Raw genomic sequence first — 72,089 nt, forward strand, 5'->3', positions numbered from 1 at the left:
AAAATATGTATAGGCTATCGCAATGCTGTATCTCTCAATTTATTGGCTTGCAATGTCTCGCGCAAGTTCACTAAAGTAGGACTATCAATGAGTAGGCTGAGCTATTCTACACGCAACAGACACACTAGGGTTTTTCATAGCGAAGAGAAAGAGCAGTCGAGCCAGGGAGGGAGAGAGAGGATCGTGGCAGGCAGACAGACAGTCGGAACCGTGCGCATAGGCTATATCTTGGTCATCTGTATCTTGCAACGTCTTGTCTTGCAATGCCTCATAAAGTCACCAAAAATATATCAATGAGTATGAAGCTATTCCTTATAGTGCCAGTGAACTGAAGTTGACTGTTGATGTCCTAGGTCAGTGCTCTTCAACCCTGTTCCTGGAGAACTACCTTCCAGTAAGTTTTCGCGCCAACCCCAGTCGTAATTAACCTGATTCAGTTTATTAACCAGCTAATTATTAAACTTTGACAACAACCATGACCAGTCCAGAAATTAAGCAGAAGTACAAACCAACGACGCTAGACAGAGAGGAATTTGCTTAAGCAAAAGGCAGTTTATTAAACACAGAGTTATCTTGTACTGTTCAAGCTACATGCATGGACCCAATCAATTGCCTCTTATGGAGACAGTTGAGAAGGATGGATAAACAGAGTTTACAGCATTACTTTATACAATGTAACATAAAGGAAGGGGTCCTTCTTCTAGTCCCTTGATTGGTTCCCGAGGCGTAGGAGGCGGTTCTGCTCTGTCCAGAGTAGAAGCCCCATTGGTGCACGGCAGAGTCCTCTGCCCTTGGCACCCGACCAGTAGACAGGGGAGTTGAAAATGAGTGTGCGTGCAAATGAAATGTTTGTGTGTGTCCAGGGAACTCGTGAGGAGTTGAGAATGAGTGTGCGTGAAAGTGAAATATTGGTGTGTGTCAAGAGAAAGTGGTGGGGAGTATCTGGTGGTTTATGGCCGGAGAGGGGGTGTTGTCCTGTTATCGCATTCCTGCAAGACTAGGTCATCTGGTGAGAAGATATGGTGTTCTCCTCTGTCCTTTGTTCTCTGACCTAAAACAGCATTTATTAAAAACAGGCTCCTAACACAAATTGGTCTTGCATAACATTTTAGTCAGACCAATCTATAACATTTTATATTTACTACGACAAATTATATTTACTACGACACTAGCTACAATGTCACAAACTAATTACCGACTGCGACGAAATACACCACTACAAATACAATAGCTACAATTACCTATTTTGAACTTTTTGGTATCTTCTCCTGCTGGCATCGACTATTAACCAACTGACTGACTCTCACAACGAAAGTCAGGCACCGAGTCCGGATCGAGCTGCAAAGCAGACGGCTCGAGCTGCAGAGGCCACCGCTTCTGGATTGTGTGTTTTTGGTACCTTTAGAGGTAATGCTAGCTCCCTATTAAGGATACTTCAGCAAGCATTGATGTTGGCAATTGACGATACATGTATGCTGCTATTTGCTATGTTGAAAATTACAATCACAGATGTGTAAAACAGACAGGAAATAGTAGCCTATTGTTGACTTGGTGATGTGAGGTCTCGATCTTGAATTAAACTTTGTCTGGTTCAGCAAACATTTGGCATGCAATCTTGGGTTATGACAAAGAAACTCTATGACAGTTACACCGTTGGTGATACAATTCATAACTTACCCGGTTTAGATACGCTGTTTTATTTTCTTCTGTCTTCTCAGAATGATCAGGCAGCCAGCCCATAGCTACTGTCAAAAGTTCCATGCAGGAAAATGTTCGATGTCTCACAAATGAGGTGTGCAAAAATAATAAATGTGACATTAAGCAGACACTTTTATCCAAAGAGACAGTATGCATGCGTTCATTTTCCGTTCGTGGCCCCAGGAATCGAACCCACAATCATGACGTTTCGAGCACCATGATCTTTTCCATTGACTGTCATGGTTATTATTTATTTTGCTATTTTAATAGGCTATAGACTAAATTTGTAACCGTTTAATAGGCTATTGCAATAATTCAACATGCATGGTTGTAGGCTGCATCCCTCCTTCAGCCTAGGTAGCAGATGATCAAATGTACATTTACATTTACGTCATTTAGCAGACGCTCTTATCCAGAGCGACTTACAAATGGAAGATATAGGTCTATGTGTTCCTCCAGGCTGCGTTCTGCAGTCGCCGGGCACACTCCACTATTGATATCATTAAGCCTACTTCTTCTGAAAATAAAATGATTCTACTTCCTAGGCTACAACAACACAGTGCAATGAGGAATTTATTATTGTTAGTTCACAATTATTGTCTGGGCTGTAAACTGCAGTGATGTAGCCTAATTTGAATATCCGCTCAAACATCCTTTTGTGTTTCATGCCGAAATAAAGCCCTGATTATACAATAATTTGGATCAGTTATGAGTTTATTCCCTACAGTTTACATTACATTACATTCTAGTCATTTAGCAGTTTACAAGGTCCAGAAAATTACATTAGGCCACTCATATGGTGTATTTTGTCAGGATGTATCAGCGTTTACAGATAGGCCTACTATAGAAAAATAGGCTACAGTGCCTTGCAGAAGTATTCATCCCCCTTGGCGTTTTTCCTATTTTGTTGCATCACAACCTGTAATTTAAATGGATTTTTATTTGGATTTCATGTAATGGACATACACAAAATAGTCAAAATTGTTGAAGTGAAATGAAAAAAATAACTTGTTTCAAGAAATTCGAAAAAATATATAATCTGGCCACCAGCATATGCCCCAAAAAATTGCTAATGCCATTATATTAAGCCAGAATTGGCTGAAGGACTGAAATTAATAGAATTAGTGTGGTGGGGTTCCAAAAGAAATCAGATTAATTTATAGCATAGATTCTCTAGGGTCCTTCTCCATCTAATAGCCTAATGGGAGACATTTTTGCTTGCAAATGACCTAGCAAATTCGAGGTGAAATTATTACATTCATTATTTTTTTAACAATTCTTCCATCACCTGTCGAATAAAAACCTCATATGGCCCTACTTCTGAAAAAGTGAATCGGGCCAGATATGCTGACGTGGATTCTGCCAGACTCGGGAAGAGCTCGGCCCGTATGAAGCCCCGCGAGTCGATGGCGAGTCCCCTGAGTCTCAAACGGAATAGGCCCGAACCCACAGTGTTGTCTGGGTATTTTGGCAGCCAAGCACGAGTTATCAGTGTAACCTATTTTCGTTTAGAAATTACTTTGAAATATCTTCAAGGCTAGAATAAAATCCTCCAGGCTTCCATCATAAGAATCAATTTAATTTGAAAAAATAACGAATTACATGGGGCAGTTTGGAAAAATGTATCCTGTGTGAATCGTCCTCTGGAATAATGCACATACTTGGATAATGATTACATAACCAACGTCTCTAGTAATACCCATCAAAATAGGGCTATAAGATGGCAAAGAATAGGCTTATCAGCTTAGAGTATGTGGCATCATCCCATGGCATCTGTCAAGGCTGCGCACAGCAGAAATATCACAGAAATATTCTAGTGCTGTCACATCACCATCTATATTCAAACAAAATAGGCCTTTTATAGGCTAAGTTGATAAGCAAATGGGCAGCATCATGCTAATTTCAGTCCTCTAGAATTCAAATGTACTCTTCCTAGTAGGACTCTGCAGTAATGTGGTGTGTACGTGTGTGCGCATCCGTTTTAGCGAGTTTTGGGAGTCGAGCAAGAGTTGACTCCAACCACAGGAGTCAGAGTCGACTACAAAAATCCTGGAGTCGTGCATTACTAGCTAGGACTGACTCATGGTTTGGTTAGCTAAACTAGCAAGTCGGTTTGTTTGGTTACCACTGCAACTACTGTAGCTATCTAGTAAAATTGCTAGCTACTTCAGTGGATGTTGAACACATTTCTACCGGCAAATGAACACATTTCTAGCGGCATAAAAAAGTAATGTGCTCAGTTCTAGTATGATTTTAAACAGAATATGTCTCTGTGCTTTATTTTTAAGAGAATCTTGAACAGTGAATTTTGGTTACTAAACATAAAATGTGTGCACTGTTGTCAACACAACAGTTGGAGTAATGGCTGTACTGTGAACATTGTGTTAAATATGGTTTTGTTCGGTAACATGGGAATTGTGGAGCTTTGTGGCTGACCTACAGTAGTTAAGCAGGCTTTCTCGTCATTACTTTCTGCCCCTTACAGAGGAATCCTAGCTACTGTAGCTTTGCCAATGTCTGACTCACACATGCCCTTGCAGCTTCTACCCCTCAAAGCCATGGCTTTCAAGGCTTACAGTCTTTTGTATAACGAGGTGTACACAACACAAGCCAGAGTAAACAACACAGACCAAGACTATTGCAGAAAGTAACATCAAGTGAAAACTAGCATGCCACTTTATAAGAAAGCAGACATTTGCTATAGCTGATCAATCAATCAAATGTATTTATAAATCCCTTTTTACATCAGCAGTTGTCACAAAGTGCTTATTCAGGAACCCAACCTAAAACCCCAAAGAGCAAGCAATGCAGATGTAGAAGCACGGTGGCTAGGAAGAACACCCTAGAAAGGCAGGAACCTAGGAAGAAACCTAGAGAGGAACCAGGCTCTGAGGGGTGGCCAGTCCTCTTTTGCCTGTGCCCGGTGGAGATTATAATAGTACATGGCCAATAAGGCCAGATCGTTCTTCAAGACGTTCAAACGTTCATAGATGACCAGCAGGGTCAAATAATAACCACAGTGGTTATAGAGGGTGCAACAGGTCAGCACCTCAGGAGTAAATGTCAGTTGGCTTTTCATAGCCGAGCATTCAGAGGTTGAGACAGCAGGTCCAGGAGAGGGAGAGAGAGAGGTCGACACAGCAGGTCCGTGAACAAGGTAGCACGTCCGGTGAACAGCTCAGGGTTCCATAGCCGCAGGTAGAACAGCAGAAACTGGATCAGCAGTACGACCAGGTGGACTGGGGATGGGGACAGCCAGGAGTCCTCAGGCATGGTCCTAGGGCTCAGGTCCTCTAGGAGGGGAGAGAGCAAGAGAGAGATGGGAGAATTAAAGGGAGCATACTTAAGATCACACAGGACACCAGATAAGACAGGAGAATTACACCAGATAGGACAAACTGACCCTAGCCCCCTGGTACATAGACTATTGCAGCATAGATACTGGAGACTGAGACGGGGGACGGGAGGGGGTCGGGGGACACTGTGGTCCCTTCTGACAATACCCCCGGACAGGGCCAACCAGGCAGAATATAACCCCACCCACTTTGCCGAAGCACAGTCCCCACACCACGAAAGGGATATTAACATACCACCAACTTACTACCCTGAGACAAGGCTGAGTATAGCCCACAAAGATCTCCCCTACCACACGAGCCCGAGTGGGCGCAAAACCAGACAGGAAGATCACATCAGCAACCCACTCAAGTCGAGTATAGTGAAAAATGCCTGCCACCCTCCTAGGGACGGCATGGTAGAGCACTAGCAAGCCAGTGACTCAGCCCCCATAATAGGGTCAGAGGCAGAGAATCCCGGTGGAGAGAGAGGAGCCGGCCCGGTTGAGACCGCAAGTGTGTTTCGTCACACCAGTGCCTTGCCGTTCACCTTCGCACTCCTGGGCCAGACTACACTCAATCGTAGGACCTACTGAAGAGATGAGTCTTCAGTAAAGACATAAAGGTTGAATGAGTGACTTATCTTTTCCTATCCTATTTTCTGATTGCTGATTTTATTTTATTTTCTGACCATTATTTAGTGTTTTGTCCGTAGTTTGTCATATGAATATCACACCACCCCAATGTTAGGTGGCAATGGTCCACAAAAAGAGAATAATGCAAAAGGACACCGAAAACAGCTTGGAGGGGCCTTCATTATTTTCCATTTTCATGTTGCTACCTTCGTCCTTAGAAAGCAAATGTTCTCTAGACTCTCTTCTGAATATACAAAACATTAAGAACACCTTCTCTTTCTATGACATAGACTGACCAGGTGAATCCAGGTGAAAGCTATGATCCTTTATTGATGTCACTTGTTAAATCCATTTCAATAAGTGTAGATGAAGGGGAGCAGAAAGGTTAAGGAATGATTTTTAAGCCTTGAGACCATTGAGACATGCATTGTGTATGTGTGCCATTCAGAGAGTGAATGGGCAAGACAAACCATTTAAGTGGCTTTGAACGGGGTATGGTAGTATGTGCCAGGCGCACCGGTTTGTGTCAAGAACTGCAACACTGCTGGGTTTTTCACGCTCAACAGTTTCCTGTGTGTATCAAGAATGGCCCACCACCCAAAGGAGATCCAGCCAACTTGACACAACTGTGGGAAGCATTGGAGTCAACATGGACCAGCATGCCTGTGGAACGCTTTCGACATCTTGTAGAATCCATGCCCGACAAATTGAGGCTGTTCTGAGGGTAAAAGTGGTGGGGGCGTGTGCAACTCAATATTAGGAAGGTGTTCCTAATGTTTGGTATAGTCAGTGTATGTAGGTCTTCACTTGTGATTTGTTCAACTGAAATGTGTCTTCCGCATTTAACCCAACCCCTCTGAATCAGAGACACATGCTTACTCAGAGCGAATGCTACCTGGAGTGTTTTTTTGGCCCTTTTGGCCCCGGCATACAGAACTGTGGGCCACATAAACACTTAATTAGGGCTTCCATCTGTAGCTGTGTGTTGTGTGGGACAAGGGAGTGAGGCAGAAATGAAGCACACAATGTCACAGGGCACAGTGTCACTATGAAAAATGAATAAAGGTGGGTCATTACCACAGCTCCCAAGAGGACTCAGTGGAGGATAAGTGCAGAAAAATAAATACACTTTTCATATAGTGTCTGAGCAATATAGTTTCAGTCTAATTACTGAGTGACATTTATATACTGTTAGATTGAGGAGATAAATATGACATGATTATGTAACATGTTAACAGCCATCCTTGTCATGTGACATCAATAAACCAAACTGTTTATATATTAAATTGCTGTGTTTATTGTCCTTGTCAGTTTATGTAGTGTGTAACAGAAATCTGAGTTATTCTGAATGCTTAGGCCTTTGGCATATGAGATTATTTGATTATGTTTTCATGTACCCCACATGAGTAGTCTGAGTAGTCTAACGTTAGCCTACTTAAGTGATTATCACTTTTATACAACGGGTTACCAACATATTCAAATAATGATTGACAGTATTTTCAGTAGAAACAGTATTTTGATTAATTTATTCATACTGTTTCATCCTTCCACAAGATATAGTCCCGACACAAATCTAGGGTTGATACCCAAGCCGGCTGGTCGTTCGTTCTATCGGTTCGGTTGCCAGAGACGCGACTCTGTCGTTCAGTCTTTTTATTCTCTATCTATGGATGCGACCAAGTCGTTCATTCTAAATGTTCTATTGCCGTACTGGCTGGCAACGTTCTTATCCCTTGCTTGTTAGCTAGCCAACTAAGGCTAATTTACAGTCACGTCAAACAGTGCAGCCATAATAACAACAGTAGCTGCATTTGTGTTTGTTTAAGCTGTTTTCTAGTGACATTTATTTGGATACATCCACAACAATGAGCTAATGATGCGCAATTTTGCCTGGCATAGAAAATGTGCTCTCTCGTCAGGACACTGTTGTTCAGAGGAGCTAGCCAACAACACAGCTAACACTTCAAACTGAAGCTGGAAAGACTGCAAACTAGCTGCACTTCGTTTTGTTTGACCTTTTTTCAATTGACATTTCTTTGTATATATCCATAAAAATTATGCCAGCTGATTCATGATTTCGACTGGCTGAGAAACGCTGCCTGCCTGTCTGTCTGTCCAGACTCACGACATGTTCAACATTACTATGGGACTGCTGGAGATCGAATTTGAATATTGAAACAATGTTCCAAATGTCAGAGAGACAAACAGCAAGGTTTATACAAATCTCCGCTGTTGAAAAGTAAATGTTAGTCTAAAAGAAATGTGAGATAATGTCTAGATGCTGTTTATAATGGAGATCAAGTTTATAAATTGCCTGGCTGGGCTGATGAGACAGTGGATTGCGCAGTCAGATGGAACAGAGTAAATAGGCATTTTAACGTCATAGATTTAGCCGATGGTAACTTGTGGAATAGTTTAAAGCATTCAGGATTAGAGCTACCCATTGTATAATAGACTATACCCCCTTGGAAGCATCATATAAGTACATACTGCAGGTTAGCTGTGTCCCTGAAAAAAGTCCTGAATATGTAAGTCTATGATTGGATCCAAATCCACCTTGATACTTTTCCATTTTACAATCTCACAAGTCACTCTTCTACTTAATCAGTATTGCACTTGACTGCTTGTTGAACCCACCGCTACAAGTGATTGAACATACTGTGGCCCCACTGGGTCTTACATCATCAAATGGAGAGTGTGACTTGAATTCAACTTGAAAAGTCACCTTGAAATAACATTTCTGAAGAAAAGTTAGATAGCTCAACTACATAAAAAAAATCTGTAGTTTGTACATTAATTAAAGAATACAAAACAGGACATTTAAATACACCACACACTGTATATTTGATACACAAGCATAATATAGCCTTAAAGCTTACCAGACAACAACAACACAGGAATATTATGCAATCTCATTGCATCCTTAGAATTTCAAAGTGCACCACTTTGTTTGTATTTTTATCATTTGATTCCCCAAAGGAGCACGAGCAGATGTGTTGAACCTGTAGCCAGTAGTACATTATATCTGTCAGCCTCCTAAACTCTTCATAGTAATATTAATCTCTAGGGTGACTGAACAGTGGTTGGAGCTGGAGCCTTGGCTTGTGTCAACAGTGAGGATTACATCCAAGTCATATTTCACAAAAAGAGAAGTGTGAAATGCTCATCTCACCAAATACAGTTTTTCCATAAATCATCCTCGCTAGTGGTGGAGTAAGATATGGCACGATAGCGACCTGGCCGTCAGAATGATCCATTTGCGGTGTCAAAGGATGGTACACTGAACTCCAGATTAATAGCGGTGACATCAGCTTTAACTCCCCCTTCATTGTGGAACATTGGATGTCCACTTGAAGTGTTTTTAGCAGAACCACTGCTTCTGTACGTAGCCCCAGAGGTGTAGTCCAGGGTATACGCTGGTATACGGCGTATACCTACTTATTTTTCAGTCAGCATTGCGTATACCCACTTCTAAATCCCCCCTGATGCGCATCATTCAGTAATATCTGTGAGTCAGATTGCCTATTTTCTTCCTCGGGGATAGTGAAGCCATGACCCACCCTCCTCTGCCTCTAATTGGCTGGTACTCGCTGCTTTCACTGATTAGATTGGTTAACTTTAGGCATGAGGACTGATGAGCCAATCAGAGGCAGAGTAGGGCGGGTCATGCCGAGGAAAATATCGCTAATACCTCAGGTGCCAGTGAAAAAAAAAAAAAAAAAACCTCAGGTGCCGGTGCCACTTGACTACGATAACGGCAGCAGACCAAACAACGGATGAAGAAAGGACACAAGCGGCGGTGTGCCACCCCAGTTGATGGAAGACATCATTCTGAGGTAAGTTTTAAGGTGGTTTCCAAATGAATCATTATTTTAAACTACTGGCAAATTGCCAGTGACTGCACATTTAGAGGAGAAGAGATGTTGCCGCCAATAGTTAGTGCGAGTCGGCTAACGTTATGAAGCTAGCTACGTAGATTGGGATAATGTGGGGAAACCGGGGCATTGTTGGTTTTCAGTAAGTGTTTAATCAACCCAGTTCATAAGAATTTCATACCAGACTGATGAAACTGATTATCTCAATGTTTATGAAGCTTGTTTATTATTGTAAAGGTCTAAATTATAACGTTAGCCAAGTTACTAAGCCCTAAATTATAACATTAGCCAAGTTACTTAGCCCTAACTAACCTATATGATCTAGTTTAATTGCATAGTAGCTAAGCTGGTAGTTGATTTTTAAGTAAGTTAAAACACAAGAATGGGGACAAATAGTTTAAGATTCAGCCTAAAACAATATTGAGGTCTAATCAGGCTGTCTTATTTTGTATAGGGACAGGTAACCATGAAAAGGAAGGGAGATATTGCAGACTTTTTTGTAAAGAGGCACAAATCAGGCCCAGATCAGGCCCAGGCAGACCCCACCCCTAAAACCAGCAGCCCTGGCAGCTCTCAACCGGGAGCTAGCCAGGCAAGTCAGTGTGAGCATAGAGAAGGATCCAGTCTACCACCACCAGGTCAGAACACACAGGCAGTAAATTGCATCTCCAGTTTATTGAAAAGTGAAGCCTCACACTGTAACAAAAGGTGATTTTGACAGATTAAGCCTCATTTTGAATTTCTGTGTGATGTTATTTATTTTATTGCCCTTCTATTTATTTTGTCTGTATCCATGTTTGTTTTTTACAATGCTACTGTTATATAACATTTTGTACATTTTGTGTTAAATTTGTTGTTTTTTTGTTAAATAAACTCTCCCAAGTATTTCACTCACTAATCTCCTGTATGCTTCAGCTTCACTTGCTGAAAATATTTCCACTTGGTTATGCAGATTGTTAATGTAAAGAGGGGGACCCATGTCTTGCTGATGACTATTGTGATCACAGTAGTGTGTGTGTGTGTGTGTGTGTGTGTGTGTAAGTGTGTGAGAGAGAGAGAGACAGGGAGATGCATAATTAGTTTTGTTGTTGTCTGTAGACATCAATAATGACTGGCCAGACCTGTGGAGTGCTAAACAAACAGAAGACTTCAAATCCAAGAACCCCTGGTTGGGATCCAAAAACAAAAAATTGGGTAAGTTTAGGTAGATTGCTAGTTTGGGTAACTTCTGAAACAGTGGGCACAGATAACTTTGTGTGTGTGTGTGTGTGTGTGTGTGTGTGTGTGTGTGTAAAGGACCATGCACACGTACAGCTGTGGATACAGGAGTAGTTACATTGTTTGTTTATGCTTCGCAGGATGTCTGGTCTGTAGCAGTGTGAACTCCATTGGGATCGACAAGGAGCAAGGACAAGGTGTATCGCTCTCAAGAGAATGGATGAACTTTGAAATTCAAGTGTCTGGCCAGGGAAGTAGAACAACAAGTTTGTCAATCTTGAGAAATAAGGTGAGGAAACATGCGTTGTCCAAGGCCCACACTCAGGCTGTGAAGGTGGCAGAGCAACAGAAAGAAGCTGCCATTGAGAATGCAGTGGAGACTATGACTGAGTCCTACATGAAGGAAACTGAAGCTGTGTTTCGAACAGCCTACCATCTGGCCAAAAAGAACCGACCCTTTTCTGACCATGAGAGCCTCATTGAGCTGCAGGAACTGAATGGTGTAAAAATGGGCTCAATACTTCATTCACGTTACAGTGCAACACAAATAATACAACATGTTGCTAGTGAGATGCAGAGCAAAATCATCAGTAGCATTATAGCATCATCCAGTAAGTTAGCTGTCCTAATTGACGAGGCATCTTCTTTAAGTCACAAAGCTGTCATGACAGTTTCTATTAAAGCATCAATTCAAGAAGAAAGCCCTGAGTTCATATTCCTGGAACTTGTTGAACTGGAAAATCAGAGAGCAGATGGCATATTACAGGCGTTACTCACCTGTTTAACTAATGCTGGCTTTACAGAAGAGTGGCTTCATGAAAACTGGGTAACATTTGTATCTGATGGAGCCAGTGTCATGCTAGGAAAGAAGTCAGGAGTAGCAACCAGACTGACTTTGAGATTCCCAAAGCTTTTTGTATGGCACTGCATGAACCATAGACTTGAACTTGCTGTGTCAGATGCAGTTGATGAGGTAAACTCTGTCAATCACTTTAAAACTTTTATCCAGAAGCTATACTCTCTGTATAGTGTGTCAAACAAAAATGAACGTGAACTTGTTAATGCAGCAGCTGAAGTAGGCTCACAACTTCTTCGCATTGGCAGAATCTTGGATGTACGCTGGGTGGCCAGTAGCTTTCGGACTGTTCGTGCTGTTTGGACATCCCTGGGAGCTCTTGTGCAGCACTTTAAAAATGCTTGCAGTGATGAGATGAGGTCCACCAAAGAGAGGCAGATGTACAGAGGTTTGTTAGACCGTGTTCAAAGTCCAGAATTCATTTGTGACCTTGGCCTCATGTACGACACTCTCCATGAACTAAGTCTCCTGTCACAGGAGCTTCAGTCTCGTTCTATAACGCTCCTCAGAGCAGAGCATCTGCTGAAACGCTCAATCAGAGTGATCCAGTCATTCAAAGAGAGTCCAGGTGAGAAATATAGTGAGGCTTTAGAAGCAAAACAGACTGGGGAGTATCGGTCTATAGCCCTGAAAACAAATGCAAAGCTGAAGTCTATCAATCCAGGCCAGTTCTTACAAAGCCTTGTGAACAATCTGGAGAAACGCTTGTCTTTTGAAGATGAGACCATCATGGACCTCAGCATCCTTGATCAGAGTAAGTGGCCATCAAAGCCCAGCATCCGCCATGGTGAAGAACAAGTTAAGCGACTGTGCAAGCGATTTAACTTGTGCACAGACCAAGCACTGAATGGGATGCGGGACCTACTGGAAGAGCCCAGTAGTGAGCCCAAGGACCTAAAACCACTTATGAACTGTATGAAAACATTCCCTGTCGGTACAGCAGAGTGTGAGAGGAATTTTAGCCTTATGAACAATATAAGCTCAGACAAGAGGGCTGTCCTTCTGATCTCAAACATATCAAACTTGATGATGATTAATATCAACGGCCCACCAACTTCCAAGTTTGATCCTAGAAAATATACAAGGACCTGGTTGAAGAGCCATCGTGCTGCCTCTTCGGTGCGTTCTAGACAGTGCAGTGTGAAAGCTCCTGCAGAAAGCAAATTTGTCTGGAATATACTGTAGTATGAGCAAAGGTCAGAAACCCAGTGCTGGGTTGAGAGAGTATATCACTGTTGATGTGTTGTTAATGCATATATTTTTGTTAATTGTTAACTAAATATTGTTGTAACATATTTTGTTGAATGATTTACCGGTAAATGAACATGTTCAAAACAAAGCATATAGCAATATGAACAAGGATGCATTGTCACCTTCAGATTTGAAGTATTTTATTTAAATAAATGTGCAAAAAATAATCGAAACACCATTTCCTGTTTGCCTCATGATAAATACATTTTACATTCATCCAGGCTGCTCTTGTGACCAGTAGTAACTACAAACTGCTCCTAATCAAGTCATGATCATTTTATAATAGTGTGCAAGTAGAAATTACATATTTTTGGGTAAACTAAATCATAGTCTTACATGTCACTGTTTCTAAAACAGGGCTTTTTTCTGGACTACTTAAAAAAAAAAAAGGTGAATACTGAGAGTATACCCACTTCTCCAGGGACCACTACACCACTGCGTAGCCCTGCTCATGAATTTCTCTGTAATCTAGAATGAGCTGGTTTATCTGGTGGAGTGATTTAGCGTCATGTGATTTAGATTTACAGTTGGAATCTTTATGGCTGAGATTAGATAAAATATCCCCCGAGCTACATGCCTGAGAGTGGTACTGTGGCTAATTGTTGATAATGAACAGTGATTTCCAGTTAAGTCTGCTCTAGTAATTATAAGGATTTTCTCAACAAAGTCTTGATAATGATATGATTGCTGTTCCCTTAAACTATATTGCTCATTGTATTGTGCCCTATATTTCAAATAGGGAAGTAAGTATAGAGAGAAATCACCAGGACTTTATGTTAGCCTCTTGGTAAATCAATATTTAATACATCCCCAAAGCAGCAGTGTACATCTGTATCATCCCTGACTGTTTGATTATGCTTTCTCCCTGCTAACTTGGTAAATGCTAGCAGTCAGTAGTGGAGGAGTGAGAGCGAGACTCAGAAATAGGCTACATCATTAGCCCACGAGAGTAAGACCCATCATTTTCACTTTAAGACGTTTTTCCACTGAAAACTAGTGTTGAGTATGTGTTCTAATAGGAAGGTCAAAGGGGCACCAGTGGGCAGCTGTATACAAAATCCACTTTGCCTCTTTTTATAGATATTTTGCGTTTCATTAATGAATTTCGTTGGTTGCCCAGCATCAATCCACCCAGTCGTTCTGCTGATCCAGTTTCTGCTGTTCTGCCTGTGTCTATGGAACCCTGACCTGTTCACCGGATGTGCTAACCTGTCACGGACCTGCTGTTTCGACCCTCCCTCCCCCTCTCACCCCCCCCTCCCCGTCTCTCTCCCCCCCTCCCCGTCTCTCTCCCCCCTCCCCTTCTCTCTCTCTCCCCGCACTCTCCATCTTTCCCCCATTCTCTCCCCCTCTCTCCCCCTCTCTCCCTCCCTCCCCTTTTCTCCCTCCCTCTCTCCCTCCCTCCCTCCCCCTCTCCCTCCCCCTCCCTTCCCCTCCCTCCCTCCCTCCCTCCCTTCCCCTCCCTCCCTCTCCCCCTCCCTCCCTCTCCCCCTCTCTCCCCCTCCCCCCCTCTCCCCCTCTCTCCCCCTCCCCCTCTCTCCCCCTCCCACTATCTCTCCCTCGCTCTCTCCCTCCATCCCTCCCTCTCCCTCTATCCCTCCCTCTATCCCTCCCTCTCTCTCTCTATCCCTCCCTCCCTCCCTCTCTCCCTCTCCCTCCCTCCCTCCCTCCCTCTCTCCCCCTCCCCCTCCCCCTCCCATTATCTCTCCCTCCCCCTCCCACTATCTCTCCCTCCCTCTCTCCCTCGCTCTCTCCCTCCCTCTCCCTCTATCCCTCCCTCTCCCTCTATCCCTCCCTCTCCCTCTATCCCTCCCTCCCTCTCCCCCCCTCTCCCTCCCTCCCTCTCCCCCCTCTCCCTCCCTCCCTCTCCCTCTATCCCTCCCTCCCTCTCCCTCCCTCTCCCTCTATCCCTCCCTCCCTCTCCCTCTATCCCTCCCTCCCTCTCCCTCTATCCCTCCCTCCCTCTCCCTCTATCCCTCCCTCCCTCTCCCTCTATCCCTCCCTCTCTCTCTATCCCTCCCTCTCTCTCTATCCCTCCCTCTCTCTCTATCCCTCCCTCCCTCCCTCCCTCTCCCTCTATCCCTCCCCCTCTATCCCTCCCTCTCTCTCTATCCCTCCCTCTCTCTCTCTCTCTATCCCTCCCTCTCTCTCTCTCTCTATCCCTCCCTCCCTCTCTCTCTCCCTCCCTCCCTCTCTCCCTCCCTCTCCCTCAATCCTATCACGTCCGGAGATAAACAATGCCAACAGTATTTTGTTGTTGTGTATGTAGCTGTGTTGCTGTAGAACATTGCTTTTGTGACAAATGACTGGTCTTTGGGCTTTGATGGATCATTATTTACAAAGTAACTGGCCGGAGGAGCATCGTATAGATAACTTTTAACCACTCCTTCCCCGTAGCCAATAATCCTTCACTGCATGGAGCCCTCTCTCGTTAATAAGTACCTTCAAGGTGGAAGGGGCTTTGTGTACAGGACTGCATCAGTGCAAGAATCTAGTAGTAGGACAGGGGTACATTCATATGGGCTTGGTTTGGAACATGAAAGAAGGTTACAGTATGATAGGTGCATGCCAATGTAAAGGTCATTCAACATGCTGCTTTGCAAGGTCTTAAAGGGCATTCGATTAATTTAACCCTAACCCTAACAAAAATCTACAATTCATAATGTTGTCCTTACCTTGTAATCTCTCAACAACATTGCGTCAAAATGTTCCTTTAAAGTCGTTCACATGAAACTCGCTGGATATACAACTCAATGTTTAAACATTTTACAAATGATTAAAGCAATTCAACAATGGTATCCACTGGAGTTTTGATATTGACCCTCAATCTTATTTAGTTTCAGACTTATATATGAATATTGTTACGGATACAGGTATCCTGTATGTGTTTTTCCTCTCCTTCTGCCCTATTCACAGGTGTCCTTTGTGTTCTTGATTGGAGGTCGTTGGTGTGTCCCACCTGTCAGTCATCAGTTAATCTGCTGATTGTTGAGGTGGACCAATCAGTGGACATTTCTCCTGATTGCACCACCTGTTTCTGTTTTCTTACCCAATCATATCACACATCCCCTTGTTTTAAAAGATAGTCAGTTGTGTTTTCTGACAGAGACTCTTTTTGTTTGTGAGTATGTACAGTGAGCTCCATAATTCACTGGACAGTGACCATTCTTTTGTTATTTTGGTTCTGTACTCTAGCACTTTGAGTTTGAAAGGATACAATGACAATGAGGGTGAAGTGCAGACTGTCAGCTTTAATTTGAGGGTATTTTCATACATATCGGATGAACCGTTTACGAATTATAGAAGCTTTTGTACATGGTCCCCCCCATTTTCGGGCATCAAAAATCATTGGACAGTTTAACATAATGTAGAATAAAGTAATCATTGTTAATATTTGGTCGCATATCCTTTGCATGCAATGACTGCTTGAAGTCTGCGATGCATCGCCATCACCAGACGCTGGGTATCTTCCCTGGTGATGCTCTGCCAGGCCTGTACTGCAGCCATCTTCAGTTCCTGCTTGTTTCGGGGACTTATTGCCTTAAGTCTCCTCTTCAGCATGTAAGATGCATGTTCAATTGGATTCAGATCTAGTGATTGACTCGGCCAGTCAAGGTTTTTCCACTTTTTGGCCATCAAAAACCCCTTTGTTGCTCTAGCAGTATGTTTAGGGTCATTGTCTTGTTGCGTGATTAAGTGCCGTCCAATGAGTTTGGAGGCATTTGGTTTTATCTGAGCAGATAAAATATTTCTGTAGACTTCAGAATTCATTGTTCTACTTCTGTCTGCAGTCACATCATCGATGAAGACAAGTGAGCCTGTTCCACTGGCAGCCATACAGGCCCAAGCCATAACACCCCCTCCACCATGTTTCATGGATGAGGTGGTATGCTTTGGATCATGGGCATTTCTTTTTTTTCTCCACACTTTTGTCTTTCCATCACTCTGGTACATGTTCATCTTTGTCTCATCTGTCCACAATATTTTTTTCCAGAACTCTTGGGGTTCTTTTAGGTGCTTTTTAGCAAACTGTAATCTTGCCTTTCTGTTCTTCAGGCTTATCAGTGGTTTGCATCTTGTAGTGTACCCTCTGTAGTCCTGCTGGTGTAGTCTTCTGCGTATGGTAGACTTTGACACATCTACACCTGCATCCAGGAGAGTGTTTTTGATCTTTTGGGCTGTTATCAGGGGTTTTTTCTTCACCATAGAGAGTATTCTCCGGTCATCCACTACAGTGGTCTTCCTCTGTCTACCGGGTCTTTTGACATAATTGAGTTCACCGGTTGTTTTTTTCTTGTTAATGATGAACAAAACTGTTGACTTGGGCATGGCCAGGGTTTTTGCAATGTTCCTGAATGATTGATTTTCATTTCTGAGCCTTATGACGGCCAACTTCATTTGCATCGACACTGCTGTCTTCCTCATGTTGTCACACCCCAATAACAACCTCCAAAGGCAATAGCAACGTCTAGAATCATTACTATTCATCAACAGCTCTCCTGCATTCACTAACGACACAAATGAATACACCTGCCTAACGACACACATCTGTGAAGCCAATTTAACAAATACTTGTAGTACCTTAAAATGGGGGGACCATGTACAAAAGGTGTTGTCATTTCTAAACGGTTCATCCGATATGTATGAAAATACCCTCAAATTAAAGCTGACAGTCTGCACTTCACGCTCATTGTCATTGTATCCTTTCAAACTCAAAGTGCTAGAGTACAGAACCAAAATAACAAAACAATGGTCACTGTCCAATGAATTATGGAGCTCACTGTATATCGTGGTGTCTTGTTTTTGTGTACTCACTCGTTAACGGTTTAGTCCGTATGATTGTTTGTTTGTGCCTGGGAAAAGGGGGATTTAGCAAGTCGCCCTTGGGCATACACTACCCGTAGGAAAACCTTGTCTAAACACACTAGTTAGACCTGAGCGGACCACCCACTGTATTTTTTATGGTTAGCAGTAAGCTTAGTAGTTCTTGAGGCAGGCAAGAACAGTTTAGGGGTTTTTGACTTTATTGTTTCATTCCTTGGCTCCAGCTCAGCCCCTTTTCCCCAAACCTTTACAGTGTGTTTGATAATAAACATTTGTGTTTGACGGTAGCTTATGGTTGTCGGTGTATTTTGTTCTAACTGTTCCTTGACAATATTCTGATTCGCATGAGTTATGTTACGGGCCTCTTTTCCATCCACCCTTGACTTTTAATGCCACGGGGTTCGTAACATAACGTGGGGGTTCGTCCGGGACTATCTCAATGATACCCATACCACTCATGCAAATTGGTTTAGTGTCTGGTTCAGTGTTGAGCTTGGCAGCTGTGACTAACTGGTTTTGTGTTCAGTATTCGTCGGCTCCTGTTGCTAGCTTAAGATGGCTACTTTTGATTTGGATGCCTTTTTGGAAAACCCTACGGGGGAGGTTTTTGATAATTGCCGTAGAGTGGATCTACAGGCTTTGGCTGACCACTTTTCTGTACCCATACCGAGGGTTTTAGTGAAAGCAGAAGTTAGGAAAGTGGTGTTAGAGATATTATTGAACGAGCGAGTGCTTGCGTTACTGCGAGGTTACACTCTGCTCATGCTAAGCCTGCTAGTGAGCTGTCCTCACCAGCTGTTTCGTCCGCTACTTTTGATATTAGTAGACAGATCACCTTGGTACCTGTGTTTAGGGCGTCAGAGCAAACCTGGTGGCCAACTACAAGAAACGTCTGACCTCTGTGATTGCCAACAAGGGTTTTTCCACCAAGTACTAAGTCATGTTTTGCAGAGGGGTCAAATACTTATTTCCCTCATTAAAATGCAAATCAATTCATAACATTTTTGACATGCGTTTTTCTGGATTTTGTTGTTGTTATTCTGTCTCTCACTGTTCAAATAAACCTACTATTAAAATTATAGACTGATCATTTCTTTGTCAGTGGGCAAACGTACAAAATCAGCAGGGGATCAAATACTTTTTTCCTTCACTGTATATACAGTTGAAGTCGGAAGTTTATATACACCTTAGCCAAATACATTTAAACTCATCTTCACAAGGTCCTTTGCTGTTGTTCTGGGATTGATTTGCACTTTTCGCACCAAAGTACGTTCATCTCTAGGAGACAGAACGCGTCTCTTTCCTGAGCTGTGTGATGGCTGCGTGGTCCCATGGTGTTTATACTTGCGTACTATTGTTTGTACAGATGAACGTGGTACCTTCAGATGAACGTGGTACCAATTCCACTGGAATTGTGATACAGTGAAATAATAAAGTTCTGAACCCTTCTATTCTCATTGTTTCTACAGATTGTAAATTGAAAATAAACATTTTTGCTTAAAGTATTATTATATTATTGATCGATTGACTGACTTTTCAGATCACCCAGTAGTGCTATCTGCAGGGTTAGCTCCAGGTAAATATTGCAATCCTTCAGCCATTCCTGGATCTGTGACCAAAAACAAGCTACAAATGGACAGTACCAAAATAAATGATCTAATGATTGTCTCTTCGGAGCAAAATCTGCAGAGCTGGGAAGATTATATCCCCCATATAAATAACATTCTATTGGTAGCAAGAATTTTGTATAATAATTAAAATTAAAACATTCTAAGATTTGAGTCCAGCGTTGTTTTGCGTATCAGTTCATAAACACTATGCCATGGAATCGGTACGTCAAATATCTCTTCCCAACTATTTTGCAATCTATATGGGACGGCTGTCAATCCTTTGGTCCTTAAATGAAACTGGTCTACTTTTTTATTTATCACAATTTTCTTTAACCAATTATGGTCTTTAATGCAGGGCCTCCAGACAAGTTCCTTACTTTTTCCCCCCTTCCACTTTCCTCTTCCATTTTTTGCGGTAATGCTGCAATTATTTGGTTGTAATTTTGGGTAGAGCAGACAATTCCATATGTTTTTGTTAGCTGCATGTGTGACAACTCCACCAGTCCTACCTATGATATCATTTACTAAGATTATACCTTTTTTTAAAGGTTTTTTATCAATTCGAATGAATAATGTCAGTCAATACCTTTTTAATTCTATGTGCTATACATTTTGCTACAATTTTTGCATCACAACACTGAAGTATAAGGGGTTAACCTCCATTTTTTTTATGGACTGGATCTTTATATTTCCCACTTGTATCCTGTTTCAGTAATAATGAAAGACCTTGACTGTCTGATAAGCTACCATTTATATAGGAGTGGTTAAAACATGCTAATTACGGTCCTCTGAGTATATAAAAAAAGGTTTGGTATACCTCGACTGGAATGCCATCCATCCCTGGAGTTTTCCCGGACTTATTCTTTAATTGCATGCAGAAGTTCCTCCTCTGTAATTTCACCTTCACATGAGTCTTTCTGTATGGCTGTTCATTTTACATTATCAATAGAAAAAAATCCCTACAATTAGCTTCAGTTAGAGGAGATTGAGGCGACTGAAATGAAAAGAAATGCTTAAAGTACTTTGCTTCCTCCTTCAAAATATCCTTTGGTGAATCATGGGTGACTCCGTCATTTGTAACCAGTTTCAGTCAATTATTTTTGGTAGCATTTCTATGTTGAAGATTAAAACAGAATTTGGTGCGTTTTTCCCCATATTCCATCCAGTTTGCTTTATTTTTATAATATATTACACTTGATCTCTCTTGAATAAGTTTCTCCATTTCTTTTAGTTTTTCCTCTAATTTATGCTGAGCCTCTATGTACAGTTTTTATTGCTATCTATCTGTTCTATTAGACCTTCTATTTCCTTTGTTAGTATGGACTCTTTTGACCTAAATTGCTTACATTTTTCGAGATGAGTACTGAATTGCATGGCCTCTAAAGGCACATTTAAAGGTGTCCCATACAATAAGGGGATTTGCTGTACCTATGTTATGTTATAAATTCAGTTATAAATTCCTCTGTCCTAGTTAAAAACAAGTTATCATCCAATAGGCTTTGATTACATTTCCAATATCCTTGCCCACATGGAATTTCAGTAAGAGTAATGTATATGCCAATTATATGATGGTCCGACCGCATTCTGTCCCCTATCAACACTTTTTAAACTTTTGGTGCCAACGAGAATGACATAAGAAAGAAGTCAAGACGACTAGCTTGATTGAATCTCAGCCATGTATATCTCGCTAGGTCAGGATATTTAAGCCTCCATATATCCACTAGTTCTAATGGAGCCTGCTATTAATGTTACAGTGCACAATAGAAATTATTGAATTCATGCCGACAAGCTGCACCGGATCAGGGGGTAAGGTACTGCATATAAGGACAATTAAAAGGCATCAACTGCAGCTGTCTCTGCTGCTCTGTAAAGAGAGTAATCATTTACCAGTCACATCTCAGTAACCAGCCAAGAGGAAGAGCCATGAGCTACAAGGGACCTCTGCTGTAGGCCTGTATCTGAAAGATGTCCACCCAGAATAAAGATGTTGAACAATTCAAATCAGAGGCAAAGTTAGGTAATTGCATCAACCTTTGATTACTTTCTTAGCACGCAAGTTATTATCTCTCTATTCATGACTGGTTTATTATTATTTATTTGGCTTTAAAAATATATATATTACATAATAATCCTGGCCATAAACCGTTTTAGTAATAAATCCGTACATTGGATTACTTGAAGACATTAGCTTGGTACTTGTAGAGCATCCGTGAAATAAGTCACGAAGCATGCCTCTGTGCCCTTCCAGAAGAACTCTGTTCCGATAACCTCAATATTTATTTAATCATGAAATCTCTTGAAGAGTAACGGGGTTCAATCTTGTGAGTGCCAATAAATAGCTGTCAGTTTGACTTGCATCACCTTTGCGTGAGAAAGGGCAGGACTTTGGCAGATCAGAGGTGAGGTAAAAAGTGTGAAAACCTGAAATGAAACAGCCTAGCAATTATAAATCACAGGTGTGGCTTGTGGGATGTTATATATACACTGTAGGTTGGCTCATCTGAACAAATATCATGCAATCCTGCCGGGTCTCCTGTGAAGCTAAGTAAGGTTCAGCTTGGTTAGGACTTGGATGTGAGACCTCTTAGAAAAACCAGGTTGGATTTTTTAATCAGTTGGAAGTAGTGTTTGATTGCCAGTAATGGGCAGGGATTGGGACGCTGGCCTGCAAAAGGTGCTGTCCTTCGGATGAGACGGTTAACCCAAATCCTCTCTAAAGGAACCCCATGACACTTATACCATAGATTAAATGGGAATGTTCCACCTCATTCCTGTCTAAATTACCAACCTCACACTACCATGGTCACCTAATCATCCCTAGCTTCAAATTGGCAGAATCCATTCTCAACTCTCCACTGTCATAGCTAATGGGCAGTGAGCTTTCTGGCACAAAATGGGAGTCATGCATCACGGAAGTGGGAGCTACACATTGGTGGTGGACAGGATGAGATTATAATTGAGTAAAGGGGTTTGAGACCCGCTGAATAGCAGTGTATAAATGCAATACATTGATAAACAGATATGAGGTGTTTGGACTCCTTCACAATGGTTATTATAGTGTAGTCAAAAATTATTTTTCAATCAGACATGGGTTCAAATACTATTTGAAACCTTTCAATTACTTTGAGCATTTGCTTTAGCCTGCATGGAGTGTCAGATAGGCTGGTTTCTGTTCTATTGGTTCCAATGCGCCAGGCAAGCTCAATCAAAGACAGCTGAAGTATTTTAGAAGATTTCAAAGATTATTTGAACCCAGGTCTGTATTCAATGATATCTATCATGTAGGTTATAGCTCTTTGTCATAGCAAGGGACTTCCATTCACAAAGAAGCCTCGAAACCCTGTATGTGTGCTTTCTGTTTTATTTCTTTTGTAAATAACACTGCATAATTAGCTGTTATTTTGAGAGGGTGGAATGTTCACTTCAAGAGGAGTGAATTTGGCTTTGGGTTACAATTTAATATGTTGGATATAAAATATATGCTTCCAATGCTTCAACTGAATTGCCTTAGTCACATAGTCACATACTGTAGCATGTTTCTGGCGGGGATTCACATGTCACTGACCATGACAGTGTCTCTGAAAGTATCATACATTTGTGATGGGCATATCTCGATCGCTGTGTATGGAGAACTGGTAGAAACAGGAACAAACACTCCAGTGGTGAGTCTTTGATATTTAAGCTGATGCCACCACAGGCAGTACATTGAATGCAATGCAACTGCTGGACTGACTACAGGGGTTCCACTGACTATTAGTTACTAACTCAAACACACTTTTTTCAAGAGTTCAGAGAATATGTTTCATAGGAAGCGTTGATTAATATTTGCTGAACCTACATGCAATTAATAAAAGTCTTGCAATGAATGTCCTAAATAAGTTCACACAGGTTCTTTAGTCACGTTGTCGCAAGCAGTTATTTTCCTGATATGGACATTCAAATTTGAAGGCATTGCTTTTCTGATGAATCTCTAGTTTTGTGAAAATATAATGACATATACACATACCTTTCTACAGTATTTGAATATGTGGACATTGGTACACACAATGTCCATATCGCAATACAATGTGGATCACGGTATCAAAGGACTGATGCAGTGATTGACACACATCTTTGGGCTCCCTTGGTAACACAAACCCTTTGTCCTGAGAATGAACCAATTAACTTCCTTAGTTCTTCCTCTGAGCAGAACCAATATCTTGGCTGACCGTGAAGTCTCTCTCTTTCTCTTCTCTCTCCCTTTGCTCTTCCCCTCACCATCTTCTCAACCGATAATTGCAATGTTCTTCCTTTTTGAGTGACGTGTTGTTTAGTGAAATGTGTTTTGACTAGACCAGACAGGTCATCGAGAGCCCTCATTCGTCTCCTGTAGTCTTCCATCAGAGAGCAGAAGATAGACATTGAGCTGTACAGAACAGATAAACGCCGCAATTTCACCTCTACCTTCCTGAATCGACTTGGCACTCAACAGAAATTGAGGTTGTGTTTTTTTTCCACCTGTAAAACAACCTAAGATTCAATTCAAAAGAATGGCTTTTGTGACCGTGTTCTGTACTGTAGTTGTGTGGTATTAAGGTGAAACATGGGAGGAAATTAAGTCAAGTAAGAGAGGACAAGACCAAGATTTTATAAAAGTGACTCCACACAAGGTAATGGTTGTTGGCAATGTTAAGTGTGTAGGGCGTGACATGTTACAGATGAATGACTACTGTAGCTCAGGTTGTCATCCCTTTATTCTCAGTCTCTGTGTGACGGCTGAGGGATCATGAAAAGGATGTGACGGCTTCACACAAAGGAAAGGAAACTCAACCTTGTGCTAGCAGGGAGCATATTTTGTTCTTATCACCCCATGGTACAAAGGGCATTTCCAATGTGGAATTACTGTACAAAAGTGATCATGGGTGGATATTCATAATACATCAGAGTTATCCTCCTCATGTTCAATGCACAACATGTTCCTTCAAAGTGTCTGGCTTTTATTCTTCACCTTGATCAGTATACCAGATGGATGGTCTATTATTGTAAGCATTGGACAATGCTGTGTCCAATATCGAGCAACAACTTAGATGTTGACTTTGTTACTGGTTATCGTCCACGTGCATCATTTTGTTAGTCAACAGAAGCACCCATTGATGTTGATACTATACTGAACAAAAATATAAACACAACCTGCAACAATTTCAAAGATTTTACTGAGTTCCAGTTCATATAAGGAAATCAGTCAGTTAAAATAAATTCATTAGGCCCTTATCTATGGATTTCACATGACTGGGAATACAGCATCTGTTGGTCATAGATACCTTTAAAAAAAGGTAGGGGCGTGGATAAAAAAACCAGTCAGTATCTGGTGTGACCACCATTTGCCTCATGCAGCGCGACACATCTCTTTCACATAGAGTTGATCAGGCTGTTGATTGTGGTCTGTGGAACGTTGTCCCACTCCTCTTCAATGGCTGTGCGAAGTTGCTGGATATTGGCGGGAACTGTAACACGCTGTCGTACACGTCGATCCAGAGCATCCCAAACATGCTCAATGGGTGACATGTCTGGTGAGTATGCAGGCCATGGAAGAACTGGGACATTTTACCAGCTTCCCAGAATTGTGTACAGATCCTTGCCACATGGGGCCGTGCATTATCATGCTGAAACATGAGGTGATGACGGCGGATGAATGGCACAACAATGGGCCTCAGGATCTCGTCACGGTATCTCTATGCATTCAGATTGCCATCGATAAAATGCAATTGTGTTAGTTGTCCGTGGCTTATGCCTGCCCATACCATAAACCAACCGCCACCATGGGGCACTCTGTTCACAACGTTGACATCAGCAAACCGCTCGCCCTCACAACGCCATACACATGGTCTGCGGTTGTGAGGCCAGTTGGACGTACTGCCAAATTCTCTATAATGACGTTGGAGGCGGCTTATGGTATAGAAATTAACATTACATTCTCTGGCAACATCTGTGTTGGACATTCCTGCAGTCAGCATGCCACACATTCCCTCAAAACATGAGACATCTATGGCATTGTGTTGTGTGACAAAACTGCACATTTTAGAGTGGCCTTTTTTTTTCCACCTGTGTAATGATCATGCTGTTTAATCAGCTTCTTGATATGCCACACCTGTCAGGTGGATGGATTATCTTGGCAAAGGAGAAATGCTCACTTACAGGGATGTAAACAAATTTGTCCACAAAATTTGAGAGAAATAAACTTTTTGTGCTTATGTAACATTTCAGGTATCTTTTATTTCAGCTCATGAAACATGGAACCAACACTTTACATGTTGTGTTTATATGTTTGTTCAGTGTAATTAGGACTATTTCACTATTTATGACATTGCACTCCAGTTAAAGTTCCATCAAAGGGTTTTGGAGCCCAACAGGGACTGTGGGTGGTGTGGATCTGGAATAGGTTAGGTTAAGGTTAGGGTGATAGCGTAATGAGCCTACATCGGCAGGGGATGGCAAGACAATTGAGCAGATGGATCAAACACATGACAAGTAGGAGGATCAGCAAAGTAATTAAAAGCATTAGATTTCATTTTACTTTTTAAAGGCACAGTTAACTTTTCAATCTAGGGTGTGGATGAAACGACTACACTTTAGGTAAGTCGAAAATTTGCTCAAACTTAATTCAAGTGAACTTTGCCTACAGTGAGGGAAAAAAGCATTTGATCCCCTGCTGATTTTGTACGTTTGCCCACTGACAAAGAAATGATCAGTCTATAATTTTAATGGTAGGTTTATTTGAACAGTGAGAGACAGAATAACAACAAAAAAATCCAGAAAGATGCATGTCAAAAATGTTATAAATTGATTTGCATTTTAATGAGGGCAATAAGTATTTGACCCCCTCTCAATCAGAAAGATTTCTGGCTCCCAGGTGTCTTTTATACAGGTAACGAGCTGAGATTAGGAGCACACTCTTAAAGGGAATGCTCCTAATCTCAGTTTGTTACCTGTATAAAAGACACCTGTCCACAGAAGCAATCAATCAATCAGATTCCAAACTCTCCACCATGGCCAAGACCAAAGAGCTCTCCAAGGATGTCAGGGACAAGATTGTAGACCTACATAAGGCTGGAATGGGCTACAAGACCATCGCTAAGCAGCTTGGTGAGAAGGTGACAACAGTTGGTGCGATTATTCGCAAATGGAAGAAACACAAAATAACTGTCAATCTCCCTCGGCCTGGGGCTCCATGCAAGATCTCACCTCGTGGAGTTGCAATGATCATGAGAACGGTGAGGAATCAGCCCAGAACTACACGGGAGGATCTTGTCAATGATCTCAAGGCAGCTGGGACCATAGTCACCAAGAAAATAATTGGTAACACACTACGCCGTGAAGGACTGAAATCCTGCAGCGCCCGCAAGGTCTCCCTGCTCAAGAAAGCACATACAGTGGGGAAAAAAGTATTTAGTCAGCCACCAATTGTGCAAGTTCTCCCACTTAAAAAGATGAGAGAGGCCTGTAATTTTCATCATAGGTAGACGTCAACTATGACAGACAAAATGATATTTTTTTTCTACAGAAAATCACATTGTAGGATTTTTAATGAATTTATTTGCAAATTATGGTGGAAAATAAGTATTTGGTCAATAACAAAAGTTTCTCAATACTTTGTTATATACCCTTTGTTGGCAATGACACAGGTCAAACGTTTTCTGTAAGTCTTCACAAGGTTTTCACACACTGTTGCTGGTATTTTGGCCCATTCCTCCATGCAGATCTCCTCTAGAGCAGTGATGTTTTGGGGCTGTCGCTGGGCAACACAGACTTTCAACTCCCTCCAAAGATTTTCTATGGGGTTGAGATCTGGAGACTGGCTAGGCCACTCCAGGACCTTGAAATGCTTCTTACGAAGCCACTCCTTCGTTGCCCGGGCGGTGTGTTTGGGATCATTGTCATGCTGAAAGACACAGCCACGTTTCATCTTCAATGCCCTTGCTGATGGAAGGAGGTTTTCACTCAAAATCTCACGATACATGGCCCCATTCATTCTTTCCTTTACAGGATCAGTCGTCCTGGTCCCTTTGCAGAAAAACAGCCCCAAAGCATGATGTTTCCAACCCCATGCTTCACAGTAGGTATGGTGTTCTTTGGATGCAACTCAGCATTCTTTGTCCTCCAAACACGACAAGTTGAGTTTTTACCAAAAAGTTCTATTTTGGTTTCATCTGACCATATGACATTCTCCCAATCCTCTTCTGGATCATCCAAATGCACTCTAGCAAACTTCAGACGGGCCTGGACATGTACTGGCTTAAGCAGGGGGACACGTCTGGCACTGCAGGATTTGAGTCCCTGGCGGCGTAGTGTGTTACTGATGGTAGGCTTTGTTACTTTGGTCCCAGCTCTCTACAGGTCATTCACTAGGTCCCCCCGTGTGGTTCTGGGATTTTTGCTCACCGTTCTTGTGATCATTTTGACCCCACGGGGTGAGATCTTGCGTGGAGCCCCAGATCGAGGGAGATTATCAGTGGTGTTGTATGTCTTCCATTTCCTAATAATTGCTCCCACAGTTGATTTCTTCAAACCAAGCTGCTTACCTATTGCAGATTCAGTCTTCCCAGCCTGGTGCAGTACAATTTTGTTTCTGGTGTCCTTTGACAGCTCTTTGGTCTTGGCCAAAGTGGAGTTTGGAGTGTGACTGTTTGAGGTTGTGGACAGGTGTCTTTTATACTGATAACAAGTTCTTACAGGTGCCATTAATAAAGGTAACGAGTGGAGGACAGAAGAGCCTCTTAAAGAAGAAGTTACAGGTCTGTGAGAGCCAGAAATCTTGCTTGTTTGTAGGTGACCAAATACTTATTTTCCACCATAATTTGCAAATAAATTCATAAAAAATCCTACAATGTGATTTTCTGGAAAAAAAAATCTCAATTTGTCTGTCATAGTTGACGTATACATATGATGAAAATTACAGGCCTCTCTCATCTTTTTAAGTGAGAGAACTTGCACAATTGGTGACTGACTAAATACTTTTTTCCCCCACTGTATACAGGCCCGTCTGAAGTTTGCCAATGAACATCTGAATGATTCAGAGGAGAACTGTGTGAAAGTGTTGTGGTCAGATGAGACCAAAATGGAGCTCTTTGGCATCAACTCAACTTGCCGTGTTTGGAGGAGGAGGAATGCTGCCTATGACCCCAAGAACACCATCCCCACCATCAAACATGGAGGTGGAAACATTATGCTTTGGGGGTGTTTTTCTGCTAAGGGGACAGGACAACTTCACCTCATCAAAGGGACGATGGACGGGGCCATGTACCGTCAAATCTTGGGTGAGAATCTCCTTCCCTCAGCCAGGGCATTGAAAATGGGTCTTGGATGGGTATTCCAGCATGACAATGACCCAACACACGGCCAAGGCAACAAAGGAGTGGCTCAAGAAGAAGCACATTAAGGTCCTGGAGTGGCCTAGCCAGTCGCCAGACCTTAATCCCATAGAACATCTGTGGAGGGAGCTGAAGGTTCGAGTTGCCAAACGTCAGCCTCGAAACCTTAATGACTTGGAGAAGATCTGCAAAGAGGAGTGGGACAAAATCCCTCCTGAGATGTGTGCAAACCTGGTGGCCAACTACAAGAAACATCTGACCTCTGTGATTGCCAACAAGGGTTTTGCCACCAAGTACTAAGTCATGTTTTGCAGAGGGGTCAAATACTTATTTCCCTCATTAAAATGCAAATCAATTTATAACATTTTTGACATGCGTTTTTCTGTTATTCTGTCTCTCACTGTTCAAATAAACCTACCATTAAAATGATAGACTGATCATGTCTTTGTCAGTGGGCAAACGTACAAAATCAGCAGGGGATCAAATACTTTTTTCCCTCACTGTATAAGCTTTTTTAATGAGTATAAGCAGTGAAAACAAGAGCATGACTAGTGTGGAGGGCTAGGTGTATCCTCTATGATGAACTCTTTATTTACATTTACATTACGTCTCTTATCCAGAACGACTTACAGTTGAGGAGGAGAGTTGAGGAGAGTGCACCCACTGATTTTGTCCTTACATAGAGGCCGCATAACACCACCATGCTACAGCAGATTCATGTCATCATCAAGCACAAGGCAGAAAAGACAGTACATAAGTATGAATGTACACAAAACAACATTTATTCAACTTCTATGTCATTCACTGCACTCCTGTGGAATCGTATACAATTGACTTAATGAAAAATTATCACGTGGAAATGTTTTTCTTTTCTCAACCGGATCACTCTATTTGCTAGCACCAGATACATTTTCTGAGATAACATACATTTACTTTGCAAAAATACAGGTAATCTTTGAACAAATGCATTGCCAGGAACAATCACTTGAATATAGTAGATGGTTGGGGAAACTACTACTGACTACTACTGAGTGGCGCAGTGGCGCAGTGGTCTAAGGCACTGCATCGCAGTGCTAACTGTGCCACTAGATCCTGGTTCGAATCCAGGCTCTGTCGCAGCCGGCCGCGACCGGGAGACTCATGGGCGGCGCACAATTGGCCCAGCGTCGTCCAGGGTAGGGGAGGGAATGGCCGGCAGGGATGTAGCTCAGTTGATAGAGCATGGCGTTTGCAACGCCAGGGTTGTGGGTTCGATTCCCACGGGGGGCCAGTATAAAAAAAATATGTATTCACTAACTGTAAGTCGCTCTGGATAAGAGCGTCTGCTAAATGACTAAAATGTAAATGTATACTACCACTTCAGATCCTTCTTTATTTGCCCTGTTATGACCATTCATTCAAAACAATGTGATGTCAACCATACTATACATCATGCCTATGAAGAGGGCTAAAAGCCTGAACAACATGCATGAAGAGATACGTGTATGACAAGTGTAATTCCTCAGGACAACATCAAATGGGTGACTGTGAAGAGGGTTCAGTCCTTGAAATGGAACTGTTTTGATGCAAGGAGGGTGAGGTAATGCCATCTTGAGGAGGGTCAGGTAATGCCATCTTGAGGCATTTCTTTGTGCTAGCACAATGCACAATGTATACATTCCCTCTCAGCTATCACATATCCACTGGATAAAGAACGCTTTCTATTTGTCGGCCCAGGAAAAGCCATGTCACTAGATAAGGCTGTGTAGAGAGGAGGGTGGGCCGCCACATTTTGCAGTCCACTGCATAAAAGACAGGCTCTCTTCTCCTGACAAGGCATAAGTCTCTCCCAAATGTAGCATAAGTCTCTCCCAAATGTAGCTGTCTGTGGAAATTATTTATGTTTCACAAAGCTGTTTTTCTTGAGGATGCCATAATTCTTGGGCACAATTGTGTCAGCAGATCTGACAGTGTGGCCGTGGTTTATTGCGTCGGAACGTTGCAAAGGGAACCAATGCGCTTGGTGCTACCCGCATCCACTCAACAATTACATTGACAATGCAAAGACCTCATTTTGGCCGCAAATGAATGACCATAATTCCTTCTGACATAAAGCAGTTTGTAAGTTATCTGTTCTCTCTGGTGATATAATAATTAGTAAGAGACAGAAACCTAATACTTTGTGCCTCCTAGATGGACTCAATAGCATGGGCCGGATTACCGGATAGGCATGCAGGGCACCTGCCCCGGGGCCCCCGACCTCCAAGGGGCCCCCAACCAAAAACAAAACAAAAAACATTTTGTGTAGAATAGCAGGAAATTTGCTTTAAAACTGCACAACTTTCTCTCATCCTCATGGCAAAATGTGAAAAATAGCATGAGATCAGCTATAAAACGGAGCACTTTTCTCTCTGTCCCTTGGCAAAATGTGTAGAATTGCAGGAAATGATGTTAAAAAAAGTATTTCTCAGCCTATTGACAAAATCTATAGAATAGCATTATAAAACTGCACATTTCTATGTTTTAGGTATTTTGAACTATACATGCTGCACATTTTTGCTGTTCGAATTCAGTAAATGAAATGTAATATGCAATATACTGGCACTGAAAAAAAAAAGGTGATCACGCTACAGAAGGCTGTATCTGTCCGCTAATACAGGACTATTAAAGGCCCAGTGCACTACTTTTGTAAGAAAGAAAAAATGGCCAAAATATATATATATATTTTTATATATGTTATATTTATTCTGATTTTTCATGGGATGCTACAGCACCGCTTCTTCCCACGACTATTTACCTCGTTTCTCCTCCTCCCATATTGTAAATCAGCGAAAACACAAATTAAATGTCAGTATCAGATATCATCCGTTTGTTGTTGTTTATTGTTGCTGAGATTGTAGCGAGGCCAAACTGAATGGCTTGACTACAATAGTTAGAAGGCTTCTTAGCTCCTTTTGTAACTTGGTATCAGCCCTCAAGCCTCTACTTTCAATTGTCCATTGCTCCCTCCATCTATCTATAGGGGTCTATAGTTGATAATCCCATCACTGCTAGTCTCCTCTTACCCCATAATAATGAGCTCTCCTGTGAACCTTTTTTGCGGTGACTCTAAGGTTGCTCTGGCTCTCCTCAGCAGCATTGCAAATCAACCCCTTGACCTTGTTAGATCTCACACCAGGGGAAACTATCTTAATCAAACAGTCATCCAACCTGTTGTTTGTTTCCTGATCTACTGCCTATTTCTTCTGGGCAGCTCAAGGAGGGGTTTTCAGACTAGTGATTATGTGACAACGATAGCAAAGTTAACTTCACAACAAAGAGGGATTTTAATGTGGGGGTCTGAGTTTATAGTGTTGGCTGACAGCCATAGGTCTTGGTCAGTGATGATAGCTGACTCTACAGTGAGTTCATGATTGAGTGAAGACATAGGACATCCATTGACCTCATTTGACCCTATAAACCAGGGCTCTCCACCCCTGTTCCTGGAGAGCTACCCTCCTGTACATTTTCGCTCCAACCCCAGTTGTAACTAACCTGATTCAGTTTATCAACCAGCTAATTATTAGAATCAGGTGCGCTAGATTAGGATTGGCGTGAAAACCTACAGGACGGTAGCTCACCAGGAACAGGGTTGGCGAGCCCTGCTATAAATTCAGGCATGTTACATGTAACATCTAACCAGTTTTTTGACATAGCCTGAAGCATTTTTAAAAAACACTTTTGACCTAACATGTTTATAGTATATTGACATGTAGTTGGTTGCAGTAAAATACTTCACAAATTATCAGGTGTCAGGCTATTCATACACTAAAGTCTATACAGGTTAATTAAGAAAATAATCTTTGCTAGCATTGTCAAATTGGTCAAATTGTAGACAGTCTTTTCTCAGTCAAATGAGAAATAGCAGAACTTAAACATGTCTATCCTATGAAACTGAGGGTTAAAAGTTAAACAGCTATCTCTTTTTTCAGGCTGAAAATCAGACCTTAAAGCTGAAATCCTTAATGGTGAAACAGCCACCTCATTTTGTGATATTACACCAATAAAGAAGTTACTGCAAACAACGAACACCGTTTTTTTCCCGTCTGACATCATCATCACTTATGATAGAAGAGCACAATATGTACTACACATTTTTTTTTTTACCATACTGCGTGACGTCTCTTCAGCTCAGCAACAAAAACAATAACAACGGTGGTCGGGCAGCCTTGGCGCAGTTTCCGCGACTGCGGATTCCATCTTTAACTAATTGTCTTGCATGAACGTACTCGAGAACAACATTGACTTTCATGTCTTGTAATGGAACACAGGTATGAAATGTGCTCCATTATTAGACTAGGCACATAAGTGGTATTAGGTATGTTATTTTGTCATTGGAGCTTGTGTCTGAGCCATTATCTCTTCTATTTTCTTAAGATCACATTAAAACAGAGGAAACAGGCCATTTAAATTCTGTGGAGCACTGTGGCAGCAGAATAGGTTGCAGCCATTTTCAATTGTGTCTTATCCCTTAAATCACTCGGTCTCTTTGAAATGGCAAACTATTCCTTAACTTGTCAGGCTGCGCTGCCATCTTCTCCCAGAAGCCTAGGAGGACTCCCAGAGGTCTCCATGCATCTGTGTTCTCTAAGCCTCAGCCCTGTTTACTCTGCACAATATTTATTCTAGGAACTGCCTTTTAATCGTTTTATTAGATTGAAGTGGTCGATGTGAAACACTCAGGTTTAGCTCTGACAACACATTGGGCTTGCCTCTGTTGTTCCTGTTAGCTAGCTAGCTGCCCACTGATCTGATGATGAGAGTGAAGGAGACGGAAACAAGATGTGACTGGAGGAAGTGTGAGAGCAGGGTTGATAATTGCATTGACAAAATCAAAGCACATGCTATTTGCATTCGATAGACGTTGACCTTAAGAGTGGCTAGGGCTGAAAACTAGGAGCACTTATGGCTAATACAACATTTATTTTTATTGTCAGAGAAAGTTTCTCAGCAAAACGAAAATCAAAGGAGCATATGGTTATAAATGTATTTCCATTGTTTCCCATCTTTTCTGTCAGAGAGGCTCTCAGAGCTCAGGAATGACAGTGACCCATATGCACTCACCTGGGTGAAATGCACTTTGGTTCTCTCTCTGGTATATTCAACTTTATTTGGACACTCAGAGTCAACACACACACACACACACATACACACACACAAAGCTAGATGAATTAGTAATTATACTGTGGTTGCTCTATGTATTGTTAGAGTAAGTCAAATGCTCTGGGGAGATACAGAGCACATTGGAAAGGCTGCTGCTACTAAGACTGGGCCTCCCAGACTAGTTTCTCATGATCTCACTAAGACTGGGCCTCCCAAACAAGTTTCTCATGATCTCACTAAGACTGGGCCTCCCAAACAAGTTTCTCCTGATATCACTAAGACTGGGCCTCCCAAACAAGCTTCTCCTCATATCACATTTACATTTACATTTACGTCATTTAGCAGACGCTCTTATCCAGAGCGACTTACAAATAGGTGCATTCACCTTATAGCCAGTGGGATCACCACTTCACAATGTTTTTTTTGTTTAGTTTTTTAGTTTTTGGGTTGGGGTAAGGGGTATTCCCAGGTATTCCTTAAAGAGGTGGGGTTTCAAATGTCTCCGGAAGGTGGTGAGTGACTCCGCTGTCCTGGCGTCGTGAGGGAGCTTGTTCCACCATTGGGGTGCCAGAGCAGCGAACAGTTTTGACTGGGCTGAGCGGGAACTATGCTTCCGCAGAGGTAGGGGAGCCAGCAGGCCAGAGGTGGATGAACGCAATGCCCTCGTTTGGGTGTAGGGACTGATCAGAGCCTGAAGGTACGGAGGTGCCGTTCCCCTCACAGCTCCGTAGGCAAGCACCATGGTCTTGTAGCAGATGCGAGCTTCAACTGGAAGCCAGTGGAGTGTGCGGAGGAGCGGGGTGACGTGAGAGAACTTGGGAAGGTTGAACACCAGACGGGCTGCGGCATTCTGGATGAGTTGTAGGGGTTTAATGGCACAGGCAGGGAGCCCAGCCAACAGCGAGTTGCAGTAATCCAGACTGGGCCTCCCAAACAAGTTTTTCCTGATCTCAACTAAGACTGGGCCTCCCAAACAAGTTTCTCCTGATCTCACTCACATCCTACTCACATACAGGCATGTGGTGTCTCATCCCCATTTTTGTGCCTCAATGAAGGCAACCATCCTTAATTGTCAGGACGTCCATTTTGATGTGCTGGCTACTGCAGTAGCCATTGCTATTCTATTAATTTCAAGTAATTCAAAAATATTTTTTTGAGAATCTGTTCAATGCTAATGCATCCGCCAAGTTCGACGCACCTCTGATGTCAACAGGGGTAGCAAATATTGTTTATGCTTCAATATTGTCTGTTTTGACTGAGTTAGTCTTAATGATATATTTCTGTGTGAAAATAAGTGTGCAGCACTGACTTAGGGTCTTCATTAGGAAACGGTGATCAAATAATTGAAAAACCTGCCCTATAATGCCTATTGTTAATGATGCAATGAAAATCTGTGTTAGGCGTTTACCAGTGTCCAGCAAGTGACACAACATTCTAAGAATAGGGGTTTTCTACTGTATATCCACTGCATCTCTATTATCAGTGACACTTGTAGTATCATCTAAAATAAGGATGCACGACAACGAGGTTCTAGCTTCAGCATGTTTACTAGCCTAGTCTGCGCATGTCATACATACAGTGGGGAAAAAAAGTATTTAGTCAGCCACCAATTGTGCAAGTTCTCCCACTTAAAAAGATGAGAGAGGCCTGTAATTTTCATCATAGGTACACGTCAACTATGACAGACAAAATGAGAGAAAAAAATTCCAGAAAATCACATTGTAGGATTTTTAATGATTTTATTTGCAAATTATGGTGGAAAATAAGTATTTGGTCAATAACAAAAGTTTCTCAATACTTTGTTATATACCCTTTGTTGGCAATGACACAGGTCAAACGTTTTCTGTAAGTCTTCACATGGTTTTCACACACTGTTGCTGGTATTTTGGCCCATTCCTCCATGCAGATCTCCTCTAGAGCAGTGATGTTTTGGGGCTGTCGCTGGGCAACATGGACTTTCAACTCCCTCCAAAGATTTTCTATGGGGTTGAGATCTGGAGACTGGCTAGGCCACTCCAGGACCTTGAAATGCTTCTTACGAAGCCACTCCTTCGTTGCCCGGGCGGTGTGTTTGGGATCATTGTCATGCTGAAAGACACAGCCACGTTTCATCTTCAATGCCCTTGCTGATGGAAGGAGGTTTTCACTCAAAATCTCACGATACATGGCCCCATTCATTCTTTCCTTTACACGGATCAGTCGTCCTGGTCCCTTTGCAGAAAAACAGCCCCAAAGCATGATGTTTCCACCCCCATGCTTCACAGTAGGTATGCTGTTCTTTGGATGCAACTCAGCATTCTTTGTCCTCCAAACACGACGAGTTGAGTTTTTACCAAAAAGTTCTATTTTGGTTTCATCTGACCATATGACATTCTCCCAATCCTCTTCTGGATCATCCAAATGCACTCTAGCAAACTTCAGACGGGCCAGGACATGTACTGGCTTAAGCAGGGGGACACGTCTGGCACTGCAGGATTTGAGTCCCTGGCGGCGTAGTGTGTTACTGATGGTAGGCTTTGTTACTTTGGTCCCAGCTTTCTGCAGGTCATTCACTAGGTCCCCCCGTGTGGTTCTGGGATTTTTGCTCACCGTTCTTGTGATCATTTTGACCCCACGGGGTGAGATCTTGCGTGGAGCCCCAGATCGAGGGAGATTATCAGTGGTCTTGTATGTCTTCCATTTCCTAATAATTGCTCCCACAATTGATTTCTTCAAACCAAGCTGCTTACCTATTGCAGATTCAGTCTTCCCAGCCTGGTGCAGGTCTACAATTTTGTTTCTGGTGTCCTTTGACAGCTCTTTGGTCTTGGCCATAGTGGAGTTTGGAGTGTGACTGTTTGAGGTTGTGGACAGGTGTCTTTTATACTGATAACAAGTTCAAACAGGTGCCATTAATACAGGTAACGAGTGAAGGACAGAGGAGCCTCTTAAAGAAGAAGTTACAGGTCTGTGAGAGCCAGAAACCTTGCTTGTTTGTAGGTGACCAAATACTTATTTTCCACCATAATTTGCTAATAAAATTCATTAAAAATCCTTCAATGTGATTTTCTGGAGAAAAAAAAATCTCAATTTGTCTGTCATAGTTGTACCTATGATAAAAATTACAGGCCTCTCTCATCTTTTTAAGTGGGAGAACTTGCACAATTGGTGGCTGACTAAATACTTTTTTCCCCCACTGTAGGTACGGATACCCACATCTTCCCCTCTCCAATGAACAAGAATTCAACATTCATAACCACTGAAGCATAACTGAAATGCAATTTGGAAACCAGTATTATTCTCTTTAACATGCTACTTCATATCCTGAAACAGTATGAAAGCATTAAATTACACAGTCTGAACTCCTATGCATTAGCTTAGGTACAGTCTCTTTTTGCTGGGTTTGGACCCCAACAGTATGTATTCTATTCACGTAACAGTCTTTCAGCCACTCTGGTGGCTTCACATCCCTTTATGGGCGAGCTTGTGGCTCTGTGAGCATTCTTTCTCCTTCCCCCTCTTTTTGTGCGTTGTCTGTGGCCTCCTCAGCCTGTGTGGCTGGTAGATCTGGTAGAGCTCTGAGGTGTGATTTGTTGCTCCGTACCTCCTCTGAGGCTGTCCACCACATAGGAGCGTGGGGCATCCGCTTTCCTCAACTGGTATCTTTGAGTTTGTAATCCACACACGTTGACCTTCTGGCCTCTCCGTAGCACGGTGTCTCCGATTAAAGTCTCCAGTTTGTATTTGTTTCAGCCGTTTGTCCCTCTCAGCGAACACCTTCCTGTTAGGCCATTGTCGTTTAAGCTGAGCCGGCGAGACAGGCAATGGGGAGCGCAGCCTCCTGCCCTTCAGGAGCTTGGCAGGCAACGGCCCATGATGCAGTGGTGTAACTCTGTAAGCTAACAGAGCCCTGTACATATCCTGTTTTCACAGCCCTCTCTGCCTCACCTGGTTTGCAGCTTTGGACAAGGTAAGCTGTGAATCCAGCTGTAACTTTTCAGAAAGTTATATATTTCTTATTCCCACTACAATCTGATCTCAAATCAGCTCTTCCCTGATTGCTCCAAACTGACAATGTTCCGCTAGCTTATGAACAGCTGTGATAAAACTGTGGTGGTTTCACCCTGCTACTTTTTGCGCACATTAAACCTGGCTCTCTCAAATACAATGTTGTGTCTCCCTATGAAATGCGTTTCAAAACAGTCTTTAACGGCACTGTAGTTAAGTTTCTCTTCCTCAGTCAACGGTGAAGCATTTAATATATCCTCGGCTTCATCACCCTTATAGTAAATCAGTGTATTAACATTTTTCAAGTTTAAGCCTGAAGCTACTCTGTACCTTTCAAAGCGCTTGATCCATTTCAGGCAGTTTTGAATGTCCATACAATCAAAATTCTCCGGGGGACTAATGTAGCCACTGGCCTGTCCATGTTTGAGCGAGAACCCGTTGGACTTGGAGTCGCAAACCCTGAAATCCCGCCAGTTTCTTCCTCTTATAACATTGCTCGTTAGCTAGCATAATGATGATCTGTGCTGTTTATCTCCAACACTGTGCCCTCCTTGCTTTGAAACAGCCTGTCAGCCTGAATGTATGATTTACTTGGTAAGTCCTTCACATTTATGTGATTATTAAAACCACTTCTGACACCATGTATTAAAATAAGGATGCACGACAACGAGGTTCTAGCTTCAGCATGTTTACTAGCCTAGTCTGCGCATGTCATACGTAAGTACGGATACACACAAGGGCCAACCTACTACAACACTGAAGGAGACATTTAAGTCCGATAAGCATCTCTTAAATCTACACAGGACAATGTTTGTTTTCAGCTGCTATGAGGTTAATGGCTGCATCGCCATCATGTGATTGACCACTACCCTTTTGTGTCATACTGCTCATAGCAGGGTTAATGTGACAGGCTTTCTAAGGTCTTCAGGGAAAATGGTGCCATTTGAAAGGGACACCTTCCCCTGATATTCCATATGAGTGACATATCACTTAATATGCTGCCTAATCCATCACAGTTCGTCCTAATCCCCCTCTCTCATGTAATGCTTTCAGACAGCTCTATATCCTCACATTTAGGCACTTTTTATGGATTGAAGAGGAGGACGTTCCCACTGAGAACACATCGGGTGTACTTAAATGTTGGCACCCTTTCAGTAAAGAGAAGGTCATACTTGTGGATAAGCAAATAGGGAAAATGTGAGTTTTCTGACACAAAACATATGATAAATTATTCATTTGATTCGGATTTCTGTGTACGTGCGTGCACATGCACGTCTGTGTGAAGGAGTGCATGTGTGTGATATATGGTAGGCCAGTCCTATATTGTGCACCGTAGGTAGCTTCAGGACTCAGCACTTTCAGCACAACTGTCCTGGAGAGTAACTAAAAGCCTCTTGGATTCTATAGGTAATGGAAGTTACAGTTGAAGTCTGAAGTTTACATACACTTAGGTTGGAGTCATTAAAACTTGTTTTTCAACCACTCCGCAAATCTCTTGTTAACAAACTATAGTTTTGGCAAGTCGGTTAGGACATCTACTCTGTGCATGACACAAGTAATTTTTGTTTACAGACAGATTATTTCACTTATAATTCACTGTATCACAATTCCAGTGGGTCAGAAGTTTACATACACTAAGTTGACTGTGCCTTTAAACAGCTTGGAAAATTCCAGAAAATGATGTCATGGCTTTAGAAGCTTCTGATAGGCAAATTGACACCATTTGAGTCAATTGGAGGTGTACCTGTGGATGTATTTCAAGGCCTATCTTCAAACTCAGTGCCTCTTTGCTTGACATCATGGGAAAATCAAAAGAAATCAGAAATTTCTAAATGCCTGGAGGTACCACGTTCATCTGTACAAACAATAGTATGCAAGTATAAACACCATGGGACCACGCAGCCGTCATACCGCTCAGGAAGGAGACGCGTTCTGTCTCCTAGAGATTAACGTACTTTGGTGCGAAAAGTGCAAATCAATCCCAGAACAACAGCAAAGGACCTTGTGAAGATGATGGAGGAAACAGGTACAAAAGTATCTATATCCACAGTAAAACGAGTCCTATATCGACATAACCTGAAAGGCCGCTCAGCAAGGAAGAAGCCACTGCTCCAAAACCGCCATAAAAAAGCCAGACAATGGTTTGCAACTGCACATAGGGACAAAGATAGTACTTTTTTTGAGAAATGTCCTCTGGTCTGATGAAACAAAAATAGAACTGTTTGGCCATAATGAACATCGTTATGTTTGGAGGAAAAAGGGGCTAGCTTGCAAGCCGAAGAACACCATCCCAACCGTGAAGCACAGGGGTTGCAGCATCATGCTGTGGGGGTACTTTGCTGCAGGAGGGACTGTTGCACTTCACAAAATACATGGTCGCAAATGGGTCTTCCAAATGGACAATGACCCCAAGCATACTTCCAAAGTTGTGGCAAAATGGCTTAAGGACAACAAAGTCAAGGTATTGGAGTGGCCATCACAAAGCCCTGACCTCAATCCTATAGAAAATTTGTGGGCAGAACTGTAAGAGCGTGTGCGAGCAAGGAGGCGTACAAACCTGACTCAGTTACACCAGCTCTGTCAGGAGGAATGGGCCAAAATTCACCCAACTTATTGTGGGATGCTTGTAGAAGGCTACCCGAAAGGTTTGACCCAAGTTAAACTATTTAAAGGCAATGCTACCAAATACTAATTGGGTGTATGTAAACTTCTGACCCACTGGGAATGTGATGAAAGAAATAAAAGCTGAAATAAATCACTCTACTATTATTCTGACATTTAATATTCTTAAAATAAAGTGGTGATCCTAACTGACCTAAAACAGGGAATTTTTACAGGATTAAATGTCAGGAATTGTGAAAAACTGAATTTAAATGTATTTGGATAAGGTGTATGTAAACTTCCGACTTCAACTGTACATAACTACGGGTAAAACAGTATAGTTCATGAAGATATTCTTGACACAAATATTATCCAAAGCATTGCAAAACATTAGAAAACTGTGACAAAGTTGGATGTTTCAGGTGGCCTGAGTGTAGTAGTGCTATACATACTTTGCTCTTGCTGTCCTTAAAAAACAGTACAGTTTTGCACTTAGTGCTCTTTGATCAGAGTTGAATAGGAGACATGGATCCCTAAAAGATCTAGCGTTCTGTAGAAGACAGTGGGAGGTAGTGAATGAAATTCAAAGCTCAGCATCCGATGAAGCATCCTAGTGCTTTTCACTCCATATGGGACTTGCAGGTTATGACATTTTATAGATTTCTTGGGCGTATTGCACACGCTTAACAATGCTACATTCGGGGATAGAATTGCTTAACAGTTATGCATTTCCAGGTTGGTAAAAAACATTAAAATGGTTGGAGGATGCGGTCTTTTGGGATATAGGGAGGGTTTGCAATCTAAAATGATTCTCAGTATAATGGTGAGGATAAAGGACTGTTTTTCTTTCCTGACTCTTGATGCAAGAGGTTAGTCAGCTTCTGTTACTAGTTGCAAGCACTGATGTGTCTATGAAGAATAAACAGGGTGTCTGGATAAGGCAGGACAAGCAATGCTGAATAGGAATTCACATGGCTTTTATTAAAAGAATCAATAATGCACTGTGTACAATGTATTTTGTGTTTTGCTGATGATTAGACCTAACCCTTATTCAATATGGTTTTGTGAACATACCGCGATCATTCTCTTAGATATTAATCTCAGGAAATATAGTGGACAATCTCCTCGGGTCAGATGGTGTGGTATTCAGCCCAGATAACTTCCCCCAAGACATGTATTAATGTCAAAGACTAATCACATATAAAGCTTAACTGCATTGTTTGATATGCAAATAAACCAGATATTTTGCTACAGGTTATGTCTTGGTTGGCTTGAGTTCCCAATTTCCCCCACCCACACTCTCATATACAATATGCTGTGTAATGCAGTATTTTCCATCCGGCTCCATAACGTCATGTTACGTATAAAGACCTCTGACTGCTTAAATTGGCCATAATTGATTCCACTATGAATAACAGTGTTGGAAATCAGTTGAAGTGCAGCCCTACCTTTCCACTATAATTCAATGTTTGCAACTCTGGCCGGGAGAACTGACAGTTGCTCCCAGTGACTTAACATCTTTAACAAGATTTATAGAAGAAAATGTGAGAGCTGATTTACTTCCTGGAATCAAAATTACTGGCAACTCTAGACTCACTTGGAAGAAGCAGGCAAATAGCTTCCCAAAGACTCTGGAAACAGGACAGATGATGCACTTTCAAGAACAGCTGTTGAATTAAATTCAGTGAATTCACTCTTCCAGTAGTTTTTTAATTTATTTGTTACTTTCCCATGCAGTTGGGCAATGACATTTCAGAGATGTATTTGTTGCAGGAACACACAAGGGGAATGTTTCTGAGCGAAAGATGTAGACCTATTTCATGCAATGAAAAAGTGGCCTATTTCCCAAGGTAGCAGCACAGCTGAGCACACCCTTGTAGTAAGGAAAATTGGGCTTTGGATGGATTTTAGGTCCAGCACTTTGCACCTCAAACGACAACACTTTAGCATGTGAAGCCTATATACACCTCAAAGAAGTGTTGAAGAAGTCTATATTTCTATGGTAATATTGGGAAGGAAATGCACTGTGACTTTGCCGCTTTCACTTTGAGAAACTGCCTCTTTCTTTATTCTTATCAACATAAGGCAGGATTCATCGTCGTCACCATAACTCTTATTAGGTGGATTTTGCTGCCCGTATTTAGACATAACTTTCAAAAGGATTATTTCTCAGTTCAGACTGCTAAACAGTATCAGCCAGACATCCAAACCGTCCGTCAATATGATCAATACTCATCATTTACTAGCCCCACTTTTGCACCACTCTACAATAAATGAATGTTTTATTCTGGCATCTGGAATGAGGTCAGTCCAAGGAGAGTTCAGTATTATGTCCGAGGTAGGGTAGTTTGTATTTTGTATTTGTATTTATTATAGAGCCCCATTAGCTGGTGCCAAGGCAGCAGCTACTCTTCCTGGGGTTCAGCAAAATTAAGGCAGTTATACAATTTTTAAAACATTTCAATACATTCACTGATTTCACAACACATTGTGTGCCCTCAGGCCCCTACTCCACCACTACCACATATCTACAATACAAAATCCATGTGTATGTGTGTATAGTGCGTATGTTATCATGTGTGTATATGCATGTGTCTGTGCCTATGTTTGAGTTGCTTCACAGTCCCTGCTGTTCCATAAGGTGTAATTTTATCTGCTTGCATCAGTTACTTTATGTGGAATAGAGTTCCATGTAGTCATGGCTCTATGTAGTACTGTGTGCCTCCCATAGTCTGTTCTGGACTTGGGGACTGTGAAGATACCTCTTGTGGCATGTCTTGTGGGGTATGCATGGGTGTCCGAGCTGTGCGCCAGTAGTTCAAACAGACAGCTCGGTGCATTCAACATGTCAATACCTCTCATACATACAAGTAGCGATGAAGTCAATCTCTCCTTCACTTTGAGCCAGGAGAGATTGACATGCATATTATTAATGTTAACTCTCTGTGTACATCCAAGGGCCAGCCGTGCTGTCCTGTTCTGAGCCAATTGCAATTTTCCCAAGTCCCTTTTTGTGGCACCTACTGTGTATCAATATGTTTTGACCATGACAGTTTACAATCCAGGGTTACTCCAAGCAGTTTAGTCACCTCAACTTGCTCAATTTCCACATTATTTATTACAATATTTGGTTGAGGTTTAGGGTTTAGTAAATGATTTGTCCCGAATACAATGATTTTAGTTTTAGAAATATTTAGGACTAACTTATTCCTTGCCACCCACTCTGAAACTAACTGCAGCACTTTGTTAAGTGTTGCAGTTTTCAGTCGCTGTAGTAGCTTACGTGTATAGTGTTGAGTCATCCGCATACATAGACACACTGGCTTTACCCATAGCCAGTGGCATGTCGTTAGTAAAGATTGAAAAAAGTAAGGGGCCTAGACAGCTGCCCTGGAGAATTCCTGATTCTACCTGGATTATGTTGGAGAGGCTTCCATTTTTATTTTTTTTATTTTTTATTTCACCTTTATTTAACCAGGCAAGCCAGTTGAGAACAAGTTCTCATTTACAACTGCGACCTGGCCAAGATAAAGCAAAGCAGTGCGATAAAAACAACATATGGGGTAAACAAAACATAAAGTCAAAAATACAAACAGAAAATATATATATATATATATATATATATATATATATATATAGTGTGTGCGAATGTAGTAAGTTATGGAGGTAAGGCAATAAATAGCACATAGTGCAAAATAGTTAAAATTTCGTATTAACACTGGAATGATAGATGTGCAAAAGATGATGTGCAAATAGAGATACTGGGGTGCAAATTAGCAAAATAAATAACAATATGGGGATGAGGTAGTTGGGTGGGCTAATTTCAGAATGGCTGTGTACAGGTGCAGTGATCGGTAAACTGCTCTGACAACTGGCGCTTAAAGTTAGGGAGATAAGAGTCTCCAGCTTCAGAGATTTTTTGCAGTTCGTTCCAGTCATTGGCAGCAGAGAACTGGAAGGAATGGTGGCCAAAGGAGGTGTTGGCTTTGGGGATGATCAGTGAGATATACCTGCTGGAGCGCAGACTACGGGTTGGTGTTGCTATGGGTGACCAGTGAGCTAAGGTAAGACAGGGATTTGCCTAGCAGTGATTTATAGATGACCTGGAGCCAGTGGGTTTGGCGACAAATATGTAGTGAGGACCAGCCAACAAGAGCGTACAGGTCACAATGGTGGGTAGTATATGGGGCTTTGGTGACAAAACGGATGGCACTGTGATAGACTACATCCAATTTGCTGAGTAGAGTGTTGGAGGCTATTTTGTAAATGACATCGCCGAAGTCAAGGATCGGTAGGATAGTCAGTTTTACGAGGGCATGTTTGGCAGCATGTGTGAAGGTGGCTTTGTTGCGAAATAGGAAGCCGATTCTAGATCTAACGTTTGATTGAAGATGCTTAATGTGAGTCTGGAAAGAGATTTTACAGTCTAACCAGACACCTAGATATTTGTAGTTGTCCACATACTCTAGGTCAGACCCGCCGAGAGTAGTGATTCTAGTCGGGTGGGCGGGTGCAAGCAGCGTTCGGTTGAAGAGCATGCATTTAGTTTTACTATTATTTAAGAGCAGTTGGAGCCTACGGAAGGAGTGTTGTATGGTGTTGAAGCTCGTTTGGAGGTTTGTTAACACAGTGTCCAATGAAGGGCAAGATGTATACAAAATGGTGTCGTCCGCATAGAGGTGGATCCGAGCTTCACCAGCAGCAAGAGCAACATCATTGATATACACAGAGAATAGAGTCGGCCCGAGAATTGAACCCTGTGGCACCCCCATAGAGACGGCCAGAGGTCCAGACAACAGGCCCGCCGATTTAAGAACACCCTCTGTGTTCTGTTAGACAGGTCAATTTTTATCCACAGGATAGCAGGGCGTGTAAAGCCATAACACATATGTTTTTCCAGCAGCAGACTATGATCGATAATGTTAAAAGCCGCACTGAAGTCTAACAAAACAGCCCCCACAATCTTTTTATCATAAATTTCTCTCAGCCAATCATCAGTCATTTTTGTAAGTGCTTTGCTTGTTGATTGTCCTTCCCTATGAGCATACAGAAAGTGTGTTGTCAATTTCTTTACTGTAAAATAATAATAATAATAATAATAAGCCATTTAGCAGACGCTTTTATCCAAAGCGACTTACAGTCACGTGTGCATACATTTTTACGTAAAATAACATTTACCTGGTCAAACACCATTTTCTTCAAAAGTTTAGAAAGGGTTGGCAACAGGCTGATTGGTCGGCTATTGGAGCCAGTAAAGGGGGCTTTACTATTCTTAGGTAGCGGAATGACTTTTGCTTCCCTCCAGGCCTGGTTTCACACACTTTCTAGTAGGCTTAAATTGAAAAAATGGCAAATAGGAGTGGCAATATCGTCCGCTATTATCCTCAGTAATTTTCTATCCAAGTTGTCAGACCCCGGTGGCTTGTCATTGTTGACAGACAACAATACTTTTTTCACCTCTTCCACACTCACTTTACGGAATTCAAAATTACAATGCTTGTCTTTCATAATTTGGTCAGATATACTTGGATGTGTAGTGTCAGCGTTTGTTGCTGGCATGTCATGCCTAAATTTGCTAATCTTGCCAATGAAAAAATAATTAAAGTAGTTGGCAATATCAGTCGGCTTTGTGATGAATGAGCCATCTTCAATGAATGATGGAGCGGAGTTTGCCTTTTTTCCCAAAATGTCATTTAAGGTGCTCCAAAGCTTTTTACTATCATTCTTTATGTCATTTATCTTTGTTTCATAGTGTTGTTTCTTCTTCTTTTTATTCAGTTTAGTCACATGATTTCTCAATTTGCAATACGTTTGCCATCGGTTGTGCAGCCAGACTTATTTGCCATTCCTTTTGCCTCATCCCTCTCAACCATACAACTTTTAAATTCCTCATCAATCCATGGGGATTTAACAGTTTTTACAGTCATTTTCTTAATGGGTGCATGCTTATTAGTAATTGGAATAAGCAATTTCATAAATGTGTCAAGTGCAGCGTCTATTTGCTCCTCATTAAACACCACGGACAAACAAATATTCTTTACATCAACAACATAGGAATCACTACAAAATGTATTGAATGACCTCTTATACACTATATTAGGCCCAGCCTTTGGAACTTTGGTTTTCCTAGATATGGCTACTATATTTTGATCACTACATCCTATGGATCTGGATACTGCTTTCAAGCTAATTTCTGCAGCATTAGTAAAGATGTGATCAATACGTGTTGATGATTTCATTACTGTGCTGTTTGTAACTACCCTGGTACGTTGACTGATAACCTGAACCAGGTTACATTTTGAAGCTTTTTCTTGAGTGGGCAGCCTGATGACAGCCAGTCAATATTTAAATCACCCAGAAAGTATACCTCTCTGTTGATATCACATACATTATCAAGTATTTCACACATGTTATCCAGATACTAACTGTTATCATGGTCTATAGGTGAGGCAGATGAACCTGTAGCCATATTACTTCAACAATATTGAACATGAGATCCTCTCTAAGCTTTAATACATAATGGCCCTGGAGAAGATGGCTGCCGTTTTACAGCCCTCTAACCAGCCCTCTAACCAATTGTACTATTATGTGTGTTTTTCAGCGTTATTTGTAATTTATTCAGTACATAATGTTTCTGCCATCGTCTCTTATAACCAAAAAGAGCTTCTGGATATCAGGACAGCGATTACTCACCTCGTATTGGACGAATATTTTTTCTTCAACAAGTCGGATGCGAAGGATATCCTACAGACACCCGACAAGGCCCAAATCCCCGTCATTCGCATGAGAAAGAGACGGAGATGTCGTGGACGTAGGTCGGAGTGATTTGTAAGGATCCGACGGCGAGTGAGTAAACTGCCTTTTCCATCAATCCTGTTACGAACCCCGTGGCTCTAAACATCTAGGGGGGATGGACATGAGACCCGTAACATAAATTCATGTAAATTATAAGTGTGGCAGGGAACAGTGAGAACCAAAAATGACACAACAACCATGAACTACCGTCAAACACAAAGTGTTTATTTCTGAACACACGGTAAGGGTTTGGGAAAAAGGGCTGAGCAGGACCCAAGAAATGAAACAATAGTGTAAAACCCCCTAAACTGATCTTGCCTGCCTCAAGAACCGCTAGGCTACTGCTACCATACAAAAATACAGTGGGTGGTCCGCTCAGGTCTCACTAGTGTTTATAGACAGAGTTCTTCCTACGGGTAATGTACGCCCAAGGGCAACTAGCTTAAACTCCCCTTTTCCCAGAAACACACAAAGCTACCAAAACAGGGTAATCAGCAATTATATAAGTACACACCACACAGGATACAACAGTATCCACACTCAGGTAAAGAAATAGATTCTAATAAAGTACCAATAGGGTAACCAACAACGTAGTGAGTACACAACACACAGGACACCACCGTGTCCATACTCACATATGGAAAAAGTCTCTCTCTCTCTCAACAAACACAAGACTGGTTTTTATACAATGGGCTGTGTGATTGAACAAACGAGTAACAGGTGGTGCTATTCACAGGAATGTTCACTGATTGGTCCAATCAGCAGACACCTCAACGACCACCAATCAGGAACATACAGGACACCTGTGATTAGGGCAGAAGGAGAGAAACACACAAAAACACAGGATACCTGTATCCGTAACAAATCCTATTAGCCAATGTTCAATCATTTGAGAATAAATTGGATGACCTAAAATTATGGTTATCCTACCAACGGGACATTAAAAACTGTAATATCATATGTTTCACCGAGTCGTGGCTGAACGACGACATGGACAACATACAGCTAGCGGGCTATACGCTACATCAGCAGGATAGAACGGCTGACTCCGGTAAGACAAGGGGTGGCGGTCTGTGTATATTTGTAAATAACAGCTGGTGCACAAAATCAACTACTAAGGAAGTCTCGAGGTTTTGCTCGCCTGAGGTAGAGTATCTTATGATAAGCTGTAGACCACACTATTTACCAAGAGAGTTTTCATCTATATTTTTCATAGCTGTCTATTTACCACCACAAACCAATGCTGGCATTAAGATTGCACTGAATGAGCTGTATAAGGCCATAAGTGAACAGGAAAACGCTCATCCAGAGGCAGCGCTCCTAGTGGCCGGGGACTTTAATGCAGGGAAACTTAAATCCGTTCTACCTAATTTCTACCAGCATGTTAAATGTGCAACCAGAGGGAAAAAAAACTCTAGACCACCTTTACTCCACACACAGAGATGCATACAAAGCTCTCCCTCGCCCTCCATTTGGCAAATCTGACCATAACTATATCCTGCTGATTCCTGCTTATAAGTAAAAACTAAAGCAGGAAGCACCAGTGACTCGGTTAATAAAAAAGTTGTCAGATGACGCAGATGCTAAGCTACAGGACTGTTTTGCGAGCACAGACTGGAACATGTTCAGGGATTCTTCAGATAGCATTGAGGAGTACACCACATCAGTCACTGGCTTCATCAATAAATGCATCGATGATGTCGTCCCCACAGTGACCGTACGTACATACCCCAACCAGAAGCCATGGATTATTGGCAACATCCGCACTGAGCTAAAGGGTAGAGCTGCCGCTTTCAAGGAGCGGGACTCTAACCCGGACGCATATAAGAAATCCCGCTATGCCCTCCGACGAACCATCAAACAGGCAAAGAGTCAATACAGGACTAAGATTTAATCGTACTACACCGGCTATGACGCTCGTCGGATGTGGCAGGGCTTGAAAACTATTACAGACCACAAAGGGAAGCACAGCTGCGAGCTGCCCAGTGACACAAGACTTCCAGACGAGCTAAACCACTTCTATGCTCGCTTCGAGGCAAGCAACACTGAAGCATGCATGAGAGCACCAGCTGTTCCGGATGACTATGTGATCACGCTCTCCGTAGCCAATGTGAGTAAGACTTTTAAGCAGGTCAACATTCACAAGGCCGCAGGGCCAGACGGATTACCAGGACGTGTACTCCGAGCATGTGCTGACCAACTGGCAAGTGTCTTCACTGACATTTTCAACATGTCCCTGACTGAGTCTGTAATACCAACATGTTTCAAGCAGACCACCATAGTCCCCGTGCCCAAGGACACTAAGATAACCTGCCTAAATGACTACCGACCCGTAACACTGACGTCTGTAGCCATGAAGTGCTTTGAAAGGCTGGTCATGGCTCACATCAACAGCATTATCCCAGAAACCCTAGACCCACTCCAATTTGCATACCGCCCCAACAGATCCACAGATGATGCAATCTCTATTGCACTCCACACTGCCCTTTCCCACCTGGACAAGAGGAACACCTACGTGAGAATGCTATTCATTGACTACAGCTCAGCATTCAACACCATAGTGCCCTCAAAGCTCATCACTAAGCTAAGGATCCTGGGACTAAACACCTCCCTCTGCAACTGGATCCTGGATTACCTGGCAGGCCGCCCCCAGGTGGTAAGGGTAGGTAACAACACATCTGCCACACTGATCCTCAGGGGTGTGTGCTCAGTCCCCTCCTGTACTCCCTGTTCACCCATGACTGCATGGCCAGGCACGACTCCAACACCATCATTAAGTTTGCCGATGACACAACAGTGGTAGGCCTGATCACTGACAACGATGAGACAGCCTATAGGGAGGAGGTCAGAGACCTGGCCGTGTGGTTCCAGGATAACAACCTCTCTCTCAATGTGACCAAGACAAAGGAGATGATTGTGGACTACAGGAAAAAAAAGAGGACTGAGCACGCCCCCATTCTCATCGACAGGGCTGTAGTGGAACAGGTTGAGAGCTTCAAGTTCCTTGGTGTCCACATCCAAAACGAACTATCATGGTCCAAACACACCAAGACAGTCGTGAAGAGGGCACAACAAAGCCTATTTCCCCTCAGGAGACTGAAAAGAGTTGGCATGGGTCCTCAGATCCTCAAAACATTCTACAGCTGCACCATCGAGAGCATCCTGACTGGTTGCATCACCGCCTGGTATGGCAACTGCTCGGCCTCCGACCGAAAGGCACTACAGAGGGTAGTGCGTACGGCCCAGTACATCACTGGGGCCAAGCTTCCTGCCATCCAGAGGAAGGCCCTCAAAATTGTCAAAGACTCCAGCCACCCTAGTCATAAACTGTTCTCTCTGCTACCGCACAGCAAGCGGTACCGGAGTGCCAACTCTAGGTCCAAAAGACTTCCCAACAGCTTCTACTCCCAAGCCATAAGACTCCTGAACAGCTAATCATGGCTACCCGGACTATTTGCAAAATTTAATTTTATTTTATTTGAAGCTTTACAGGAATGTGGTTCTGAAAATAAACAGCAACACCTCCACCATTGACATTTCTATATTTTTTGTAAATGTTATACCTTGGGTACACCGGCTCAGTGCTAACAGTATAAATCTGGTTCTTAGGCACATGATTACGGCACACAATAGCTGTAGGATCAGCAGAGGCATTCAGGGCAGTTAGAGGGACATAAATTAGGTTACTTACATTGTGTCTACCATCACCCCTGGTATAATGTACATTTACTGAAGCATTATGACAACTCAGCGTCACAATGGCAGGGATTAACTGAGCTGATATGTAATTGTCTCAACGCAGCCTTATAATGCTGTGAAAGGATCCAGGAACACAAATTATTTGGGTGGATCCCATCCTCCTTATTAAACGTGTTTTGTTTCCAAAAGGTATCGAAATTGTCAACAATAGTTACACCCATTGAGCTGCAATAATCACGTAGCCAGTTGTGAAGAGCAAGAATCCTGCTAAAGCGTTCAATGCCACGATTCAGAGAGGGCACAGGGCCAGATATGATGGGTCTTTTATTAGTGTCTAGCAGAGAGTCAATCAGCTCTTTAAAATCCAGTTTCAACTGTTCAGTTAATGAATAGTAATTGAATTATATGTATTACACAGTTAGTTTCCGGTGTAGTTATCAATTATATTTCTAACAAGTTGTCACGTTCGTTGAATGACGGGTCAGACCAAGGCGCAGCGTGATATGCGTACATGTTTATTAAACTTTAAACACACGACAAAACAACAAAGGAAACGAAATGTGAAGTCCAAGGTAGACCACACAACATACCTTATAAGGAACAAGATCCCACAACTAGACAGTGCCAATAGGCTGCCTAAGTATGGTCCCCAATCAGAGACAACGAGCGACAGCTGCCTCTGATTGGGAACCACACCGGCCAACATAGAACTATACATACTAGACAAGCCACATAGAAAAAGCACAACAAGGAATATACACACCCTGACTCAACATATAAGCGTCCCCTGAGTCAGGGCGTGACAGTACCCCCCCCCCCCCTCCGACCGCACAACATAAACATAACAGGGTAGGGGCCGGGTGGGCATTCCGCCTCGGAGGCGGATCCGGCTCAGGGCATGACGACCTCTCACTCTCCGCCTCCCTGTTGCGCCCCTGGTCTGGTCTGGACCTCGGCGCGCTGCTTCCCCTCTCCTTCCTCCCACGATACGCCAGGCCCTGTCTGGACCCTGGTGTGGGAGACCCCGAACCTGGAGAGGGGCTGACGTCATGGTCTGGACTGGAGCCGCTGACCGGAGCTGGACTAGGCACCGGTAGAGCGGACTGCTCTGGCTCCGGAGTGGAGCTGCTGACCGTAGCTGGATCAGGCACCGGTGGAGCGGACTGCTCTGGCTCCAGAGTGGAGCCACTGACCGGAGCTGGACTGGACCCCGGTGGAGCGGACTACTCTGGCTCTGGAGTGGCGCAGCTGACCGGAACTGGATCAGGCACCGGTGGAGCGGACTGTTCTGGCTCCGGAGTGGAGCAGCTGACCAGTGCCGGACCAGGCACCGGTGGAACGCACCACTGGTCTGGTGCGAGGAGCAGGCACGGGCCGGACCTGACTAGGAACATGCACCACTGGCTTGGTGTGAGGGTCAGGAACGGACCGGACTGGCGACGCGCACCACTGGCTTGGTGCGAGGAGCAGGAACAGGCCGGGCCGGGCTGGCGACGCGCACCACTGGCTTGGTGCGAGGAGCAGGAACAGGCCGGGCCGGACTGTGGAGGCGGACTGGAGGTCTGGAGCGGAGACCTGGCACAACCCGTCCTGGCTGGATGCCAACTTCCGCACAGTATGTGTGAGGCATCAGCACAGGTCGCACTGGGCTGTGCACGCGCACTGGCGATACAGATCGTGGAACCGGCGCAGGGTATGCGGGACCGAGGAGGCATACTGGAGACCAGGAGCGTTGAGCTGGCACACCCCATCCTGGCTGGATGCCCATCTTCGCACGGCACGTGCGTGGTGCAAGCACAGGACGTACAGGACTGTGCCGGCGCACTGGCGACACAGTACGTAGCTCCGCATAACACGGTGCCTGCCCAGTCATGCGCTTCCTCGCGTGAGTATGGGGAGTTGGCTCTGCTCTGACACTAGGCTCCGTCAAGGATTACTTTATCCTATCCCAGGTATTCCTTAAAGAGGTGGGGTTTCAAATGTCTCCGGAAGGTGGTGAGTGACTCCGCTGTCCTGGCGTCGTGAGGGAGCTTGTTCCACCATTGGGGTGCCAGAGCAGCGAACAGGTAGGGGAGCCAGCAGGCCAGAGGTGGATGAACGCAATGCCCTCGTTTGGGTGTAGGGACTGATCAGAGCCTGAAGATACGGAGGTGCCGTTCCCCTCACAGCTCCGTAGGCAAGCACCATGGTCTTGTAGCAGATGCGAGCTTCAACTGGAAGCCAGTGTGCGGAGGAGCGGGGTGACGTGAGAGAACTTGGGAAGGTTGAACACCAGACGGGCTGCGGCATTCTGGATGAGTTGTAGGGGTTTAATGGCACAGGCAGGGAGCCCAGCCAACAGCGAGTTGCAATAATCCAGACGGGAGATGACAAGTGCCTGGATTAGGACCTGTGCCGCTTCCTGTGTAAGGCAGGGTCGTACTCTCCGAATGTTGTAGAGCATGAACCTACAGGATCGGGTCACCACCTTGATGTTAGCGGAGAACGACAGGGTGTTGTCCAGGGTCACGCCAAGGCTCTTCGCACTCTGGGAGGAGGACACAACTGAGTTGTCAACCGTGATGTGAGATCATGGAACGGGCAGTCCTTCCCCGGGAGGAAGAGCAGCTCCTTCTTGCCAAGGTTCAGCTTGAGGTGGTGATCCGTCATCCACACTGCCAGACATGCAGAGATGTGATTCGCCACCTGGTTATCAGAAGGGGGAAAGGAGAAGATTAGTTGTGTGTCGTCTGCGTAGCAATGATAGGAGAGGCCATGTGAGGATATGACAGAGCCATACAGACTTGGTGTATAGCTAGAATAGGAGAGGGCCTAGAACTGAACCCTGGGGGACACCAGTGGTGAGAGCACATGGTGCGGAGACGGCTTCTCGCCACACCACTTGGTAGGAGCGACCGGTCAGGTAGGACGAAATCCAAGAGTGAGCCGCGCCGGAGAGGGCCAGCTCGGAGAGGGTGGAGAGGAGGATCTGATGGTTCACAGTATCAAGGGCAGCAGACAGGTCTAGAAGGACAAGAGCAGAGGAGAGAGAGTTAGCTTTAGCAGTGCGGAGAGCCTCCGTGACACAGAGAAGAGCAGTCTCAGTTGAATTACCAGTCTTGAAACCTGACTGGTTTGGATCAAGAAGGTCATTCTGAGAGAGATAGCAAGAGAGTTGGCTAAAGACGGCACGCTCAAGAGTTTTGGAGAGAAAAGAAAGAAGGGATACTGGTCTGTAGTTGTTGACATCAGAGGGATCGAGTGTTGGTTTTTTGAGAAGGGGTGCAACTCTCGCTCTCTTGAAGACGGAAGGGACATAGCCAGCGGTCAAGGATGAGTTGATCAGCGAGGTGAGGTAAGGGAGAAGGTCACCGGAGATGGTCTGGAGAAGAGAGGAGGGGATAGGGTCAAGCAGGCAGGTTGTTGGGCGGCCGGCCGTCACGTCGCAAGATTTTATCTGGAGAGAGAGGGGAGAAAGAAGTCAAAGCATAGGGTAGGGCAGTGTGAGCAGGACCAGCAGTGTCATTTGACTTAACAAACGAGGATCGGATGTCGTCAACCTTCTTTTCAAAATGGTTGACGAAGTCATCCACAGAGTGGGAGGAGGGGGGGAGGGGGAGGAGGATTCAGCAGGGAGGAGAAGGTGGCAAAGAGCTTCCCAGGGTTAGAGGCAGATGCTTGGAATTTAGAGTGGTAGAAAGTGGCCTTAGCAGCCGAAACAGATGAAGAAAATGTAGAGAGGAGGGAGTGAAAAGATGCCAGGTCCGCAGGGAGTCTAGTTTTCCTCCATTTCCGCTCGGCTGCCCGTAGCCCTGTTCTGTGAGCTCGCAATGAGTCATCAAGCCACGGAGCTGGAGGGGAGGACCGAGCCGGCCGGGAGGATAGGGGACATAGAGAGTCAAAGGATGCAGAAAGGGAGGAGAGGAGGGTTGAGGAGGCAGAATCAGGAGATTGGAGGGAGAAGGATTGAGCAGAGGGAAGAGATGATAGGATGGAAGAGGAGAGAGTAGCGGGAGAGAGAGAGCGAAGGTTGCGACGGCGCATTACCATCTGAGTAGGGGCAGAGTGAGTAGTGTTGGAGGAGAGCGAGAGAGAAAAGGATACAAAGTAGTGGTCGGAGACTTGGAGGGGAGTTGCAGTGAGATTAGTAGAAGAACAACATCTAGTAAAGATGAGGTCAAGCGTATTGCCTGCCTTGTGAGTAGGGGGGGACGGTGAGAGTGTGAGGTCAAAAGAGGAGAGGAGTGGAAAGAAGGAGGCAGAGAGAAATTAGTCAAAGGTAGACGTAGGAAGGTTGAAGTCCCCCAGAACTGTGAGGGGTGAGCCATCCTCAGGAAAGGAACTTGTCAAGCTCATTGATGAACTCTCCAAGGGAACCTGGAGGGCGATAAATGACAAGGATGTTAAGCTTAAATGGGCTAGTGACTGTGACAGCATGGAATTCAAATGAGGAGTTAGACAGATGGGTCAGGGGAAAAATTGAGAATGTCCATTTGGGAGAGATGAGGATTCCTGTGCCACCACTCCGCTGACCAGATGCTCTCGGGGTATGCGAGAACACATGGTCAGACGAGGAGAGATCAGTAGGAGTAGCAGTGTTTTCAGTGGTAATACATGTTTCCGTCAGCGCCAAGAAGTCGAGGGACTGGAGGGTAGCATAGGCTGAGATGAACTCTGCCTTGTTGGCAGCAGAACGGCAGTTCCAGAGGCTGCCTGAGACCTGGAACTCCACGTGGGTGGTGCATGCAGGGACCACCAGGTTAGAGAGGCAGCAGCCACGCGGTGTGAGGCGTTTGTATAGCCTGTGCAGAGAGGAGAGAACAGGGATAGACAGAGGCATAGTTGACAGGCTACAGAAAATGGCTACAATAATGCAAAGGAGATGGGAATGAAATGAACTAAACATCTGGAAAGGAGAGAGCGGGGCCTCCCTCACCACAACACCCAAATATAACTCTCCCAACTTCCACCTCAGAAACTATAATTGTTGTAAACTACAGCGGTTCAATGTTTTCTAGGAATAGACTAACTTAGTTTATTCAGCTAGCTAACTTGGTACAGTATTCTTCCGTGAAAATCGTCCAGGGCACCTAGTCATAAGACACCACAGCCAGCTAGCATGCCGGACTCCAACAACACGGTTTAGCACCAATACTCGGCCACAACAAACCACCAGTGTGTCAACACGCCAAGCAGATCATTCGTGTCCGTGTCTAACGTTGTGGGTTAGTCCCGACAGCTTGAGCGAGTCCGTCGTCAACTTATTCAGCCAGTTAGTTAGCTAGAATAGTTACCATACTAGCTAGCCATTGCTTTCAGACAAAGAAGAAACCCCTCCTTTCACGGCACGAACACACAGAGAGAGCCAAGCTAACGTTAACTAGTCACCCATGTCCCGAATTCCTTGAACGACTCTGGCTACCAATATGTAAAAACAAAACACAAATGTAGGTTATAACTTACCCCTAGCAGCTACTGTTAGCTAGCCAAGTGCAAAGCTAGCCACTGAATTGACTCAGCCAGTTCGCGTCTGTTCGCTAGGTCGTTCCAGCTATTGTTTACTAATAGCTATCCAGGTAGCAACAAGCTAGCTAAATTTCAAGCACAGTAGCCACTTACTACCTAACGTTAACGCTTCAGACAATGAGGTTAGAAAACAGCTGAATGATAGGCATTATTGTATGTAATTATTGTAGGCAGCCAGCTGGTGTAATTACAGGCACTCTCAGGCGTGAAACAACTATACCGTTGCTAATAGTTGCCAGTAGCTACCCGCCAGCTAGTCCAGGTAGTGGGTTAGCTAGCTAGCTTCGTGCTTCACCGGGCTCAGCCGAATACAATACTAACCTACAATAATTACATACAACAACCCACGATAACTACCTACAATACCTAACTACAATCTAAATACATAGTTTAAGCTTTACTCGACAAAGCCCAAACTATGTATAAAGCCAAGCTTACCCGACGACCTCACCCGACGACCTCCAAGTTTCAACAGGCTTCCCGTTGCGACGACCACCCGGAAATCTGCCCCTTTTCTCTGTACCCAACGCACTAGAAGACCAGTTCTTAAAGCCTTTAGCCATATCCTTATTCTATTCCTCCTCTGTTCCTCTGGTGATGTAGAGGTTAACCCAGGCCCTGTAGCCCCCAGTATCACTCCTACCCCCCAGGCGCTATCATTTGTTGACTTCTGTAACTGTAAAAGCCTTGGTTTCTTGCATGTTAACATCAGAAGTTGTGGTCCTCTGTAGCTCAGCTGGTAGAGCACGGCGCTTGTAACGCCAAGGTAGTGGGTTCGATCCCCGGGACCACCCATACACAAAAATGTATGCACGCATGACTGTAAGTCGCTTTGGATAAAAGCGTCTGCGAAATGGCATATTATTTAGAAGTTTCCTCCCCAAGTTTGAGTTATTTACTGCGTTAGCACACTCTGCCATCCCTGATGTTCTAGCAGTGTCTGAATCTTGGCTTAGGAAGGCCACCAAAAATTCAGAAATGTCCATTCCGAACGACAACATTTTCCGTCTAGATAGAATTGCCAAAGGGGGCGGAGTTGCAATCTACTGTAGCGATAGCCTGCAGAGCTCTATCATACTATCCAGGTCTGTGCCCAAACAGTTTGAGCTTCTACTTCTAAAAATCCACCTTTGCAGAAATAAGTCTCTCACTGTTGCCGCTTGCTACAGACCCCCCTCAGCCCCCAGTTGTGCCCTGGACACCATATGTGAATTGCTTGCCCCCCATCTATCTTCAGAGTTCATACTGCTTGGTGACCTAAACTGGGATATGCTTAACACCCCGGCCGTCCTACAATCTAAACTAGATGCCCTCAATCTCACACAAATTATCAAGGAACCTACCAGGTACAACCCTAAATCCGTAAACATGGGCACCCTCATAGATATCATCCTGACTAATTTACCCTCTAAATACTCCTCCACTGTATTCAACCAGGATCTCAGCGATCACTGCCTCATTGCCTGCGTCCGTAATGGGTCCGCGGTCAAACGACCACCCCTCATCACTGTCAAACGCTCCCTAAAACACTTCAGCGAGCAGGCCTTTCTAATTGACCTGGCCCGGGTATCCTGGATGGATATTGACCTCATTCCGTCAGTAGAAGATGCCTGGATGTTCTTCAAAAGTGCTTTCCTCTCCATCTTAAATAAGCATGCCCCATTCAAAAAATGCAGAACTAAGAACAGATATAGCCCCTGGTTCACCCCAGACTTGACTGCCCTTGACCAGCACAAAAACATCCTGTGGCGTACTGCATTAGCATTGAACAGCCCCCGCGATATGCAACTTTTCAGGGAAGTCAGGAACCAATATACACAATCAGTTAGGAAAGCAAAGGCTAGCTTTTTCAAACAGAAATTTGCATCCTGTAGCTCTAACTCTAAAAGGTTTTGAGACACTGTAAAGTCCATGGAGAATAAGAGCACCTCCTCCCAGCTACCCACTGCACTGAGGCTAGGAAACACTGTCACCACCGATAAATCTACGATAATCGAGAATTTCAATAAGCATTTTGCTACGGCTGGCCATGCTTTCCACCTGGCTACCCCTACCCCGGCCACCAGCTCTGCACCCTCCGCTGCAACTTGCCATTGCCCCCCTCCGCTTCTCCTTCACCCAAATTCAGATAGCTAATGTCCTGAAAGAGCTGCTAAATCTGGACCTCTACAAATCAGCTGGGCTAGACAATCTGGACCCTTTCTTTCTAAAACTACCCGCCAAAATTGTTACAACCCCTATTACTAGCCTGTTCAACCTCTCTTTCGTATCGTCTGAGTTCCCCAGAGATTGGAAAGCTGCCATGGTCATCCCCCTCTTCAAAGGGGGTGACACTCTAGATCCAAACTGTTACAGACCTATATCCATCCTGCCCAGCCTTTTGAAAGTATTTCAAAGCCAAGTTAACAAACAGATCACCGACCATTTCGAATCCCACTGTACCTTCTCCGCTATGCAATCTGGTTTCCGAGCTGGTCATGGGTGCACCTCAGCCACACTCAAGGTCCTAAACGATATAATAACCGCAATCGATAAAAGACAGTACTGTGCAGCCGTCTTTATCGACCTGGCCAAGGCTTTTGACTCTGTCAATCACCACATTCTTACTTGCAGACTAAATAGCCATGGTTTTTCAAATGACTCTCTTGCCTGGTTCACCAACTACTTCTCAGATAGAGTTCAATGTGTCAAATCGGAGGGCCTGTTGTTTGGACCTCTGGCAGTCTCTATGGGGGTGCCACAGGGTTCAATTCTCGGGCCGACTCTATTCTCTGTGTATATCAATGATGTCGCTCTTGCTGCTGGTGACTCTCAGATCCACCTCTACGCAGACGACACCATTTTGTATACATCTGGCCCTTCATTGGACACTGTGTTAACAAACCTCCAAACGAGCTTCAATGCCATACAACACTCCTTCCGTGGCCTCCAACTGCTCTTAAGCACGCTCTTCAATCGAACGCTGCTTGCACCCGCCCGACTAGAATCACTACTCACGGCGGGTCTGACTTAGAATATGTGGACAACTACAAATACCTAGGTGTCTGGTTAGACCGTAAACTCTCCTTTCAGACTCACATTAAGCATCTCCAATCCAAAGTTACATCTAGAATCGGCTTCATTTTTCGCAACAAAGCCTCCTTCACTCATGCTGCTAAACATGCCCTCGTAAAACTGACTATTCTACCGATCCTTGACTTCGGCGATGTCATTTACAAAATAGCTTCCAACACTCTACTCAGCAAATTGGATGTAGTCTATCACAGTGCCATCCGTTTTGTCAGCAAAGCCCCATATGCTACCCACCATTGTGACCTGTACGCTCTCTTTGGCTGGCCCTCACTACATATTTGTCGCCAAATCCACTGGTTCCAGGTTATCTATAAATCACTTCTAGGCAAATCCCCGCCTTATCTTAGATCATTGGTCACCATAGCAACACCCACCCGTAGTATGCGTTCCAGCAGGTATATCTCACTGGTCATCCCCAAAGCCAACACTTCCTTTGGCCGCCATTCCTTCCAGTTCTCTGCTGCAAATGACTGGAACGAACTACAAAAATCTCTGAAGCTGGATACACTTATCTCCCTCACTAACTTTAAGCATCAGTTGTCAGAGCAGCTTACCGATCACTGCACCTGTACACAGCCCATCTGTAATTAGCCCACCCAACTACCTCATCCCCATATTGTTATTTACATTGTTATTTATTTTGCTCATTTGCACCCCAGTATCTCTATTTGCACATCATCTTCTGCACATCTATCACTCCAGTGTTAGTACAAAATAATTACAATTTAGTATTATGGCCTATTTATTGCCATAACTTACTACATTTGCACACACATAGATTTTCTATTGTGTTATTGACTGGACGTTTTGTTTATTCCATATGTAACTCTGTGTTGTGGTTGTTTTTATCGCACTGCTTTGCTTTATCTTGGCCAGGTCGCAGTTGTAAATGAGAACTTGTTCTCAACTGGCTTACCTGGTTAAATAAAGGTGAAATAAAGACAGAAAAAAGAAAGAAAAATTTGAGATATAACAGCGACTTAACTCAAATAGCCTAGTGAAAAGTTGTCCTAATAGCATATTAAGTAACTCTACCTTGACACACTGCATTTACAGATCTGTCTGTTTTATTTGTAATGTGCTTAATTAGGCTAATTGTGCTCCTCATGAAAGCATAGGAAAGAGGAGAGCCAGAGGTGACTTTGACTGGGATGAACTGCTTCCTGAATAATAAGTCATATTATATCCATCTACATGAGCTCCTTTATCAGTTAGTCTATGAGGAAACCATTGAGAAGCCTTTGATCTTACTTCCTCATCTCTTTATGCTTGGCTGTGGTATGCATATCAAAGCCCTGGCAAGCCCTGTGAGTTTCACTGAGGACCTCAATGAGTCCATGGAAGAGTTAATTCACTAGGATGTCGTTTATACACTCGACTATTGATTGGATGGGGGCTTTAATGCTGAAAGCAACGAAAAATGTCCACCACTGGCTTGTTGTCCCACATAATTACCAAGCAAGGTTAATTTTTTCAGCCTCTCCATTTTGGAAGGGTCAATAACATTGTTCCGGGTACCTTTGGTGGGGATGGGCTGTGGTAACGGGGGAAATGGGAGTTAAAGACCCATTGGTTTACACTCGGCCTCTTCCCTTACCTTTGTAGAGCTCTGTTAATCTAGTGGCATTTAGGAGGGGGTTGATACCTTTATTTAAGTGCACTAATGCATGATCTGGCTGCCCAGTTCAATGGTAAGAGATTCCATCAACACCTGTCGCCAACACTAACCATCCCTCTAAAGATCAGGCCGCACAAGGACCCAGATGGTAAGGGAATGAAGGAAATCCATTACATTAAAATAAAGCCAACTTTTTTCTCTGTGCTGTGGTCTTTTTAAATAGGCATGATAAGCACTTCAGTTATTTATATTCTAATCCTTAAGGCAACACGTCATGCATTACCTGCTGTTCAATAAAATGGAAATGAGACTTCTCTGTGCATTGCTTTAGTGTCACATTGTATATAACAGATATTATTTGGACCTCCAGGAGGTTGCTATAATTCCGTTCCCTTTGCTGCAGCCACTTCTTCAAGCGATATTAGCAGTGCTGGTGGTGGATTAACATGGATTGTGAATTCTATGCCTATCTAGCATTGTGAAATTAGATTACCAAAATTATTTTGGCTGTACATTTTATGTTTATCAAAACAATGTGAATACCAGCAGAGAGAAAGCAGTATTACCCTGTCCTAGAGGACCAGGCCAGTGCTGTGAAGTTGCCCCCCCCATCTCAAGTGTAAATGTGAAGTCGCCCCCTCCCTTGTTAAGACAGTGACTACTGCACCGTTGGGAGACTGTAGACTTAATTTGCTCTTAAACAAGGGACATTCAGTCTCTCTCATTCTTTTGCAGAAGAACGTGAAGAAACAGCATCTGCCGAAGTGTCTAACTGAACTAGAGAGTCAGATTCCCCTGTCCCCTCCGAGACATTCTAACTCTCCCTCTCTCCGTCTGAGGAGGAACAACAGGAACTCAACCTCTCGGTGCACCACGATGGGTGTGTGCATTGTGTAAGCTATTCATTAGAGGGTGGCTCCCCCAAACAAAGACGTGCAATCGCTTTCAAAATGAGTGTAGTGTTATCCATTGTCATTGGATGCCCAGTACAACAAAGGATAAAAGGGACATTCATTAAAATGGTTAGGGACAGTGGCACTCAACCAGATTTTACGCTTATATGACTGGACTAGAAAGAGAGATGTTCTTACCTTTCCAAGGCCTAACAATGTACATAAAAGTTCTTACTCTTTCTCTGGGTGAAACTCTACTGCAATTCATAATGGTCTGTAGGCGACGTGAATCCACAGAGCATATCAACTAATATACATCATAGGTTTTTCCAGTAATCTAATTAGTGTAACATCTGCAGATACAGCCTCTTCTGTGGGGGGAGGAGTCTGAAGATACATTAACATCAATCTTATTGAGGATTGACCTTGTGGAATTACAGAATTACCTGTATTATGTTTGCAGGGAAATGTAAATTAATTATCCAAGCTAATTCCTCAAGCATTTATCCACTTAGGGGACACTGATAGATCTCCCCATAAATCTACAGACGTAATTGCATTGTGTGGATAAGTAACCTATTTTAGAGATCCCTACGATCAGTCTAGATACAAGGTGCTGGAGAAACATGTAATTGTGAATTTAACAGGCTATGTTAAACTACTGTGCAGTTGTGCTCTCTCTCTCTCTCTCTTTCTCTATCTCCCTCCCACCCACAACAAAAGCCTATCCCACAAATAAATAACATTAAACCACGTCACAGAGAGTGATAAGGAAAACCCCTTTAAGTGTCTTTTAAGAAAAGTCAGGTGGAAAACTAGTTCGATTTCTGCACAACAATTTAAAGCTATTTAAATCATCATTACTGTTTCACTGATGTACTGTACATGTGAGCTGGAGAGAAAAAAACAGCCCCGTTTTCAGATCAAATGATAAAACAATGAAATATCCTAAAGGATGATTTTGACTTAGACTGGAGAGCCAAGCTCCATGCACAGTACACATTCCCTTAGATAAACAACAACGTGATACTCCCCCTCAAAGAGAGACCAATGAAATAACCATCAGTGGGTGGTAAAAAAATTGTTTATGGCTGCTCACTTTAAAAATCCTCTAAAACTGCTGATACCAAAAATGACTGAGGAAGCAGTGTACTGTGAGAGAGGCATCTAAGTGACTGTCATTGACTGGCTTACTGAATACAGATGTCAAACAGAGTTGTGTGGCACCTGGAAAAGGATGGTGTAGTTCGTTACCATAGGTCATGCATTAGTAATAGCTCATCACACACGGATAATGTCATTGTGTACATTGTAGATCTCATCAAAGGCAGTAAGCCATTTGTCAGCCCTATAGGTTGGTGCTGTAATAACAGGTTTAATTCTTAAAGATCTATGAACTATGTATGAGTTACATAGTCTATTACATACATATTTTATCTCCGGACTAGAGAGTAGAGTATTCCTGTTTTAATGCACTCAAAAGCACATTTCAGCAGATTTTTTTTGTAAGAATGGATTTCCTTTGCCCCTCTGAAAGCTATTTTGACCCCTTTTTTCTTTTATAAATGAAAATACAACATGATTCTTGGCCATATGACTAACGGTAGTGGACGATGCCCAGTCCACCGTTTTTCCATTATCGAAGTCTGGGTCTCTGTGAAATCATTAGTCCTGAACTCCAGGTTAACTCCAGAGCAATGCATCTGATTCAGAAAACTCAGCACTTTTCATCACTAGACAACAGTTACCTGCAAATGATGTGGTAACATCTCAGAGAGTTCCCCCATCTTAATCAGGATTAAGACTCAATGGCTACTATTGGTTCCATTATTACTCTTCCAGCACTGTCTAGCTTTTTCATTGTGTTACAAATAACTTTAATTCTAACAAGACAGGCCTGGAACCCCTCCATTAATTACTACCACTAGCCTTTCTTTCTCTTTCCCTCAGAGCCACAACACTAGCCAGATTAGTCTGCTCATATAGTCAATTATAGCCCTGTCGCAGCTGATGCAATGCTAGAAGGACAGTGAGCTGGATAATAAACTAGATGAATGCTTTACTTTGCTGTTAATTTTGGATCTCTGAGAGCAGTGAGTGTGATCAGCTTTTAGACTAAATTAGTCTCTCTTTTTTTGTCATAAGAGTCAGATCTGATATTTTGCTTTAGATCATTTGCATTTTCTATCATTTTCAAATGAAACCCAAATATATGCTAAATGCTATGCCTCACCAGGGATGGGCTTATTTCGGTGAAAATGTCAGGAAACCACTGTTCAAATCAGGGGTTTCCAGAGGTTAGATTATCAGAGGCATCAGGATAGGACCTAAAGCCAGTGCACTCTCGCCCTTACCCCAGAGTCCTACTAAACCCATTACTTTCCAGGGTTGCCATTTTATTAACCAGTGGTCATTGATTCTCAGAGGAAATGAATAAAGTACAACATCACCTGATCAAAGCTGTCAAATCCCTAATGGGGGAGTACTGCTAGAAATGATTGTGGGAGGGAGGCCACACCAGGGAGGTGGGAGGTGACATTTTCTTAATGTAAAACCCAAACACACATTCCTTTGTGTTGTGTTTGGTTCATTTATAGCTCATATTAGCCCCAGGGCTTACATGTTATGCCTAAGCAATAGAGAGAAGAATCAAAGCCGTGCAGGAATTTTAAACACATGTACATGGAAAGAAGAAACGTCCACATATTTGTGCAGTATTCTGTGGACAGTATGGGGTGTATACATTGCCTATGTATAGAAATAGGCCTACATCATCACTCTTGGATTTAGGGATGATTCTAATTTTTTTAATGCCATATTATAATAATAATGATCTGTTAAGCAATTTTTTTATTTATTATTATGTTTTATGAGGAGAAGGCTTTTGTGGACCCTCCCCCCCCAGCTTGCAAGGTGCTATGATATGTAGCTACATGTGACTGGGAGTAAGGCCAAAACACACCATGCACAATGACAGTGATCTAGGGAACATTATAGTAATCATAAGAGCTCTGATGGCTCTGTTGTTGGGTAGGCGCCTGCCAGAGGGTCACGGGTGGTTTTGGGGGATGGATATGAGACTGTGGTGAGGAGAGTGGAGAGTTAATTGGCACACAGCAGGCAGAGACACTGATTTCCAGCACCAGGACAATTGACAGTGCCAGAGGTGAGCCATCAGCCGCACAGAACACTGCTCCCTGCCAGGTGTGAAATAGCATGCTGTCAGAGGGGACAAACCACACAACTGGCATACAAGGGCAAGCTGGGCTGCCCAAGGAAAAATAACCAGGCTGGCGCTGCCACACAAGCCCTAAAAGGGAGATGCCAAGGTGGCATGACACGTGCAACAACAATCTGTCCCATAAGATGGATAACAGGCTGGCATAGAGAGGATGTTAGGCGGAAGTCAACCTTGCACCAAAGACTCTGCCCCCATAGGTGAATAGCTTGGCTGACGCGTGTTGCACTGCTCTGTGAGCTGAGCCAGAGATAGAGCTGTGAGCTCTGAGGTGGAACACACAGAGGTGTTGGTAATATTATGGATGCCTCCTGTTTCCTGTGTCGGTGCCTCAGGAGAAGCTTCAGGCTTCCCGGTCACAGTTCAGTGACAGGTGGGTTTTAAATAATTAATAACTTGACAAGTGAACAAAATAGCAAAGCCCCTCACTGGGCTCAGCCCCTCATGATTTTGCTTCATACTCTTTTAGTCTGCTTCGCCCGGCTGCCCACGCTATGAAACTTATTCCAGAACACGTATGGTACATGCACAGAAAAATATCCAACTTTTTTTTATGTTAAACGTGTCAAACTCGTAGGCAGAGGGAGAAAACTGAAAAATGGATAGAGTCTTAAGGACTCAGTGCTGTTTCTCAGAGTGCACACAAACAAAAAATTAAAATTTCATTTAAAAACTGGTCTGTGTCGCAACAACAAATGCAACAGCACTTTCTACTGTATGTTAATAGTAAAATAGTCATAGCACTTTTTAAAGGGCTGTTGGGGGACTGAAATGGGAGCCCAAACAGTACGATGCTTCCTTACCCAAACACCCACAGTATGTTCCTCACATTAACACAGTGACAGCTGTGCTTGGAATCACTGTGGCAAGATTATTAAGGATTTGATGGAATATATCCATTTTCTATAAAGAGATTATTATCATTATTAAATTCGCCATAACTTCATTAAGAAATAATGAAAGAACGGTCAATCAATCAGAGACTCTTTGATCCAGATTCTGTTTTATGCAGTCACTAAATGGGCTGTATGATCTAAAAACCTATTTATTATCATGTAACTGTACAAATACTTATAATCAGAAATGGCTCTATTGTTTGAGCCAGACCTCCAAACATCAGTGTATAGAATGCAAATGCATAATATTATATAATATAAAATGGCCCTTAGTGTCCAAGACGATAGAAACAAACGCTAACTGTTTCTAACCACTGGAGGTTATTCACAATATTTGATCGCCTTCACATCTGTCAAGTACAGAAAATACCATGTGATGAAGCTGCCCTTTGACTCCACCCAGACTCTCCTGACTGGCACAGAGACTGGCAGATGTGCTGGACTAGAGGACGGCCAAACGAGAGGCTTTATCGCAGGCATCAGGCCAAAGGATTTGCAATTAGAATACTAGAATGGACATTAACCTTCTTATGATGGTCCAAAGGTCAGCCATGTTGGTCAGGGAGTTGGTCAACTATGATTTGCCAGTGCTATGATAAGATATTGTGTAAAAGGCGAGTGGCACAGCAGTCCAAGGCACTGCATCGCAGTGTTAGAGGCGTCACTACAGACCCGGGTTCGATCCCACAACCGGCCGTGATCGGGAGTCCCATAGGGCGGCGCACAATTGGCCCACCGTCGTCCGTGTTAGGGGAGGGTTTGGCCAGGGGGGCTTTACTTGGCTCATCGTGCTCTTGTGGTGGGCAGGGCGCCTGCAAGCTGACGCCGGTTGTCAGTTGAACAAAGAATGTGAAGAATGTATCTGCAATGTGTGTTAGCTAACTAGCCAGCAAGTTTTATGGGGAATAATTCCATTACATTTTTTAAATTAACTATGCCAACATTCCATTCAAACAATGCAGTCAATCCACAGCCATACACTGTCTCAAATCAGTTGATGATAGCACTCAGACAAGTTGTAAATGAAACTAGTTGTCACGATCGTCGTTAAGAGAGGAGGACCAAGGCGCAGCGTGATGAACGAACATGTTTATTTATCATTAGCGATAAACACGGACAGTAAACAAAAACAACAAACGACTCGTAACGTCCTAGGTAACATAGACCAACACGGAACAAGAACCCACAAACACAAAGGGAAAAACAGACAGTTTAAATATGGCTCCCAATCAGAGACAACCAGCCACAGCTGACACTCGTTGCCTCTGATTGGGAGTCACTCAGGCCAACATAGAAATAAACAACTTAGAACTCCCAACATAGAAATACACCACAATGAAAGAACACACCCTGGCTCAACATATAGAGTCCCAGAGCCAGGGTGTTACACTAGTAATGATATTGTATCATATAATACAACTCACAGCTTTCCAATAAAACAAAATCGGAGACATTTATGGTCTATGTACATACAGTGCATTCGGAAAGTATTCAGACCCCTTGACTTTCTCCAAATTTTGTTAGGTTACAGTCTTATTCTAAAATTGATTATATTTTTTTATCATCAATCTACACACAATATAATAATAATAATATGCCATTTAGCAGACGCTTTTATCCAAAGCGACTTACAGTCATGCGTGCATACATTTTTTGTGTATGGGTGGTCCCGGGGATCGAACCCACTACCTTGGCGTTACAAGCGCCGTGCTCTACCAGCTGAGCTACAGAGGACCACCAATATCCCATAATGACAAAGCAAAAATAGGTTGCAAATTTATTAAAAAAATAATAATTGAAATATCACATTTACATAAGTATTCAGTACTTTGTTGAAGCACCTTTGGTAGCGATTACAGCCACGAGTCTTCTTGGGTATGACGCTACACGCTTGGCACACCTGTATTTGGGGAGTTTCTCAAATTCTTCTCTGCAGATCCTCTCAAGCTCTGTCAGGTTGGATGGGGAGCGTCGCTGCACAGCTATTTTCAGGTCTCTCCAGAGATGTTCGATCAGTTTCAAGTCTGGACTCTGGCTGGGCCACTCAAGGACATTCAGAGATTTGTCCCGAAGCCACTCCTGCTTTGTCTTGGCTGTGTGCTTAGGGCCGTTGTCTTGTTGGAAGGTGAACCTTCGCCCCAGTCTGAGGTCCTGAGCGCTCTGGAGCAGGTTTTCATCAAGGATCTCTCTGTACTTTGCTACGTTCATCTTTCCCTCGATCCTGACTAGTCTCCCAGTCCCTGCCGCTGAAAAACATCCCCACAGCACGATGCTGCCATCACCATGCTTCACCGTAGGGATGGTGCCAGGTTTCCTCCAGACGTGACGCTTGGCATTCAGGCCAAAGAGTACAATCTTGGTTTCAGCAGACCAGAGAATCTTGTTTCTCATGGTCTGAGTGGGCTGTCATGTGCCGTTTACTGAGGAGTGGCTTCAGTCTGGCCACTCTACCATAAAGGCCTGATTGGTGGAGTGCTGCAGAGATGGTTGTCCTTCTGGAAGGTTCTCCCATCACCACAGAGGAACTCTGGAGCTCTGGCAGAGTGACCATCGGGTTCTTGGTCATGGCTTGGTCATGGCTTGGTTTTTGCTCTGACATGCACTGTCAACTGTGGGACCTTATATAGACAGGTGTGTGCCTTTCCAAATCATGTCCAATCAATTGACTCCAATTAATTTGTAGAAACATCTCAAGGATGATCAATGGAAACAGGATGCACCGGAGCTCAATTTCAAGTCTCATAGCAAAGGGTCTGAGTGCTTATGTGAATAAGGTATTTCTGTTTGTTATTTTTTATACATTTGCAAAATAATCTAAAAACCTGTTTTTGCTTTGTCATTATGGGGTATTGTGAGTAGATTGATGAGGATTTAAAAAATATATAATCCATTTTAGAATAAGGCTGTAACTTAACAAAATGTGGAAAAAGTCAAATGGTCTGAATATTTTCTGAATGCACTGAATACGCTATATATACAAAAGTATGTGGACACCACTTCAAATTAGTGGATTCGGCTATTTCAGCCACACCCGCTGCTGACAGGTGTATAACATCGAGCACACAGCCATGCAATCTCCATAGATAAACATTGGCAGTAGAATGGCCTCACTAAAGATCTCAGTGACTTTCAACGTGGCACCGTCATAGGATGCCACCTTTCCAACAAGTCAGTTCATCAAATGTCTGCCCTGCTACAGCTTCCCCGGTCAACATTAAGTGCTGTTATTGTGAAGTGGAAACGTCTAGGAGGAACAACGGCTCAAAGGTGGTAGGCCACACATGCTCACAGAGCGGGACCACCGAGTGCTGAAGCACGTCTGTCTTTAGTTGCAACACTCACTACCGGGTTCAAAACTGCCTCTGGAAGCAATGTCGGCACAATAACTATTTTTCGGGAGCTTCTTGAAATGGGTTTCCATGGCCGAGCAGCCACACACAAGCCTAAGATCACCATGCGCAATGCCAAGCGTCGGTTGGAGTGGTGTAAAGCTCGCCGCCATTGGACTCTGGAGCAGTGGAAATGCCTTCTCTGGATGATGAATCACGCTTCACCATCTGGCAGTCCGACGGACAAATCTGGGTTTGGCGGAAACCAGGAGAGCGCTACCTGCCCCAATGCGTAGCGCCAACTGTAAAGTTTGGTGGAGGATGAATAATGTCTGGGGCTGTTTTCATGGTTCAGGCTCCTTAGTTCCAGTGAAGAGAAATCTTAACGCTACAGCATACAATTACATTCTAGACGATTCTGTGCTTTCAACTTTGTGGCAACAGTTTGGAGAAGGCCCTTATCTGTTTCAGCATGATAATGCCCCTGTGCACAAAGTTGGTCTGTACAGAAATGGTTTGTCGAAATCAATGTGGAAGAACTTGACTGGCCTGTACAGAGCCCTGACCTCAACCCCATCGAACACCTTTGGGATGAATTGGAATGCTGAATGCGAGCCAGGCCTAATCGCCCAACATCAGTGCTCGACCTCACTAATGCTCTTGTGGCTGAATGGAAGCAAATCCCCGCATCAATGTCCCAACATCTACTGGAAAGCCTTCCCAGAAGAGTGAAGGCTGTTTTAGCAGCAAAGGGTGGACCAACTCCATATTAATGCCCATGATTTTAAATGAGATGTTTGATGAGCAGGTGTCCACATACTTTTGGTCATGTAGTGTATTTTAGAGGCTACAGTGAGGGAAAAAAGTATTTGATCCCCTGCTGATTTTGTACGTTTGTCCACTGACAAAGAAATGATCAGTCTATAATTTTAATGGTAGGTTTATTTGAATAGTGAGAGACAGAATAACAACAATGTTATAAATTGATTTGCATTTTAATGAGGGAAATAAGTATTTGACCCCCTCTCAATCAGAAAGATTTCTGGCTCCCAGGTGTCTTTTATACAGGTAACGAGCTGAGATTAGGAGCACACTCTTAAAGGGAGTGCTCCTAATCTCAGCTTGTTCCCTGTATAAAAGACACCTGTCCATAGAAGCAATTAATCCATCAGATTCCAAACTCTCCACCATGGCCAAGACCAAAGAGCTCTCCAAGGATGTCAGGGACAAGATTGTAGACCTACACAAGGCTGGAATAGGCTACAAGACCATCGCCAAGCAGCTTGGTGAGAAGGTGACAACAGTTGGTGCGATTATTCGCAAATGGAAGAAATACAAAAGAACTGTCAATCTCCCTCGGCCTGGGGCTCCATGCAAGATCTCACCTCGTGGAGTTGCAATGATCATGAGAACAGTGAGGAATCAGCCCAGAACTACACGGGAGGATCTTGTCAATGATCTCAAGGCAGCTGGGACCATAGTCACCAAGAAAACAATTGGTAACACACTACGCCGTGAAGGACTGAAATCCTGCAGCGCCCACAAGGTCCCCCTGCTCAAGAAAGCACATATACAGGCCTGTCTGAAGTTTGCCAATGAACATCTGAATGATTCAGAGGAGAACTGGGTGAAAGTGTTGTGGTCAGATGAGACCAAAATCGAGCTCTTTGGCATCAACTCAACTCGCCGTGTTTGGAGGAGGAGGAATGCTGCCTATGACCCCAAGAACACCATCCCCACCGTCAAACATGGAGGTGGAAACATTATGCTTTGGGGGGGGGTTTCTGCTAAGGGGACAGGACAACTTCACCGCATCAAAGGGACGATGGACGGGGCCATGTACCGTAAAATCTTGGGTGAGAACCTCCTTCCCTCAGCCAGGGCATTGAAAATGGGTCGTGGATGGGTATTCCAGCATGACAATGACCCAAAACACACGGCCAAGGCAACAAAGGAGTGGCTCAAGAAGAAGCACATTAAGGTCCTGGAGTGGCCTAGCAGAATAGTTGCTATTCAGATCTCGTATTGCATAATTTCAATTTCAATGACCAGGGGGGCGAGAGTAGAATACCGTTCCCTCAGTCGCATCTCACAATAAATATTTATGAACACATTTGAATAATATGATTTTGTAATTACAAAATGTGGATCTGTGCAAAAAAAAGGCTCCAAAGAAGAGAAAGGCATCCTGCTCAGGAAAGGGACATCTTCAGATGTGAATTCGATTCATTCAGGGTCATGCATGGTTAAGTGGCCTGGAAACTTGGTGGATGCTCATGAGCAAAGCAGGCAAAGCCCAGCACACCTGGGTTACTATTTGTGAAAAGAGAATATATCCAACATATCAATGATTCACCAGCCTCACTAAATAGTAATGCCTGCATGGCAACAGCCAAGGCTACCTTACCTCCTGCTCCGTATGAAAGGCCTGGGTTTATGCTTCAGTGTCACATGCCTTTGGTATCTTGTGTCATATCTAACGTATAGAACCAGATGTGGCCTTGTTTGGGTTCTCCACCAGATATCACCTTTGTTTTCCCTTTAAGGGAGAATGTGCATTTTTGGGACAAAGCAAATATCCACTTCGTGGGCAAAAGTGACATCGGGAAATATATGGTAGATTTTGGACTGGTGCATGCTGCATTTCCCAGGGTGTAACACATTGCCTTGTGCGAAAAGTGGCACATTA

The sequence above is a fragment of the Coregonus lavaretus genome (genome assembly GCF_964263955.1).
Source record: "Coregonus lavaretus genome assembly, chromosome: 26".
In the NCBI taxonomy this organism is placed as follows: domain Eukaryota; kingdom Metazoa; phylum Chordata; class Actinopteri; order Salmoniformes; family Salmonidae; genus Coregonus; species Coregonus lavaretus.